The following is a 60,948-nucleotide window of genomic DNA, read 5'->3' as shown; positions in this document are numbered from 1 at the left end:
CTTACTAGAACACAGTATTACAGGCCCACGATCAAGTGCAGCTGTCTAATTGACAAGGAGAGTATGAGGAGAAGAAGAAGGTGGTTCAGGATGGATAAGGGGGGCGTGGAGAGGGGGCGGGAACCAGTGCTCTGGGCAGGGCTGGATCGCGGGCACGCGACCTGTGCGGTCACACGGGGCGCCGCTCGCGCGATGGGCTCAACTCTGGGTTTCCTGCTCCGCCTTTGCCGTCTCGAAACCCTTAATATTTTCTCTTCGAACCCGGGTTTCATAAGGATTAGCCGACGGGACAATGCAGCACTGTGTGTGAGCGCAGAAGAGAAGCCAGGTGGCAGCAAGAACAGCAGGCGGCGGGCAGCGCGTGGCGGGCAGTGGGCCTGGCCACCTCGTGTGCACCCACATGGCCGGGCAGTCTGGGACACCGTGGGGCGGCGCGGGGAGGGCAGGGCCAGGATCCGTGCCCAGACCGGCCGCGGCGACACATGGCTGTCGTCCACCAAGGCCGCGGTGAGAGAGGGACCCACGTGGCTATAGCCCCTACGCAAATACAAACTCTGCAGCCTAAGTCTGGGGCAGGAACTGGCAGCACACGCGCAGGAAACCGTCAATAAATCATCGTAAAACCGAAGCGTGCACGTGGAGGTTGCGATAAAGCACATCGGAGAGTGAGGATTCTTCAGAGCGCGGTATCTCTGGTTCTGGAAACTGCTGCAGCCTTGCAAGGCAAATAAGTATCCGCAGGCTTTGAAACAGAAATTAAAGATCACATTCTACAGAGAAAAGAATTCTATCTTCATGTGAAGTTTCATTATTAATGAGGAAGGCAATTTTAAAGTTAACTGTTCCTCGTGTGATCAGAAATACAGCAATTAAGTACATAAAGAGATTATTAAAATTATATATAAATTATGAAGTCATTTTCAGTTTCTTGTACAACCTCCACAAATTACAGGAAAACGTTAGAGGAAACGTTATATTCCAAATATATTTCTGCATAAAATTAAATTCAAACTTACATGAAATTGATTTGTACGAAGAGTTAAATCTTTTTAGAAAAATTGTTCTGTAAGAATCATCGGCTCTTGATACACAAATGTGAAAGCCTATAAAATATTCTTAACAACTTCAGTAACAGTTGCATCGGCAGAAAGATCCTTCCCATAGTCAAAAATTTTGAAAGATTATTTGTGATCTTGCATTTGCCAGGAATTATTGTCATAGCTTTCAATTAGAGGCATACCTCGGAGATATTGCGGGTTCGGTTCCAGACCACTGTAATAGTGTACTGCAGTAAAGCAAGTCATGGTCTTTTCGCTGGGCGAGGGTCTTGCCTTCAGTTTGTAAAAAAAAAACACAACATCTGTGAAGCTGAATAAAGCGAAATGCAGTAAAACGAGGCCTGCCTGTATGCCAGTTGAAATGCAGCTGGCAAAACTATACATTTTGCTGAATAATTTGCAGAAAAATCTAACGATCAAGCAGATATCATATTGATAAGTTATTTACTGTATTCTATAAAATGATGACAACAAAATATGGTTCTGCAAATTTAAGTTTATGGTATTAATGTAGGGAGGAGGCAAGAGAATTAAAAATGTCAATCGAGCCACATTCAGAGACTGCAATATGCTGATCCAGGCCAGGAGGACACCTGCAGAGCAAAGGAGGATTTCTGCTGGATTGCTAACAGCCGGTTCCCCACACCTGTGAAGGGGAACAGGAACCCAGAGTCATTCCCTGTGGCTACAGCCGTGGGGAACCTAAGGATTCAAGGCTGGGAACTGCCAGCAGGCCTCGCACAGTACGTACTCTTACCTTTTCAGGCTACACACTCTCCCCTTCCCCCCCCTGTATGTCCACATCGAGGGCAACGGGAACTGAAGAATGACAAACTGAATTCTCGTCCCCTCTCGGCGCCTTCACCCGCTCATTGTCCCCCTCCCTCTCTGCCTCTGAGAGGAGACCACACTCTGTCTGTGGAGCGTTACCCTGTTTCTCATCTTTCTTTTTGACTCCAACGTTGGCGTGTGTGTTGAATTCTTTCCACACTCTCCGCCAAAGACCCCCCTTCTCTCAGTGCAGGGCTTGGTCTCCCGTCCCCCGGAGAAATCTGCCCTGTCCTGCATCAGCATTACTCAGTTATTCCTGTTACCCCATCCCATTTTATAATAACATATTTTGAAAGGAAAAAGCTTTTTTTTTTTTTTTTAACTGCTTTTTGAACAACGGGTCCTATATTTTCCTTTTGAATTAGATCCTCCAAATGATGTAGGGGCCCTGATTCTAAAGACAAATCGTATTTCCCCAAATTGTCCTGACGCTGTTAAAATCCTTTTAGGCTTTTACTGACAGCCTTCCAGTCCAATGAATGGCCAGCACGTAATTTTTTAAAGCGTGGATGGCTGGTCATCTTGGAAGGCTGGCCCTGTCCGCTGTGATGTCCTTCTTATCCCTTTCTGAAAGCCATGTTCTTGACTCCAGACACATTTTTCTGAATGCCTCCCACAGACACACACCACGGGGGGAGAGGGGGAGCATATGGAGTCCTTCGAATGCAGATGTCAGTTTTCTGCAGATGTCAGTTTTCGAAGTCCTTTGGTAACTGTGAAGAGTAACTACCTGAATTATGATGAGAACAGGAAATGCAAATGGAGGGCGGTGTGACTGTTAGGTGATCACAATCCCATTGACCTTGAAGACTGGGGGAAGGGCCCATGCAGGTGGGGCCCAGGTTGAGCAGGGTGAGAGGCTGGACCGGGAGTCGGAGCCCAGCCCTACAGTGCCTGGGGTCTGCTTCCTCCAGCGGGCAGCTGCCTCAGGGCGCGGAGGGCTTCCAGGGGTGCTCGGGCTCTTTTCATTGCAAACAGTTGCAGCCCTCAGGCCTCCTTAAGGCAGAGGTGGGTAGAAGCCGGGTAGATTGCAAACTGCCACTCTCCACTTTCTCCCTGAACCTCGACCTCTTCTAGAGTCTCCACCCACTTCCCTAATTAACCATCCCTCCTCCCCATCGCAAAGGGCAGCAATCTGATAGGTGTAGTCATGGGAGGGAGTCCTGTAAAATGGCAGGTATTCACGCCTGTCCAATCAGAGGCCTAGTGGCACTTAGCAAACCCGGAGTAAGGTTGGACTTGCAATGAGCAGGGGCTTGGGCGTGGCCAGCACCGTGACTGACAGGCCCCTGCCCCGCCCTGCCAGCGCTTCTACCTGGGAGTGGTTCTCACATGTACCTCAACCCGCTTGATTCAGTCCATCATTTACTGATTGGCTCCTTCCTCAAATATATCTTGACTTTTTCTACTCTTCTCGTTGCCATGGCGACCTTTCCTGTCCCAATCATGGGCAGCAACCTTTTGATTGCCATCTGACCACCAGAGTGGTCTTTTTTAAAACACACACTGGCACGGTCACCGGCCCTTCCAGGGGTTCCACGTGACTCGGTAAGAACCATACCTCCTATGGAGGCCTCAAAGCCTGGGCTGTGGGACCCGAGAGCCCTCTGGCCCGTCCCTCCTCATTCTCTCTTCCTTGTATGTGTCGGGGTACCTGCCTTCTGCCATTCCCAAGCTCTGCCCCAGCGGGGGACCTCATGTTTCAGTTCCTCTCTCCGGAATGCTCGCCAGCCCACCTCCTTGCCAGCAAAGCCCCTGCTCACCCTAGAGAGCTCAGGTCCGTCACCTGCTCAGAGGGGCTGCCTCCGCTGACACCCTCAGCCCTTACATGACTTACGCGGCTGCTTGCATGTGGGCATATCCTCCTCCACCTTTCCTGCTGGAAACATATCTGTGAGAGCAGGGCCATCTGTTCCGGTTTGAATTCGTAGGCCCCAGCGAAGTGTCTGGCACTTCATGAGGTCTGGATAGATACCGCGCCAGCAAGGGGCCACTAACTTTAAAAGCCAGCCCTGCGAACATACGCAAACGTATGTTCTGGAAGGAATGAGGCCGAGCTCCCGATCTTGGTGGCCTCTGGGGGCTGGGGAAGGAACCAGGAGAGGGGATGGTGACGAGGTGTCCGCGTATGCGTAAGTTTGGGGTTTGGGGAAGGGGCTAGGGTAAGGACTGGCGATGTGTGTGCGCGTGCGTGTAAGCTGTGTGTGCGTGCACACGTGTAAAGCTGGGGGGGGCTGCTGGCTTCGGATGCGATGATTTTACTTCTTGATAAACAGTGATGAATAAAGCACGTCCCAGGTCAGGGGGGACAGTGGGTTAGCAGTCGCAAGCCACACGCATGAGAGACAAAAACACACTATGACACGCCACAATCCACGGGTGGGTTTTGAGTCTTCACTTTATTTACTGTCACCAGAAGTCACCACCTTCACTTGGTTCACCATGAATGGACGGACGTCATAAAGGAGGGTGCCATGGGGCCATTGGAGTCACTCTTGAGACTTGACCAGGTGGCGGGGGGAGTCCAGAGTGGGCGCCCGCGATGGGGACCGCCATTCACTGCACACACGCGCACACGCACAGATACATTTGTGGAGCCTTATATTATACATCTTATATATAGAAAATATATATATTTATACTATACACAGGCAGTAATGCTGCAGGAAGGGCCGGGTCACCCAGACAAGGGCTGTGGGCACCAGGGGAAGGGGAGTGTCACATCAAGAGACAGCGCTAGGAGGTGGCCGGACCAGCCCATCCTCTCATACTCTTGGGAGAAATGCTCCCCCTTTGTGCTCCTTAGAGAATCGACAGGGTCTTGGGCCAAGATTGGGGAGCCCCCGAGTGGTAACAAGTGGGGGCTGTTGGTTACATGGGGGAAGCCTGGGACCCCACAAGTCTCTGAAGATCAAGAATCACCAGGGAAGGTTAGAGCGGGGAGCGGACCAATGTCCTGGTAAATAGCCCCTCAGTTGTTACAGCCCTGGGGGACCAGGAGTCACACCAGGGCAGTCAGCCTGGGAGTGCACAGGACGAGTGTCAACTCAGAGGCAGGACACCTGGATCCTGAACCTCGAGCTCTGTGCCTGGCTTTGGACAAGTCACTGTCTTCCTGGCCCAGACTCTAGGAGCCCTCGCAGCTCTAGCCTTGTACGGAACCCGGTTTTCCTGGGCCTTCTCTTGTTCTTGATGGGAAGAGGGAACCCAAATGAGAGAGCAGGATGCAGGGGGCCTCCTCCGAGGAAAGGCTTGGAAGCAAGGGGGTGCAGCAGGGAGGGAAAAGGGGATACTGGTAGCCTGGGAACAAAGGCTTTCAGTTTGGGGCCCCAGGGTGTCCTCAGCCAACAGAAGGAGCCAGGCTTCCCCCATCAACCTCTCAGTAGGGGTCAGGAGTTCTGAGTCTCGTTCAAGCTCTGCCCTGCAACATCTCTCGCCTTGTTTATCACCCCCACTATTGGCTGGCCCCTGCCAGCGCCCAGCCTGCTGGTGGGCCTGCTGGCGGGGTCGTACCTCAGGTGAGTGAGGAATGCTGAGTGAGAGGATTCTGTGCCCCGACTCCTGGCGGGGGTCTTGTAAACTTTCCTGGGCTGGGGCGGTAGGGAGAGTCTGCAATCAACACCCAGGAGCTGGGTGAAGCTTAAATGTACCCTGCCCTTCACCCCAGCTTTGCCAGAGCTGGTTGGTGCTCAGGGAGGACAGGCAGGCAGCACCCTGGGGTCTCCCAGTGCCCTTCGGCAGGGGAGGTTTTTGGTGGGGAGCGGGCAAGGAGACAGACTTCTCACAGCCTCCCGCATGGACACAGAGTTTCCACCAGAAACATACCCACGCCGGCCTGCACCCTTACCCGCTCCACAAACCTCTGGTCTGGTACAGCCTGGCAGATACCATGACCCCCTCCTGTTCCCCCTTGGGCCACCTGCAGGGAGAGGACCACAGATAGAGCCCCTTCTCCGGATGGGGAAAACTGAAGTCAGCAACAACCAGCTGTCACTTGGCTGTCTGGGGTCCTCTCCCGTCACTGCTGCCCCTTGGGAAAACTCGAACAGACCTGAGTTCGGCTCCAAGCCCCACGGCGAACTCACGCTCTCTGAGCCCGCTCCCCTTTTTGTTAAGTGGGGACAATGCTACTTTTCTGCCTAGGAGATCTCTTCTCCTGCCTCATTGCTGTGCTAACTCCTGCCATCCCAGGGCCCTCCCCCAGGAGGCTCAGCCCGTCGTGCACCCGTCGGCCCTCTGCCCAGCAACGCACCCTGGTCCAGTGGTCTAGTGCTCCTCTCTGACCGACTATCAGCGCCTTATCCCAAGCACAGGTGCCCCATGCTGAATCACTGGGCAGGTGAGTGACTATTACCTGCCTCTTGGGGTTCTCGTGAGGGTGCCGGTGGTGGCTATACCCAGCACTGTCCCTTTGCCCTGCTCCTGGGGAACTGGGACCCAGGTCTTCCCACACCTTTCTCCGCTGCTCAAGGCCTCCCTGTCCCGTAAGGCTCAGTGAAGAGCCTGCTGTAAGCAGGAACCTCTCCTTGCCCCCCACCCATAACCCTCCTTGTGCCTTGGGAACACCTGCTACCCTGTCCCCTACAGCCCGTGGCCTCCAGGGGCTCTCGCCATTCATCTCGGGGGAGTTTGTCCCACAGCAGCAGCTCCAGGCTGGCCATGCAGGGTCCAGAGCCCCTGCCCTGTCTACTCACCCTCCCGCATGGACATAGATTTTCCCTCCCACAGGGAGACCGGCCCCAGTGGGCCTTCTAGAAGGCCAGAGGAGGGACCCTCCATGCCTTTGGCTACTGCAGCCCCTTAGCCCCTGGCTGACCCTGGTGAAGGGAAAGATGACACAGTGTCCCAGATCAGTTGTTTCCTGGGAGGTCACAAGGGCAGGGAACTGGGCACTGGCTGGGTGGCTGGGGCCAAGAAACCCAAGCAGCAAGCCCAGCTCTGCCACGCGCTCACTGTCACCTTGGACCGGCTGCTGCCCCTCTGGGCCTCCTCGTCCACCCAGCCCTGAGCAGGGTCGTAGCGAACCCCTCCTAGAGGCAGGGACAATGGTGAGTCCTCGGGCAGGCCACGAAGGCAGCGCTGAGTGATACGCAGGGACGTTCCCACGCTGGGCGGGGCCCTTGGGGATGTGGGGAGAGGGCCTGGAGGCAGGGCCGTCCCGCTGCGGACCATCTGGGGCCCTAGCTTGCAGCGGAATCAGGGCGTCTCACAGGCTGAGGTCCCCAAGGCGTCCCAGAACAGGAGCACTGAGCAGTGGAGCCCCAGGCTCGGGGACAGGGGAAGGGAGGGAAGACTGGGGACAACAGGTGCTCCGCAGTCAGGTGGCCTGGGCTCGGTCCCACCTCCACCACCTGCTGCCTGAGTGACCCTGGGGGGGTGACTCTGACTCCTCCGGTCTCGGTTTCCTCAACCGTAAAATGCAGACGGCCCAACGCTTCCGGCAGGGCTGCCGTGTCGCTCCTGGCAGGCGCCATCCCGCAGTGTGTCGGGGGTGCTCACACTCGCCCTGCAGCCAAACCTCCCAGCACCACCCCGGTCTCCGCCCCGCCACGCCGCGACCAACGGGGCCTCCTCCGCCTCTCGTCTTCCCCCTTCCCAGACACCATTTCTCATTCGCACCCGTGCTAAGCACGGGACAGATATGCAGTAGGCGCTCAGTGAATGTTCGATGACACAATGAATGAATGTCGACACCCCAGACTCCTGCTGGACACACTCGCACACACATGTAGACATCCCCACGCCACCCCCCACGTACACGCCTTACGCCCCGCTCCACCCTGAGCTGCCCTGGACCTCAGCGGAACCACCAGGAGGCTGGTGAGGTGCTGGGCAGGGCAGCCTGGGCGAGCAGGGGGCCGGCGTGGAGGGAGGGCCTAGGGGTGCCTGGGGCTGGGGCAGGGGCGGGCAGGGGGCAGGCGGTCACTGCGTCTCAGTAGCCCTGTGACTGGTAGCCCTGGGGCTCAGTGTCGAAGGCGTTGGCCGGCTGCTGGTAGGTGCCGCCCATGCCGGCGGGGTCCGGCCCAGCGCTGGGCTCCACGTAGGGGGCATAAGGCATGCTGGAGTCCTGGCTGGGGTCCATGTAGTCCTGGGAGAAGAGGGCCGAGTCGGCGCCAATCTGGTACCGCTTGAAGGCCAGCACGGCCTGGCCCGCCTGGGGACGGGAGCCAGTGGGGACGGGGACAGGCAGGAGGGGATGGTTAGGGGAGAGACAGACAAGAGCACCAGGTTAGTGGCGGTTAGTTCACAGGACACAGGTAACAGAGAGTTAAACATCCTCCCAGCACCAAAGATGGAACCAAGCTTGGCTGAGGGGAAGGGAGGCCGTCCTTGCCGCCAGCCCTGGAGAGGCCCGGCTCATGTCCAGCCAGAACGGACTTCAGCAGTCACCTGCCCCATGGCCCCCAATCCCAGAGGTCATTCTGGGCCACCCGAAATTCTAGAGTCTCCACTGCGGAGTGTTAAAATGGCCCAAACTGTCTTCTCAGGGCTGTCCTGTGGAACGTGGTAGGATAGAGAACTGTCGGCATCTCCTAAAAATCGTTGTTTCTCTTGCTGGGTGCAGCCGTGCGACTAGGTTCTGGCCAACAGGTCATCCCCAGTTCTTTGTCCCACCTTTTGACTTGATGCCTGGAACGCAGATGTGATAGCTAGAGCTCTAGTTGCCATGACGAACCATGAGGTCCAGGAGCCGGATTGTAGGGATGGAAGAGGCCTGGGTCACTAAAGATTTCTGGAGCCAGTTGGGAAAAACTTGTCTATAGCATACGTGCTTTTTGGAAATTCTTTTTAGGTAAAAGCAATTATACTGTCATTAAGGACAATGACATTAACTACACCGGGAATAAATTACATCTGTCATTAAAAAAACAGTTTGTAGGTTTACATGGAAAGTCTCTCCAGAGATCTGTCCAGCCCAGGTTATCTGCCTGTGACTGAAAGACGCTAACGGTCTACATGTCTCTGTTTGGGAGCTGGAGAGACCGAGGCCTAAAGAAGGGAGGCCTCAAGGCAAAGTCAGTGTCAGAGCCCAGATCGAGACACAGGGCTCCTGTCCCTTCCAGGGCCAGGGCCCTCCCTGCCTCCTTTCCTTCGATCAGCCCCCTGACAAGGCACTAAATCAAAAGGGCCATCAGGTCAGAGGCAGGTGCTCGGCATTGTATTCTAGAAAGTTCCAGAAGCCCAGTGACTAGGCATTAACTTCTGATTTGTGTCCCTGGAGAAAGCTGAGGGGCAGCCCTTTCTGGGAAGTGGCTGTTTAAAGCAAAGTGTCAGGGGCCTGGGAAGTCAGGCCCAAAGGAGCAGGGCTGGGGCAATCAGACGTGGCCCTGTTGCATTTTCCACTGTGTAGGGCTGAGGGCCTGGCTGCTGGGGGCTCAGACGCAGGAGCCTTGAGAAGCAGGGAGGCGTAAAGGCCCCCTGGAATAGCGGCCAGGCCTTCTGCAGCCTGGAGCCACCGGCGGGCCCGCAGGGGTACACGGGGCAGTGAATGAAGGGCATCTGCAGACCTGGCTCTCCCAGATCTCCCAGGCTCCACTCTGCAGGCTGGTTTCCTGCACGGAGACAGAGGGCTGGAGCAGATGACCTCTGCAGATCAGGGACAGGGCTCTGGCTACGGGCACCTAGTGCTGACTGTGGGGCTCCTGTGCCCTCACTGAGTCAAGGCCTCCCTTAGCCACTCAGTTCAAGGGGCCATAAGACAGGAGCAAAGGAGGGGTGTGGGCCCTTGCTGGACTACAGTGCAGAGGGGAGGCTGCAGTTCTGCTCAGAGCCTAGGGACCTGGTGGTCCACCTGGCCTTGCATCTTCGGAGCAGGCAGAGTCTCTGGAGCCTCTCCACTGTGCTGCAAGCAGCCTGCACTTGCATGCCTCCAGTGTTAGGAAGCTCACTCTCTGCATGCTCTGCTCTGGGGGTCTGATTGTGCTCCATGACTTCCTCGACCCCTGCAGAGAGTAGAGGGATCCGGGGGTTCCTGCCCAGGCAGCCGATGGCCCCAAAGAGGGAAACTGTGGACAACTGGAGGCCAAAGTCCTTTGGAAGAACAAGGACTCACCACTTGAGGGTTACTCCTAAAGATGATATTACGGAGGTGTCCCCGACTCCTTGCAGAGAATGAATGAATGAATGAATGAGTGAGTAAACGAAAGAATGGAAGAGCCTACATTTATGGAGCGTCTCTGTGCCAACCTTTGTTTCATCTGCACAACGGCCCCAAGAGGTTGGTCCATCATCACTCCTCAGTCCAGGGATGTGGAGGAGGCTGAGGGGTGCAGGGGTTTGGCCAGGGCCACACATCACGTGAGAGCAGAGCTGGGCCAGGCGCCCTCCGAGGTCCTCGGCCAGGCCCCCCTGGCAGCCGGCTGTGGGCCAGGCACCCGCATTGTCCATGGCTCAGGCTCAGCACCCTGGCAGCCGCGTGCCTGGAGCCATCTCCAGCCCTCTAACAGCCTGGGGCAGTCCCCTCCGGGGGGGGATTTGGATTTGTCTGTCTTCCCTGTCCCCAGCCTGTGGGCTCCTGAGGCCTGGGAGCCCATTTGATTCATCATTAGGCACAAAACTGCTCGATAAATGTTTACTGAGTGGACGGACACATGAAGAATAAACAAAGGAGGCGATGAATGAGTCAGTGGTGAGTCTTAAGTGGCCTCTCAGACCAGCCTTCCCCGGCCCCGCAAGCCCTGGCGTCCTGGCCATTCCGGGCAGTGGGCCGCCCCCAAAGCCTCGCCATGCGGCAGGACACAGGGCTCCCTGATTCTGGAAGCTGGGCAGGCCTATGGCTGTGCTGAAGCGGGAAACAGCGTGCTGTATTCCTCCTGGAAGGTAAGGTCCTTGAATCTCCGCACGGCCAGGGCGGCGGTCAGGCTCTGCCAGGAGAGAGCAGGGGTGAGGCCAGCACGGGGGAGCTGGGAAGGGCCGAGGTGCCAGCAGGGAGGCAGGCTTCCGCGGACCAGGGGGGTACCTGTCAGTCGGGGTTTCAGACCTGGCCCCGAAAGTCCTGGTGCCCAATCGCCACCCCACCTCTGTGAGCCCTGCCCCCACCTCAGGGCTTGTAGGGCTGGGCGGTTCCCACTTCCAGGGCACCTTCTCTGGTCTGAGATCCCCTGGGGTCACCGGGTTCTTCCTGCCCAGCCCTGCAGACAGAGCTATGGAGTGACTCACAGGTCGCCTCATCTAAACTCTAGCTCCCAGTATTGTATTGCGGGGAAGGGATCCCAGGAAAAAATGGATATCCAGAGCCCTCTGAAAGAGAAGTCGCCCCAGGTAGGCCCAGGAGGGTGGGGGCACAGGGAGGGCTGGCTGCCTATATAGAGCCCCGGGGACTCCTTGCAAAAGGCCAGGCTGAGGGCTGCTCCGAGGCCTGGGGGTCGGGGGTGGAGGCTCTGGACAGTGGCGGGGGGACCCTTACGATGGAGACATGAAGCCAATGTGACCCCAGATATTTGCAGGAGGGAGATGAAGAGAGAAGAAATAAATCGAGATGGCCTGGAACTCGACTCCAGGGGGCGGTCTTGCCATCATGCTGGTGGGCGCTCCAGACCATGGGGTTCAGGACTGCCCTCTGGCCAGTCTAGCCCAGACACATGCTCTCCTTGACCCACAGAATAGTTTTCAAAACTTGAATACATTGCGAACACATAAAGATCAGATTTCACATAGAAATTCAAATTCCTGGCTTCTCTGGAAAACAGAAGACCCAGCCTCTGGGGGTCCTCACGGGGTCCTCATTCCTGCTTCGGAGCAGGGGCCGAGCAGAGGGGGCCGTTTCAGGACGGGCGCGGACATACCACCGGCCTGCTCACGCCTTCTCATGCCCTGCCTGCCCGGTGGACAGCTGATCTGCGACACCTTCCCCAAAGCCAATATCCTGATTTTACAGGTGGGAAGACAGAGGCCCAGAAAGTCAGAGGCGGCCCCAAGGTGAGACCCAGGTCTCCTGACTCCCAGGCCTGGGCTCCCTCCCGGCTCTGGAACCTTGGAGGCTTAGCTCCCCGTGCAGGCCTCGGCCTCCCTGTCTGTTAGCGAGGACAGGAAACACCAGCGACCGTGGCGGGCACTCTGTACCAAAGCGAGGGTCTGCCATCACCCCGTGACTGTCCTCACCGGCGGTGGGGACAGCTTCCTTCCTCAGGGGGCAGGCCCGCCTGAGTGCTGAGGAGACAGCCCCTGGCTAGGCTGGAAGGCCCCGGCCCGTGAGCCTGGCGCGGTGGGCGAGTGTGGGCCGCGTGGGCTGTGTACTCACCCATGTGAAGATGGAGAAGAAGGAGAAGGCGATGGCGGCCCGGGCTGCGTCCGTCCCTTCGTTCAGCGGGTTGTCCTTGGGCTTGGAGACCTGCCACTGATTGGCCAGGTAGCAGAAGCCCACGAACCAGAGGAAGGCCCAGAAGGCTGGGGGGTGTCCACCAGCATCATGCAGAACGGGCCACGTGTGGAGAGAGGGGGCAGGGGGGGGAAAATGGGGGACCCGAGGAACAAGGGGAGGTTCAAGAGCACGTCTCCCATGCTCCCCCACCCCAAAGAGTGGGGAGGGGCGGAGAGGAGAGCATAGGGAAGTGAGGCAAGAACAGAGAGGTCAGGCAGATGCACAGCCAGAGAGAGACATGGAAAGGAGTCGGCCAAGGCCCAGGGAGAGCCAGGGGCAGTGGGGGGGGGGGGCGGTGGCAGGAGGGAGAGAGAGAGAGAAAGTCAGTCAGCCTGGGCTGGCATTTCTCTAACCTCTGCCAAGCACAGACTTCCCAGCCACCTCAGACTGGCCCACTGTCCACCCCGGGGCCCCGTGGCATTCTGGGAGGAGCAGCCCCTGTCCCCACCCCACTGCGGGCTCCCAGAGAGCTGGGCAGGGGGAGGGTTACGGACGCTGGGGCGAGGATGTGGCTCAACCTCTGATGTGCCTGAAGCCTCACAAGGTCCCCGAGGTTAGCGAGGGGCCCTCTGGGCCACGGTCCGGGGAGTTCGGCAGTGGGAGCCCTGTGGGAATCTCCCGTGATGCCCAGGGTCTCTTCCAAGAGGCCCAGGGTGTATGTGCCCAGGAAGTGGGGTGTCTAGAGCCCAGTCCCTCCCAGAGGCACTGTTGGGGAGCCCTGGGGCTCTGAGCAATACGGTTTGAGAACTATTAATTTTGTTCTAGTTCCTTCAAGTCTAAGGGACCCCAGACCTTGCCAGGCTCACTCTGAGAGTCCCAGGTCTGGAAATGGGGGGTGGTTCCTGCCAGAGACCTGAGACCCAGGCCCTTAGGCCAGAGAGGTGGGAAGTCTGATGACCTCCAACCCAAGCCTCCACCAATCAGAACTCCCGGACTTGTGGGACTGCCGTCAGGGTACCTCTGCCAAGGCCATCTCTGAAGGGCAAGAGCAGCAGGTCGCGCCAGCTCCCCAGCTCCAGGTTCTGACCCTCCCAGGGTCCCCACTGAGTGCCAGGGCCTTCGGTTACCGCCCTGTTTCGTTCTTGTGGGGCTCCGCCAGGGAGGTGGCAGAGAAGAGGCCACTGAGAGCTGAGATGGCTCCCTGGACACTGCACCCCCTTCCCCGCTGCGGCCAGCCCTGGTCCCACCCGTCCCTGTTGCCAGTCCTGCGACCCGAAGCCTCACCCTTCAGCCACCCCACAGCTGTGCGCGAGGATTGACCGGGGAGCAGGGCCGGGCGGCCCTCTGCACCCCGCGGTGTGGAGGGGGCGCCCTCTGGCGTGGGGACTCACCCGAGACACCGATGTCGGACAGGACGGCTTTCTTGCGGTCTTTCACGCTGCTGATCTGCGGGAAGTACACGTCCAGGGCCAGGTAAAGCAGGCAGGTGAGGAAGGCGAGCACACCCACGGTCACGCCGTAGCTGCAGGCGTTGGGGTTTCGGTTGTAGATGCAGAATTCCTCGCCCTCCGAGGGGGTGTTGAGGTAGCCCTCGTTCACGATGGAGCCGAACACCACGATGGAGAACACCTGCGGGAGGGGGCGGGGCGGGGCCTGAGAGCTGGGTAGGCCCCGCCCAGTCCCAGCCCTGGGCAGGGCGCTACCCGCCCCTCTGTGAGCCCTCTTCACCCCGAACTGCAGGCCTTTCGCGGGGGAGGCCCAGAGAGGGTGTCACGCAGCACAGGGGGGATCAACTGCGTCCTTCCTCAGCTCCAGGCACTGAGGACCTCTGACCACGGATGTGGCCCCCCCAAACCTGGAGGTCCTGAGAGGTCTTCCTGGGCCCTGACATCGAGGTTCCTCCCGGACGGGACTCCGCCTTCCAGAACCAGCGGTCTCATGCCCTCCTGGGCTGTGAACCTTCTAAGCCTCCACGCCCATCCGCGCCCCCCTCCCCTCTGCGGAGCTATGGGGCTGTTCTGGGGTCTCAGGCCCTGTCCTCGGTCCCGCCCTCGGCAAAAGGAAGGAGTGATGAATGAGAATACCACCAGTCACAGTCCCGCCAGTCACAGGGCAACCTGTACCGCCCTGTGTGTTACACGGGGCGCCTCGTGCGACCCCTGCCGACAACCCTCCCCGAATGGTCCGCGTCAGCTGGGCTGGGAGCCAGCTAAGATGCCCCGTGGCGTTCACGCCCTCTGCAGACTCCTTGGCTTGCACTGTGCGCTGGGCCTAGCGATTCGCGACCCAGTATGGCGGAACGTGGTGGGATGCCACTTCTGCGAGGAGGTCAGAAGACTCCGGCTTCCATCTCGTCCACTCTCCTGCCCCCTCTCATTTGTTCGCTCTGCTGGAAGCAGACGCCGTGTTACCAGCTGCCCGTGGAGAGGCCCGCCTGGCAGGGGACTGGGGGCGGCCTCCAGCCAACGGCCAGCAGGGAACTGAGCCCCTCAGTCCAACAGCCCACAGGGAGTCGAGTCCTGCCAGCACCACGTGAATTTGAAAATGGATCCGTCATCGGCCGTCAGATGAGACCACGGCCCCGGCTGACACTGCGGTTGCAGCCTGTGACAGACCCTGAGGCAGGGGCGCCGAGCTAAGCAGATTTCTGACCACAGAAACTCTAAGGTGACAAATGTTTGTTACAAGCCACTACGTTTTGGGGTAATTTGTTACGCAGCAATAGCTAACTAATATGAAATTAGTTATCGTCGGCATTTTGCAGATGAGGCAGTTAAGGTGCAGGTATTGGTAATGAGCCCAGAGTCACATGACGGGTGAGCGGCGGAGCTGGCTCCAAACCCAGGGACCTGACTCTAAAGTGCATGCTTTTCTTCTTGCCTCTCAGTTGCTTTGAAACTTTACGAGGATGAAGAAACCCAAACCCAACAGACATACAAGAAGACAGAGCCTCGGGTGTGGCCTGCAGTGAGCTTGTGGCGGAGGCCAGGGCGGATTCCCATGGTCCATTTTCCACCTCTTTGTTTTCCTATTTTTCTATAAGAAACTTTAATATCAATATAAGCCAGACATATTTTCATCCTCGGCTAATGCCCGGGATGGCTAGGGAGTCCAGGGCAGGTAAACCAGTCCTGGACAAGGGGGCTGCCAACACCTCTCAGAAAAAATATGAGAAGCATTCCTATGTTTTTATCTCATCTTTTTAAGATGACTATACTTCACATCGGTTTTATAATGTACTGGATATATTAGTGTAGTAGTAATATACATAAAACTAAGTTACATTTAATGGGAGGACCGATTCAAAAAGTTTTCCTGAAGGAGTGAGTGATTAAAAATTTGGAGACCTCTGGTTCATGACTCTCTGTGTTCAGAAGGATTCTGACCTAAATGCCATCAGTGGATGAACAGAGAAGCAAGTCAAAGCATATCCACACAATGGAATATTATTCAGCCATAAAAAGGACCGCAGTTCTGATACATGCTGGATGAACCTTAAAACAAGTGGGAAAAAAAAAAAGTGAAAGAAGCCAGACACAAAAGGTCAATATTATATGATTTCTTCTATGTGCTATATCCATAATAGAGACAAAAAGCCAGCTAGAGGTACAGGGGTAAGGGGCGGAAGAACGGGCAGTAATTGCTTAATGTGTATGGGGTGTTTTATGTGGTAATAGTTTTGAAACTAGGAAGAGGCAGCGACTGCACATTGTAAATGCACTAAATGCCACTGAATTGTACACCTTAAAATGGTTTGTTGTATGTTATGTGCATTTTCCTACAATTAAAAAAGAGAAAGGATTGTGGGGCTGTGTCCTGGTCCGGCCCTGGGTACAGCGGTGGGCCGCGGGCCACACCTGCTGGAATGCACGCACAGCCACGGCCCTGCAGACCCGTGCAGGCGTCCTGACTCACGGCTCTGCCCTGTCACGGAGGGGGCGATTCGTACTGCCCCCCATTAACAGAGTAGGAAAACTGAGGCTCAGAAAGATGTGACGCTGTTGTTAGCAATACAGGCTGAACGTGGACCCAGGTCTTCCGATTCTCAGCCCTGTGCTTTTTTCTGCCAGATCAAGTTCTCAGTCTCAGGAGGTGGGTCCTGAAGAAGGGGGTCATTTCCTGAGACCTGAGGGACCCACGGGGCAGCATCAGTGTCACTGGGTCAGGCGGTGTGATTGGAGAGCTGTGTCTGGTACTCAGGGGCCCGCAGGGGAGAGGCAGGAAGTCCTGACTTCAAAGCGCCTCCTGACAGTCCCTGGGGGCTGGAAGAGACCTCGTGGCTGCTAGAGGGGAAAAGGGTGGACCCTCGTCCAAAAGCAGGACAGAGGAGGGAGGGGAAGCAGGCAGCCAAAGTCTTAGCTTTGGGGACAGCAGAGAAGGAACACTGAGATGGGCCCTCTTGAGGGAGAGAAGCAGGGAGTCCTCGGAGAGGCCAGGAGGAAAGTGCCGGAGACCATATGCCCCCAAGAGGGTAAGGAGCAAGATCAAAATACCCTCCGAGGGACAGGGCTTAGGGCAGAGCGGAAGGAGGTTTCACAACAGCTCCCTGCTGCCTGTCTCAGGTCTCTGGGCCACTGGCCCCCCTCTCCACCCCATGGCCCTGGCAGACGTGGGCCTTGGTCAGGCATCTGTCACAGATCTAAGGCCTCTGGGTGCCTGGCACTGTGCTGGGAGGGGCCATCAAGGGGTAACCCCATCCACGAAGACCTTGTCTGGGAGCTGACCGTCTGGAGGGGCAGGAGTGAGGGGGCGAAGAGTCTGGGTCAGACGGTGGGGTTTTGCCAAAACCTAGCTTGGCCACTCGTCCAGTGGGTGACCTCATCTAGTGACGTGACCTCTCTGAGCCTTGGTTCCCTCCTCCGTAAACCGGGGCAGCAACAGCAGGAAACCACTGAGTGCTGTGAGGGGTGAGTGAGATCGTGCTTGCAAGACGCAGCATGTGACGCGGAGGGAGCAGCCCCCAGATGCTAGACCGACACTGAGTGAGGGGGTGGGGGGGACAGGAGGGAGGTGGTCAGGGAGGGGAGCTCGGCGCAGTGATCTCTGAACTGAGATGAGAAGGACATTCGGCGGGAGGCGCGTTTCAGGCAGACGAACAGAAAGGGCAGGAGGAGGAGGGTGGCTGGAGCAGTGACCAGGGAGCTGGGGCTGGAGAGGTTAAGAAGGGGCAGGAGGGGGCAGGAGAGGGGACAAGGCCTGGTGGGCCACAGCGGGGACACAGAATGTAAATCATACAGTGAGAGAAGTCACGGGAGAGTGACGAGATCTGGCTCCGGGGATCGCGGTCCCCACCCTGCGGCACGAAGGCCCCTTAAGCGGTTCCCACCGCCGCTGGAGACCATCCGTGCTTTTAGGGCTGGTGGCGAAGGCCTCGCCTCCCTGCGCTTCCCACCGACCACCTGCTCCTGGCCTCCTCACGCCCCAGGCCCTTTCCACTGTTTCCTCTCTGGAAGGCGGTTTCCGCACCACAGGTCCTGAGCTGTAACTCGCTTCTGTGTTTATGTTCGGTGGAGGTGGCGTGAGCTGCCGGGTGGCCCCTTGGTTCAGCATGTGCTGTCCTGGGACCTGAGCCCTCTGTACCCGCAGGGCCTCCCGCATCTGGGGCCTGGGAGGCCTCATCTCGGAGGCCAGAGACCTGGAGCTTGCCATCAGTCGTTCATTTTTTCAACATTATTTCCTGAGCACCTAGCATGTGCCAGGCCCTGTGCCAGGCCAAAGAGGCAGCAAGGTCCCTGTTCTCACCGAGGGAGACACACAGAAAGCCAATAAACGTGTAGGGAAGTCCTGACAAGTGTCCTGAAAAAGCACAAAGCAGAAAGAAAGCTGGACTGGGTAACTGGAGAGGGTGGGGGGCTCCAAGGAAGTGACCTCTGAGTAGGTGACCAACATTGCAGGGAGAAGTCTCCACAAGTACAAAGTCCTTGGGGCTCAAATAAGCTCGGAGTATTGAGGAGGCCCATGGAGGCCAATGTGGCTGGGGCGCAGGTGACTGAGGTAGGCAGGGGCTGGCCCCCTGCGCCTTGAGGGGCAGGATGAGCTCAGGAACCACTTCAGGTTCAAGAGCAGGCAAGTGACTTGATCTGACTTAGGTTTGAAAAGAATCACCCCGGCTGTGAGGGAGGAAAAAAAGACTGTAGGGGCAAAGGGAGAAGTGGGGGGACCAGCTGGGGGCTAAGCGGTGCCCCTGCGAGGGACGCGGGGCGGGGCGCTGGGCTGGCGAGGGCAGCGGAGATGGTGAGCAGTGCTGGGGTGCTGAATGTACCCTGACGGTAAAGCCACCTAAAGCCACCGGAAGCTGCTGACAGGTCTGCTGCTGGGAGCAAAAGGAGGAACAAAGGGCAGGTGGGGGAGGAGTTAGGCGTGACAGTCAGGAACAGAACTGTGCCTGCCGGGTCCCCGCAGGCTGTGCAGGGCTGGGCCAGGACGGGAAGCCTCACCTGGACCAGGCCTGGTAGTCTACAGATGGAGAAACTGAGGCTTGCAGAAGGGAAGAAACATTGCCAAGGACATACCACCAGCCCCTGCGGTCCCCCAAACTCCCTTCGGGACCCTAAGGCCCAGTTTAACTTCTCTATTTAGCTGTGATCTCCCTGACCCAGTGGGAGGGAGCTCCCCCCCTCCCCCAGGAAAAGGGCATGGGCCTCAGTTTCCATTCCTCAGCTGCATCTGGGGACCTGCCCAGGTCACTCAAACCTGAGCCTCTGAATCCAAGCTATGGCCAGCCTCTGGGGTGACTTGCTAGGGCTGGATCTTCAGGGACAGCAAGGTGCACACAGAGCAGCCACCAGGGGACCGGAAATTAAACCAGAATGAAATTCTATGCTGCGTGTTGCTGTCGGCATGGGGAAAACGCCCCGACGAGCAGGCCTACGGCGGGGACGGGAGACAGGTCTGCGGGCAGAGGCACCGAGGAAGCAGGAAGAGGATGGCGGGAGGGTGGCGTGGGGGGGGGGGCCCACGGAGGCCGCTGGTCGCCGGCAGGCACAGGAAGAGCCTCTTTCTCTTGAGCTAGAGAAAAATGTTAAAGGAAAAACAAAAACAAAACCCCACCAAGGTAAATGAGCCAAGGCTTTTTTTTTTGTTGTTATCTTTACAATCCAATCCTGGCTCTGTTTAAAAATGGATTCCAGATGGCACTTGGAGCTGAGCAGAGCAGTGTCCAACTCAGAAAAACAAATCAGAAGGAATCTCAGAATTCTGGAATTTCAGGATCTTGGGCCACTGGATTCAGCTACGCACAGACACGGAGAACTGCCGGACGGCCCTGGCCTCGGTCCCGCCCTCCCCCACTCGGCCGTCCCAGACGGCCCGGCCCGCAGCCCGCGGCCCGCGGAGTTGGCACTGCTTGCTCACTGCGCATCTGCTGTTCCTGCCCCCCCCCAACGCCCTTCCTCACCTTTGCCCTCTGTCAAATGGGAGTGAACTCCTCCTTGTCTTTCAAAACGCTGCTGGGAGGTGGTGACTCCCAGGCACCTTCTGGGACACCCACTGTCCCAGTCACTCTCCTCTACCCTGACCCCGCACACACTCCGGCTGGGGATTCACGGTCTGGTCTGTCTCCCCCGTGAGACCCCGAGACAGCTCCCAGCCTCCAGGGGGGCCTCGCGTCAACGGGAGCGCCCGACACAAATCATCTCATTTAATCCTCACCAAAGCCTCTAACGACAAAATATACCTAAAAACACCCCCACAAAGCAGGCTTCCTCGGCCCATTTCACAGAGAGGGGCGCAGAGGCTCAGAGGGGCCTGGGCTCTCCCTGGCGCCTAAGCGGGGCGCAGGGCCTCCCCGTGAAGGAGTGGATTCCAGCTCCCGAGCTTTAGCATCAGCATGAACCCCGGAAAGGACGCCGAGTGTCTCATGCCAGTCACCACTCACAGTGTAGGAGGGGCCGGGCACACCTTACTCCACACCCGCACGCAGAGCTGGCAGGCGGTGGGGAGCCACTGCCGGGCGTTGGCTCACCCAGGCCCGGGCAGAGCCGCGCCCAGGCCGCTGCTGCTCGCCCGCCCGGCACTTCCCAGAGGTCTGGCTTTAAGCATCCGTAGGCAGATGCGGAGTCTTCCCCCGGGGTAAGCTGTACACAGATGAGGTCTGGAGCCCGCAGCCCTCCAGGCTCACTAGCTCTGAAGGATACCTCTATCTCCCCCTGCACAGGACATCTGTTCCCGAGCCGAGTGCCGGGGAGGAGTCCCTGGTCCCTGCCCCACGCTGCGGCAGCCAGCTAGTGACCAATTCATCGAGTCTTGGCTGCTGTCCGCTTCCAGGTGGCAGCGTTTCTTGGCCAACCCAGTATGGCCTCCTCTCTGGCCTCTTTGCCTCCTCCAAACTGGCTCCAGGCAGCACCTGGGGTGCTCACCAACCCCAACTCTCGCCAGTCCCTCCCCCGGCTGCGGGGAAGGTTTCTCCCCCAGGGGCAGGCTCTGATACCCCTCTTTGGGCTGCTGGTCTCACCCTCAGCCTCTTCCAGCCTCCCAGCGACCTCAGGCCGCCCTCATCCTGGCTCCCGCCCGGCTGCTTAGACCCCAAACTGGGCTCATCCTTGAACTCCTTCCAGTTGGCAACCAGGCCTATTGCTTCACCTTCCCCCAAATAACTCGTGCATTACTCCATGCCACCATGCTGGTCCAGGCCGGTCACCTCTCACCAGGCGATGACAGCAGCTTCCCAGTCTCTGTGCCCACTTCTGCCCCCTGCACTGTCCCCTTTATAGCACTTGGAAAGATCCCTTTAAACCTAAGTCAGACCCTGTCACCCGCCCCTGGTCTATCCCGCCTACCCGTGCCATACCCTTCAGGGCTCCAGACCCATTCCCTTCCACTCTATGCTCCTGCTGCCTCCCCAGCTCATTCCTGCCTCAGGGGCTTTGCACTGGGCTCTCTTCCCTCCGCCTGGGATACCTAGAGTTCCCCAGATCTTCCTGATTGTCTCCTGCTTGTTCCTTCTCAACATCCAAATATCAATACAAGACACCTCCTCAGAGAAGCCCTCCAGACCTGACTCCCAGATCTACGATAGCCTCTAATACCTCAATATATTTTCTTGATAACATCGGTACTTAATTTTTTTTTTCTTTTGCTATTTATTGGTTCAGTTGTTGGGTTTTTGTCTCAGTCCCAGAGCCAGAGAGAAGATCAGGAAAGGCTTTGAGGGGAGCAAACAGCAAGCCTGATAAGATATGCAGAGGCAAAGGCGGTGCGAGAGTCAGGAGGAAGGAGTATCCCCTCCTCGGCATCCCCGGCTTATGCGCCCCCCACTTCCACACCTGTGACCACAGGGCGCTCACGCCCTCACAAGGGGGCTGCTGAGTCCCTCTCCCTCACGAGCTGCACCTGCCCACCGGCCGGTGTCCCCACCGAAGTGCTCCATCCTGCCCCCTGGGCCCCAGGGAAAGGCTGAGCGAGAAAGGAGCCTCCACGCTTCTGGGCGATGAGTCAGGCTGCCAAGGGCCCCCCCTTCATGGGAATGGGGCCCTGTCTCCCCCAAGGTCATGTGAGGAAACCGGCTGTAGCTAAGGCAGGGGGCGCGTGATGGGCACCGGGCAACCACTGGCTTCCTGAAGAGCCGCAGGGGTGAGGCAGGGTGGGTGGGGCGGCTATAGGGTCCCTGCTCTCCTCCTCTGCCCCTCACCAGTTCTGCAGCCTTGGATGTGACCTGCTGGGGATTAAGCCATAATCTTCCCGCAAGCTGTCCCCTTGAGTTCTCAGCAGTGGGGGTGGGGAATGGCCTTGGTGGGGCCGAGCGAGCAGCCCCCTGGTCCCCAGGTGCTGAGACTCGGCCTGGGTGGTCTGAAGCCTCCCCCTTCTCTCCACGGCGTCCCCACCCTCACCCTCCTGTGGCCGGGAGCCTCTTTAGAAAGGGGGAAACTGAGACCCAGAGAAGGGCCCAGGCAGAAGTACCCAGACTCCCAAGCCACGATCTGCACCCCAGGCCCTGCCTCATATTCTAGAAGAAAGATACAAAGGGGACGAGCCCTCGCTGTTCTTACAGCTGCTCACAAAGGGCACCAGGGAAGGGGGAGGGGACAGAGTGATCCCGGAAGAATCCTGGAAGGCTTTAAGGGGGAGGTGATATCTGAGTCGGGCCTTTAAGGCTGGGTAGGAGACTTGAATAGGGACGGTGGGTGGAAGGAGGAGGGCTGGGCAGTGCACGTCACACTGTCACACTGTCACACTGTCATTCACCCACGTGCGGAGTCCTGGCACGGTCTGGCACTGGGAACAGGGCCGTGCCGTGACGGACGCGGTCCCTGGCGGGCTCTCACGCTCTGCGGCACCGCTCGGCCTTCGCCATGCCCCGCCACCCCAGTCTCTGCCTGGCTGGCCTCATCCCTCTTATGGCAACTCTGCTGTCACCTCCCAGCCCTGACCTGAGAGAGTGTCCCCTCCACGAGACGGTGAGCCCTCCCCGCAGAGCGAGCACCCAGCGCACACGCGACATGTACGATAAGCGATAAGCAGGAGACGGCAGGGCGTCTGGGTCCTGCGGCTGTCGGGTCCGCTGCCTGCCAGATGCAGTCACGAGATCCATCAGTAACAACCGTCCCTGGATTTGGGAACATGCAGGTCACGGACGGACGTGGTGGAGAGGTGGGAGAAAGCCTGGCAGGGTGCGCGTGACAGCGAAGGAGACGGGGAACACTGCAGACAGCGACCACAGACAGACCCTCTGAAGGACCCGAGGAACGGGCAGGGAGGGAAAGAAGGCCCATCTGAAAGCAACCAGAGGGGGGCAGGGCGAAACCGGGCGAGGGGGGGGGCGGGCGGTGGAGAAGACGGAGGGGGGGAGCGTTGCTGGGTCTGGGACGCTGAGGAGGTGAGAGCATGGGGTCTCGTGGCGGCAGGGAAGCTGGCCTGGGCCGCCAGGGGGGAGGCGGCCTGGCGGAGGCCGCGGGGGATGTAAGCAGAGCTTTGCCAGGTGAGTGCAGAAGGCTAGAGCTAGAAGCAGGTGGGCGAGACCACTGGGGACCCCGAGCTGGAGAGGGGGACAGGCAGGACTGGGGTGAGGGCGGCACACAGTGGAGGGTCCCAGAGGTCCCAGGCTCAGAGGCCCCAGGTCCAAGGACCGCTGGAATCAAGGTAAGCGAGGGAGAGACCTAGAAAGACAGGAGGCGTTGGGGGGAGATGGCTACGCGAGCCCGTGCGGCCACAGGAGAGAACCAGGCGAGGGGTGCACCTGGCGAGAGCGGTCGGGGCAGGTGAGAACAAGGCTTCGACGACAAGGAATGAGGGCGGGGCTGGCGCTCCAGAGAGCAGGTGCCAAGTTGTGGGCATCTCGGCGGGACAGCGGAAGTGACCGGCGGCTGGCTCATAGTGAGGGCAGGGGCTGATGCTGTGCTGGAGTGAGATTCAAAGCTGGGGGAGCCCGGGGGACCCTGCCCACCTTCCTCTCACCCCACCCTGACCGTGAGTCATTTGAGGAGCCCTGGGTTGCTGGGGTCCCTGGATGATGGCGTGCTAAACAGTCTGGGTCTGACCGCCTGGGGCTATCCCAGGCAGCCACCCCTTCCCCCCAACATCCTCCTCCCCTTTAGAGGGGAGCTGAGCAAAATGCCATGCCTGGAAGAGAAGGCTCCCCTAGAAACACAGGCTTCACTGACCCAGCTCTGCTCCCCACAAAGCACTGGGCGGGGGCAGTGGTCCTGGGCATCACTTCTTTAAAGACCAAAACTTCCCAGCCTACAATCCACTAGGAGCGACAGCGGGGTTCTTTGAGGGTGGAAGGGTTGGGAACCGCCAGCCCAGTCCGACTAACCTCGTCCCGCCTGACAGATGGAGAAAGCGAGGCCTCGAGCACCTCCCGCGCCCTGCCCCGCGTCTCCTCCACCAGGCAGCTGGTCCTTCCGGTCTGGGTGCCGCGTGCGGCTCCCTCGCCAGAGCTGCCATCTGCCCTCTCCCTGTCCAACCTCCTCCTGCCGGCTTTTCCTCTTCCTCCCCCTGCCTTTGCACTTCCCTCCGAGGCTCGGGCCTGACAGCTTCGCACGAGCAGGCCATGTGGGACTCCCTGTGTGGCTGGGGACTCCCCGCAGCAGGAAGCAGGGGCCATGTCCTCGAAGTCAACGTGGGCTGTGATCCCAGCAACTCCCCGCAACCTCTCTGGGCCTCAGCTTCTCACCTAAAGTGGGAGCCACAAAACCCACTTGACGGGGACGTCACGTGCCTGGGAGCGCATCGTAGGGCAGGCTCTTCACAAGCCCGTTTTCACAAACCTTCACATCTACCCCAAACCCACACTCTAAACCCACCTTACAGATAAGGTAATGGAGGCTCGGAGAGGCCTGGGATTTTCCAAAGACCCATTCTGGGGGTCCTGCTCTTGATGCCAAGACTCAGGCTCTCCCGGGCCCCCAGAGCTGCCCCTCTACACAGGAAATGCCAAGATACCTGGCAGGATCCTGGAAACCAACATCTCCTGAACATTGCTTTGTGGCTGACCCCATCGACCCCTGCGAGACGGACCAGCCAAGGCTAAGCCACGGGCAGGCGGAGGAGTGAGGCAGGTTCCAACACTGTCAGCGACAAACACCAAAGGACCCAAAGGACCCAAAGGACCACTGGACCTATCTTCACTGACTTCGCTCCCCGAGTAAGCGACGAGAGAGCTAGGGAAGGCCAGGCTCGACGAGATCACACGCTTCCCGCCAGGACACCTGCCCCCTCCTCAACCCTCTCCCAGCCATGCTTCCACCCGGCGCACAGGCGGCTTCCGAAACACGCCTCTTCTCTGCTTAAAGCCCCTCCCTGTGGCTCCCCACGGCCGTCGGATGCAGTCCGGCTGGCGCTTCTGTCACCTGAGGCCCTTCGTGGGCTGCCCGCCCCTCCGGGCTCCTGACTTGTCACTCTCCCTCACACGCCTGGAGCCTCCGAGCACTCGCCATCACTTCTAAAACCCACTCAGACCTCGTGCCTCCAGGTATCTGCACGTGCTGTTCCTTCCACCGGGAACGCGTCGGAGCCACCTCCCCCTGGAAGCCCTCCGCTCCCCACTGGCAGAGGTAGCTCCGTCCCACTGGATCTCCTGGCAGGGTCCTCGGCCTCCCGGATGCTGCTTGTTGATTCAGTTCTGTTCTCACTGGACTGCGAGCATCTCTGGTGGGACATACAGGCTGGCACTCGGCAGGACTTGGTAAATGTGGAATGAACGGAGGCCAGAGGCTCTATCTCCACCTGGATCCCTTTCACCCACTGCCACAGGGGGCTCCAGAATTTCTATGAAGGGTGGCAAGGGCGTGGCAATCTGATTGGGAGTGGGGACGAGGGGTCTCTCGTCTTGAAGCTGCTGCGTCTGCAAAGCAAGGTCAGCTTTTATACTCAGCATTCACTTGGGACGATTGAGGGGGGCCTGATACAAACGAGGGTATAAAGCTGTCCTCTTGCAGCCACATCTTGGTGACACTGTGACCCAGACAGGGAAGCCACAGGGAGCAAACTAAATGAGGACCCTGCAGACCAGGTTCAAACTGCCGCTCTGACAGTCCGAGCCTTGAACCAGCAGACAAGTCCTCACCAGCCTGTGCCTAACTTCTGTCATCCGGGGGGGACAACGCATCCTGCTTACAGAATCCTGGGTGTTATAGCCGACGCCCTTACGAAATCAACCCTGGAAGTGGCAAAATTTCAAACGTTTTGTTGTTTTATTTTGCCAAGACAGAGTGTTAATTTTACAAACCCTCTCATCTACCGGCACCAATATCCAGTCCCACAGGTCATTTTGACCGCCTAAGACTATAACTCCGAAATGTGAGGTGCTCCTTTATACGAAGTCAGTTCCCTGCTGGAAATCGTGTCCCACTTGGCTCCAGCAAAAAGAGTCACTGCAGGCCGCAGGCTTGCAGCAGAAGCACCTCTGACCTAGCCCGGGCATGGGGTGGGCACAGCTGGTGCCTGAGGGAGCCAGGAGTAGCAAGAGATCCCCCGGCCCGCAGCCAGCACAGCCCCGTCTTCTCCCCAACCTGGGTCACAGGCAGCAGCTTGCACTTGCCCTAAACACTGTCCCCTCCTGCCCAGGGCAGGGTCTGCCAGAGGGCTCACCGGGCTCTCCTCCCACCTTTAGGAATTAGTCAGGTCCACAATCCTTGCTGGGAGCGATCGCCCTGACAGCTGTGTGTTCAAGGGGGTGGGGGGTGGGGGTCACAGGCGCAGGAGGGAGCTGAGAAAGCCTCAGTCAAGAGACAAGGGGGGTCCCAGGACTTGCTTCCGCCCCAGCAGGGCCAGGAGGTTCAAGGGGCGGGGCGGGGGGGAGGCTCAGGTTCTAGGGTGGGTCCAGGTTTGGTGAGGTCCTGAAGTGTACACACTTTGAGGGCCCTCTTTAACAGAAAAAGATTCTCTTTTTACAAATTTTACAAAATCACGAACCTGTCACACAGGGCGCCGGGCTCCTCCAGGGCTGTGGGAGGGGTCTGGGCAGCACGGGAGGGAGTCGTCCTAGAGTGAGTGACCAACCTGCGGAGTTCGTCTGGGACTGGGCGGTTCCCAGGACAGGCGACTGTCAGTGCTAAGGCCGGGAAAGTTCTGGCAAACCGGGACAAACTGCTCACCCCAGCTCAGGCTTCGCTGGGTGAAGCTTGTCACCAGTCTGCCAGAGTCCCCGGGGCGTTGAGAGGCCGTGAGGGTGAAGGATGCTCCCTAACTTGTTAAACTGTCTCAGCACACCCCGAATCTTTGAAGAAGACTGCGGGGAGGGGGCGGGGGGGAGCAGTAGCCCGCTCCAGGTGGTGGGATCTCACATATTTTCTCAACATTTTTTTATTGTGGTAAAATACACTCAAAATTTACTATCTTAACCATTTTTTTTTTGTATCCAGAAATAATCTTTATTGTCACTAGAATAAAACAGAACCTATCAACCGGCCTCAGTCCGTACAAAGTGTGGGGCCTAAGCCTGGGTTGCCCCATTCCTCCCATAACTCCCCAGGGCCAGTGCCCAGAAGTTTCATGAAGGGGAGGGAGCACCCCCAGTGCCTTCCCTTGGAAGAGGGTCGAGGGTGTACTGGGTGGGGGCTGGCCATTTTTAAGCGTACGGTTCAGTCGTATTAAGTACATTTATGTTGTTGCACAATCATCACGAGTGATTTCTGTATTTCCCAATTAATTGGCAAGCGTTACTTTTATGACCAGAAAAAAACTACATTTAAAGGGTGTTGATCAGCCTGTAACACATGCCTCTACTCACAAAGGTAGGGAGCAGGCCTAGGAGGCTGTGCGGGCACTTAGGGGGACTGGGGAGCTGGATGGGGGTTGGTACAAAGGATAAGGGGTAGGTGCCGAGATCCTCATCCTCTTATCCTTCTCAATTCTGAAATTCCAAGATTCCAAACTATTCCCGCCCCAAGGAAGCACTGGGCTCTGGAGACAGGACAATTTAGGTTCAAATCCTCCATTTGCCACTTACATGCTTAGTAACCTTGAGCCTCTTTGAGCCTCGGTTTCAAGTGTGACAAAGGCTGTTTGTTGGAGAAACTAGCTGGGTAATGGTGACAGCACTCCTGAATACAGCGGGTGCTCAGTCAGAGTCACTTTTCCTCCTCCTGCCTGGACCGTCCTCCCTGCACCCTGAAGTGCACACGCGTGAGTGGGCAGAATCCCCCGGTGCAGAGGGCTGAGTGGGGTCCCTGTTCAGACATGGCCTGATGGCTCATCCTTCCCGGCCCAAGTGGACATCACCTGCTCCATGAAGCCTCTCCCATTCCCACAGCAGCCGCGGAGACCCCTCCCCTTGTTCTGACGACCTCTGCCTGGGGGTGCCTTGCTCACTCCCCAGCTGACTAAGGGCTGTGTCTGAGTCATGCCGCCGTCCCTCAGGGCCCAGCAGACTCAATAAAGCTTTGCCACCACAGGCAGAAGTGACCCAAGCAGACAAACTACTCATACCTCCTCATAAAGCCAGTGGCTTCACACCACCGGCCAGTGGCCCAGGGGCCAGCAAAAGAGAGCAGTGCACACAGCCGGCCCACCAGATCAGGCAGGTGCCCCCCAGAGCCCTGCCTTTGCCAAGGGCATGTCAGGTCTCTGGAGAGCTAGACTGGCACAGATGAATGAATTCAGCAACACAAACCCTCATGGATGTGCCAGGGGTGCCAGGCCCTGTGCCAGCACTGGGGACCCAAAAACTAACAGAACAGGGCTTCCCTGCCTTCAAAGAGACCCCCGTCTGATGGGCAGTTGAGGAGGAAGGGGTTTCAACATGGCCACCCTTCCTGTGGCACCAGGAGGAGGTTTTGACCGTTTTAGACAAAGGAAAGGTAGCTCCAGAGATAAACACCAAAGCGGTCCCACCCGTCAGACCCTAATATGTCCCTGAAAACCCAGGAAATGAGGGAGCCTGAGCACCCTGAGGGCACAGCAGGCCTTAAGTGTAGCCCTCTGGGGTCACCGAAGTGCCCAGATCAGCCCTCCTGGTGTGGGCCCACGGGAATGGGCCCAAAGCCTGTAGAAGCGAGACCTCTAGTGAAGGTGTTTGGGCAATGGCCAGCCAACCCCCTTTCCCCCTGCCCCCAGAGCCCCAGGTACCTCCTTCCCAGACCTCAGCAGGCCTTCTTTACCTGGGATGCTGCCCAGGTCATGTGAACCCTTCTGTTCCATCCTCCTCTTCCCCACTCCATGTCTGAACAGGGACCCCAACTCAGCCCTCTGCACAGGTGGATTCTGCCCACTCCCTCAGCTAGAAGTCCAAAAGGGGTCTCTCTGTTCTTCACTGCAGGGGGTGGAGGAGGAACCCCAGCCCCCACAGGCATCCAGGTGTACCTCGTGGGGAGGGTGGTTGTCCCGAATTCATGAAATATCAGAGCCCAAGGAGGCTCCTCCCACATCTCTACAAATCGGGAAACTGAGGCATGAGAGAGGGAGTGATGCTCCCACCTCAGAATTTAACGCCTGGTTTCCTGCGAACGTTTCTTGTGTGGTTTCCAGCCCAAGGTCACGCTGCAAAGAAGCAGGTCCCGGGTGCAAGCCAGGTCTGAGGCTGGACGCATCGCTCCACACTGTCCCGGCTAAGGCAAACAAACCCGGGTTCCCTGCCCTCTCCTCCTGGAACGTCCACGACAGGAGCGGCGTGCTACGCCGCCAAACGATCCACGCCCTGATCCACCCCCCGAAAAGGCCACCTGAAACCCGGACACCGTCCCCACGGTCTCCGGTCTGCCACGGCGGCCGCGCGCAACCCGAGCCGCGAGCTGCAAGGCCGCGGCCTGGAGGTCACGGCGGTGGGGGGTTGGGTAGCGCACGAATGGGGGGCGCCGGGAAGCAAGGACCCCGGGGACGGCAGCGGGCATACCCCGCGAGCGTGTGGACCCCAGCCCCCGGGGCCGCGGAACGAGGGAAGGACTGGAGCCGGAACCCCGCAGGACGGCTTCCCGCAGGCTGCCGCGCCCCTGCCTGGGGGTCCGGTGGGGTCGGGGTCCACCGGGGCACGCCGCCCTTGCCCACGCCCCCACCCAACGCCCGGCCTGGCCAGGCCGCCAGCCGTCCTTACCCAAGACACGACGCGCAGGATGGTGTGCGGTTGCCGAACCAGGGTGTGGGGGTCGAAGGCGCCCCCGGCTTTGCCCGCTCCGTACGCACCCCCTTCCATCGTGCCTGCACGCGCGCGGTGCCCCCCGCTCGGCGCGCGCGGCCGCCCTTGCGCGTGCGCGGCGCCCCGCCCCCTCCCCGCCTTGCGCGGCTTGCGCGGCCCAGGGCGCCCGCCAGGGGGCGCCGTGCGCCGAGGGCGCGGGCGAGCGGGCGGGGAAGCGCTGCGCGCACCCTCGTGCGCGGGGGCGGGTCTGCTGCAGACCCGGAGGAGGGCGCGCTTGTCACTAGCTTGGTGACCTCTTTGCAAAGTTGGGGGTGGGGGGAGGAGGGTGTGTGCGGCAAATGCAGGACATGTCCTCGCCCCCGGGCTGCCGGTCTACCTGGCCGCCCTGCCCGTATCACAGCCTCTTCGAGCTTAATAAGGCTCTGGTCAACCCCATCCCCGTTATTTATTGGCTTGTTTCATGTTTCTGTGTCTGCCCTTTAATATAGTGACATGGCAAGGGCTGCGCTTGTCCTCCTCACAGGGTGCTTGGCACACAGTAGGTGCCGCATGAAAATTTCTCGAAGGCATGAATGAATCACGACTGAATAAGCCTTCTCTTAGAGCCCCCCAAAAGGCAGCCCCACCTCCTGGAGGACCTTTCCACCTTCGCTTTTATGCTGACGTCATGTGGGTCCCTGTGTCTGCGCAGCTCCCACCCCCAGCCTGGAGAGGCACCAGCGACACCAGCCACCAGAGGCGGAGGCTGAGGTAGGGCAAGGAATTCTGAGACATTCCCCCATCAGCACCCTACCCTCTTTGTTAATCCGGTAATTGCGTAATTATTTGCTCATTGTTTTCCTCTGCTTGTCTGTGGGTTTTGTCTGGCTTGCTCACTGCTGTAGCCAAGGGCCTGGCACACAGTAGGTGCCCAACAGATAGACCATAGTCTCCATCACTCCATCACAACCTGGGCCAGAGCTCCAGGTTTGGTGGAAACTGAGGTTGCGTGGCTCCAGTGGGTAAAACCACCTTCCGGGGCTGGCTCCTCCCATGATAACCTGGAGTCCTTAGGGCATTTCTCTATGCCTCAGTTTATCTCTATTGGTTCCACGGGCAGTTGGACAAGGATATCTGCAGAGGTTTTGACACTGTGTGATGACATCCCATGTTCTGTGGTGACAGGACACCGGAGGAAATGTGGGCGTGAGGGCACCTCTTTTAAATATTACACCGGCCAATGTCCATCTTAGGCTCTGTGTATTGAATGTTAACTCGGTGCCAGGCCCTGTGCTAAGGGCTTTACATCCATTATCTCATTTAATACTACAAACCGATAAGGTGATTTTATATATACTGTGATATATACAACTTCTAGAAGAAAACGTGAGAAAATTGTTGTGACTTTGGGTTGGGCGAAGAGTTCTGAGATACAACACCAAAAGCAAGATCCATAAAAAATAAAACAGGATACATTGGACTTCTCCAAGTTAAAAACACTCATCGAAGACATTGTTTAAAAAGTGACTAAAAAGGCAAACCACCATTCGGGCGAAAATAGGTGCAAAGCAGATATCTGGAAAAGGATTGGCATCCCAAACGTGTAAAGAACTCTAAAAAAGTCAGTAATAAGAAATCTCACTTTTAAAAAAATGGACAAAGGATTTGAACAGACGCACTTCGCCAAAGAAAATATACAGATGGCAACTAGGCACATGAAAAGATGCTTGACATCACTGGTCGTTGGGGAAATGCAAATTAAAACCAGAATGAGGTACTTCCACACACCTATTAAAATGGCTAATTTTTTTTTAAGTTGACAATTATCAAGTGCTAATGAGAATTTAGAACAACTGGAACTCTTCTACATCGCTGGTGAAGTCAAAAACGGTGCAGCCACTTAGGAAAACAGGTTAGCAGTTTTTATAAAGTTAGCTGTACATTTACTGGACGACCCTGCAATCCCTCGCCTAGGTATTTATGCTAGAAAAATAAATAGTTAGGTTCATCCAAAACTCTGTACAACAATGTCCATGGCAGTATGTAATAACCAAAACCTGGAACTAACCCACATGTCCCTCGAATGGGGAATGTATAAACACACTGTGGAACATCCATATAATGGAACATCGCTGAGGCATGAAAAGATGACACTTGACAGCATGGGTGAAACTCAGATGCATTTTATTAAGCGAAAGAAGTCAGACTCAAAAAACTACCAATTGCATGATTCTCTTTATGGGACATTCTTGCAAAAGCAAAACTATAGAGACAGAAAACAGATCAGTGGTTGCTGGGGGCTGGGAGTGGGGATGGCGTAGGGGTACAGGGTGTAGAACTTACTACTAACGAGCATGGGGAAATTTAGGGAGACAATGGAATTATTTTATATCTCATTTATGGTGATGGTTACACAATTAACTATGTATATTTTTGTCAAAACTTGCAGAACTGTCCATGAAAAGGTTTTTCACTATAGGGAAATTATACCTACTTTTTTTAAAAAAAGGAGAAAAAAGTGTGCAAGTGTGATGGGCCGAATCAATGAGTAATATTCAGATTAGTGACTAATATTCATTCATTTGTTTATTCAATAAATATCTATTTGAAGCCCACCTTGCATAAGGCTTTGTGCTGGGCATGGAAGCATAAGGAGAGAAGAATTTAGAGACTGTCCCTAACCTTCCAGCACTAAAATTTGATCACACTAATGAATTAAATCTCAGAAAGGGTGCTGTTTGGGACCCTGAGCTTTAGACTCAGATATTCTTGGGTGGAAGTCCTGGCTTCACCCCATAGTCACTGTGTGACCTTGGGTAAACAATTGATCCTCTCTGGGCCTGTTTCCTCATCTGAAAAAAAAGAAAATGGAAATAAGCATAGTACCTACCTCTGAGGATTATTGTCAGGGTTAAATGAGGGAATGCACAAAACTTAGAATAGTGCCTGATGCAAAGAATGACCTTAGTAAAGATATGTTGTTAGCCTTCCTGCCCGGGTTGGTTGGTTATCAAGGTAGTTACGTACAAGCAGGTATGCAGACATTTTTTAGAAACGAAGCTGTGAATGGTGCGTAGGTTCCCAGGCTCGAACATGAACCTCTACTTTATAGCTAACGCTGCAGGTTATAGAAACATCCTCCTTTTCTACCATCTGTATTTATGCATTCTGCATTAGCAGCAAGGCAGAAGGAGGAGGTGGGGTTGTTCTTTGCAGGTCAAGCCTTTGCAAACCCAGACAGGTAATTTGAGTTCCCAGCCCAGGCCTAGCCACATCTAAGCCTTTATTCCTTCTCTGCTGCCCCCTTGAGGCTGCCTTGGAATCTACGGTGTTAGGCATATTTTCTTTGAGCGTGGAGATGCGGGGGCGGAGGGGGAAAACGCATTCATTGTATTGAGTGGAGGAACCACAGCATAATTATAATCTTAAAACTTTGCCTCAGGTACCTTTCTGGAGAACTATTTGGCAATGTGTTTCAATTTACTACAGAACGTGCTGTTTGATCCAACAGTCCCACGTTGTTTCAAGAAAGGGAGGGAGGCAGCGGACCCTGAACCAAGTGAGCCTGTGAACACTTAGCCCTAAGCCTATGTATTGCACATTCATCTAGATATTTGTTCAGGCTGATGAGATACAGTCACAAGTTCTTTGACCCTCCTCCGGTAGAGAGGTTGGGTCTGTGTCTCCTCCCCTTGACTATGGGCGAGCTTGTGATTGGTTTGATCAGTGGAATGACACTGTGCTGTTGTCCTGGCTCAGGCCTCAAGAAAATACCACCAGCTTTTACTTCCATCTCTTCAAACCGTCTCATATAAGAAGTCTATGTTGAGACCACCGAGACCTCATGTTCATACTCAGGACCAGAATCCCAGCTACGCTCAGTCTCCTAGCCATCACCGCCACTGTCCTGAACACTCCAGACTGATCCACACACCACTTGAATACACCAAGTGACCTCACTAGATGCCATATGGAAAAGAAGAATCCCTCAGCTGAGCCCTGCCCAAACTCCTGAATCACAACATCACGACACGTAAAAAAAAAAAAAAAAAAAAGGATGTCGATTTGAGCCACTGTTTTGGAGTAATTTGTTGAGCGAGACTAGGTAACAACCATAACAATAAGTTAAGAGAAACTTCTGCACCATACGCAGAGCAGGCGAGAGAGGGCTGAAACCACCGGCCTTGCCCTCTGGATCCAAGTGGAGCCCGAAGCTTCGGCTTGTATTCAGTAATAGAAGAATACGCTCCACAAGGTGCAAAACCTGAGCCAGGCTCCTGAAGCCAGTGGCAAGGGTGGCGCTCCACCACTGGGAAAGGAAGCAAAGGAAATAAAACAGCGGGGGGGTCCCTGCCTGGGACTCTGACTTAGAGAAAGTAGAATTTCTGAAGCCAAAAGGAAGAAAAAAATATATACTACGCAAATATTAAACAAAAGATGGCTAATGGGTCGATAGGAATATCAGACGAAATGGAATTTAGAGGAAAAAGTACTCCTCGTGAGAGAGATCGTCACTATATAATGTGACAGGAAGTTCAATTTGCCAAGAAAATATGTCTAAAATTGCGTATAGCACTGCTGTATGTTGTTAAAACACAAAATTCAACCTAGTAAATGAGAAGATCTGATCGGCTTTATCGAACAATTCATAAATCAGGCAGCATTTCGTTTAGCAAGCAGGGAGATGCTCTGAAGAGTTACACAGAACAGAAGGGAGGGCGGGGCCAAGGAAGTCGGTGACAGGAGAAAACGGCAGTTCGTAGGAGGAAAGCAAGAGTTCAGGGGGCTCGTTGCTCAAGAAGACAATCTTCCTTCCTCCTGCGGGGGTAGCAAAGCAGACACAGCTTTCTGTTGAAGCGTAAAGTTAAGTCTCCTGTTTGGGCTAATTGAGGATGAGTGGTAGGGTGTGAGCGCTCCCGCTCCAGGCCTTCCTGACTCCAATTTTAGTTGAGGTGTTTCCTTTATTAATTTTCACGATATAAAATAAAATCAATGCAAAATGTGTTCAATAAAAAACGGACAGAAGCTTAAGATATTGACACATTCTGCATCATTTTAGAGGAGATATAACGTATAACAAAATAAGCTTTATATAATGGGCATATATAGTGTACCAAACAATTGGAGAATAAAAATTCTTTTAAAGCAAAGCGAACTTTAAGCATTTCTCATCAAATTTCCTATCAAATTTCCAAGAATCAGTAATGTAGAAATCACTTTTCTTGACTACAATACAATTAAGTTCGAAATAGTTAACAAGGTCTATGGCCATATACCCTGAATGTATGGGATCTTGTATGATCTCGGAAGGTAAGCAGGGTTGGGCCTGGTTAGTGCTTGGATGGGAGATTACCGGGTATGGTAAACTTTAAAAAAAAAGAAAAGAAATAGTTAACAAAAACAAATTAAAAACATTCAAAAACCCCATGCATAAACATTTTAAAACACATTACTAAAGAACCCAAGAATCAAGGAAAAATCATGAAAATTAGAAAATACTTAAGACTGAAAAATAATTAAAATTATAATTTGGGGGATACAGATAAAGTAGTAGACATTAGGAATTTTTTAAATCTTTAATACTTACACTAGAAGAAAGGCTGAAAATTAATGAGCAAAGCAATCATATCAACAAATCAGATACAGATCAACAGAACAAATCATGCAAAGTTAGAAGCAAATAAATTATAAAAATAAAAAAATAAATTAATAAATGTAAAATATTACAATAATTAATACAGCCAAAAATTGGTTCTCTGAAAAGACCAAATACTTGACAAATCTCTTGCAAGATGGATCAATGAAAAAGAAGTCTTGAATTAACAATATTAGGGATGAAAAAGGTTCCATACCTACAGATGCAGCAGAGATTTAAGGACATCATCATCATCATCATCAGTATCATAAAAAGATAAAAAATACTGCGAACAACTTTACACCAATAAGTTTGAAAAAAGACAAAAATGGACAATTCCCTATGTAGTCAGAGAAAAATATAACTTACTAAAACTGATTCAATAGGACATAGAAAAATCTATATAATCCTATAACCGTTAAAGAAGCTAAAACATGGTCAAAAATCTAGCCATGAATAAAATACAGGGCCCAGATGATTTTATGAGTGAATGTCACTAGCCACCCAAAATCAGATAATTCCATTTTCTTACACAAATTCTTTTAGAGTAAAAAAGTGAGAATACTTATTTTATAAGGTTAGAACACTTTGACATCAAAATCAGACAAAGATAGTACAAGAGAGGGAGTTCAGGCCAATCTCACCCATGAATGTCATTTCGAACAGTACTTAGAAAATATTAGCAAACTTAAGCCTGCAATGTATAAAAAGATACTATATCATGAACAAGTTGGCTTTATCCTAGGAATGCAAACTTGATTTATTATTAGGAAATCTACAAGTGTAATTTCTCATATGAACAGATTATAAGGAAAATACATAATCATGTCGGTAGATACAGTAAAACTATTCAATAAAATCACCACCCATGTAAAATCTCTTACAGAATTAAAAATAGAATGACCTTTACTTAATAAAGATTATCTACAAAAATCCTGCAGGAAGAGTATACTTAATAGATGAAACATTGAAAGCATTCTTTTTAAATATTGGAGAATAAAAAGAATGCTGGCCATTACTATATCTAACGTTGCCTTAGAGGTCCCAGTCAGCACAGTAAGACAAGAAAAAAATTATATAAGGTATGAAGATTAGAAAGGAAGAAATAAATATTAATTTCAGATAATATGATTGCTCTACATAGAAAATTCTAACAAATATGTCGTCATATTTGTTAATTATGAGATTTGATGAGTTTAGTAAGTTCGTTTATCAGAATATTAAAATACCAAAACCAATTGCATTTTTATATTCCTACAGTCAAAAGGGGAGCCATTAATAACATTTTAAAGAAGAAGACAACTAGGAAATAATTTAAAAAGGGGGTGGTGGTGGACAAGATCTTTGGGAAGGACGTTCTAAAACTTAAGGGCAATAAAGACCTTTAAAAAATGGAGAGATATTTCACGATAACCAGGTGTGAAGATTCAATATCGTAAAGATCCCAAAATTATGGATACAGCCAATGCAATTCCAATGCAAATATCGGTAAGGTTTTTAGCTGAACTTGTTAAGCTGATTCTAAAATTCTTATGGAAAAACAAAGGGCCAAGAATTGCTAATACAATTTTGATAAAGAAGAGTAAGTTCTATCAGAGAGAGAGAGAGCGAGCAGATGTAAAGATTTATTACAAAGCTGTAGTAAATAAGATAGACAAAAAGAACAATGGAGCAGAATACAGAGCCCAGAAATAGATTACTGAACATATGAAAATGCGATATACAGTACAAGTGACCCTGCAAATGGAAGATGGACCATTTAGTAAGTGGTGCTGAGAAAACTGGCTATCCATATGGGGAAAGAAATGAGGTCGGGTTCCTAGCTCACACTATTCACAAAAGCTAACTCTATGCTTGTTGGAAGGACATAGTATCAGTGATCAAAAGCCCCGCAAGGAGCTGAGCATAGGTGTGGACTGCCCGGCCAGCCTCCCTCAGGATTCACTCACCCACCCCGCCTCTTCAAATCAGCCGGCCTCAGGAATGACAGCTGGCAGGTTTCCTCCCCAGCTTCACTCTAAGTGGTTGAAGGTGAAACCTGATTACCTGGCAGCCGTATCAGCAAGGAGTGCTTGGAGCTGTCTTATAGAGCCCAGAGCTTTTCGCCCCTGGAGCTCATCCTCCCTCTACTTAAATTTTTTTGGGACTAACACATACTAAGAGCTGGGTTTTTCTCAGAGGCTAAAATAAGTGGCTGTCTGAGTCATACAACTCCCTGAAAATAAAGACAATAAACTGCGCGACATATACTATTTGAAGCTGGAGTGTTAGGACAGACGATCCAAGAATTTAAAATATGCACAATGTGGAGATAATGAGACGATATTAGCAATATAAAAGAGGAACAAGAAATAATAAAAATAAATCAATTAGAAGCATTAGGAATGAAAAATATAAAAATTAAAGAATACAATAGCTAGAGAATACAGTAGCATGGAAACGGCTGAAGGATGAATTAGTGCGGTGGATGATAACAGTGATTAAACGCTTCGGCATAGTGATGGCCATGCTGCCCAGTTGTTTGGTCAAACACCAGCCTAGGTGTTGCTGTGAAAGTATTTTATGGCTGCGATTAACACTTACAGTCAGTCGACTAAGCAAAGGTTACTCTCAGTAACATGGGTGGGCCTCATCTAATCAGTTGAAGGCCTGAAAAGCCCAAACTGAGGCTTCCCAGAATGGAAGGAATTCGGACTCCAGGCTACATCAACTCTTTTCTGAGTTCCCAGTCTGTCAGCCTGCCTTACAGATTTGGGACTCAGGACTACAGTGTCAACTCTTGTCTGACCAGCCCTGCAGACTTTACACTTGCCGGCACTCATAGTCGCATGAACTAATTCCTTAAAATAAATCAAATATATATTTATGATTGATCTGTTGGTTCTGTGTCTCTAGAGAACCTTGACTGATACAAGTGGAATGTAAAACTTTCACCACTGGGGAAGGCCCTTTACCTTCTCTGCTTTATGTATGGCCGGCATATGTGTTGTGTCTATGCATCCTGAAGACTCCATCTGTGGGAGTTGCAATAAACCTAGAGGGGCTGAAATGGAGAGGCACGGTGAAAGTGGAGGCCAGAGAGGCCGGGTTTGTCTGTTTCCTCACCACTGTGCGCACGTTACACATTTGGGCTCTTAGTTCATGAACGACGTAATGCATTTCACAGCGTACCCCATTGGGAAGGACGCCGTCCCAGGTTGTCCCACTTGTGAGTGGTGCTGTCTACATAAAGTGTTGACCACCAGTCTCCCTGTCGTTGAAGTCCACTTTTACTTGGTAATTAATAAGTAATCTGTAGGTGATAATTTGCACGACTAACCTGTTTCCCAACTGTGTTTCACCCAGTTGTTTTAATGTCTCTTGGAGATCCTTGTCTGATTCAATTAGGGACTTTAAAGGGGTGATTTTCTGTTTTTATTCTGTATTTGTTAGCAGAGCAGTCATCTGATGTATTTTGTTTTTAACAACATAGTAGTAGGTTTTGATTAGTTGAGTTAGAAACGCAGCGCATCTATAATCCTAAAGATAAGTGAAAGCGACCTGGGACCATCTATTAAAGAGATTCTGGTCCAGCCCCCTTATTTTCCAGGAGGGACTCAGACCCTGAGACAGAAAGGGATTTGCTCAAAAGCTCCCGGCATGAACTTCGTAATGTCTCGGAGGAGCTTTGGGATGCACAGAAAAGACAGTTACGAGGACTTGGATTTTCAGTTCGGATGATTTGCGCAAACTCTTCCCCCGCTGAGTGTGCCCTTCGGAATTCCCTGGCGTTCTTTTACACCGTGGCTGTGCTTACCCTTCCCCCAGCTTCTGATTTCGCAGGCCCCGGGGTGGTATCTATATTTTGAAAAAAAGTCCAGGTGACTCCTTTTCTGTTTCTTCTCAGAAGTTCACTTTGATTTTCATTTTTAAAAATTGCACAAGTAATCTAGAATGAGTACATTCTTGTGAAGAATACAGCAGGGTGTGCAGAGCCATCTGGGAAAAGCCGCCTTCACACCCACCCCTCACGCTCACCGCACTCCTCAGAAGTACCCGCAGTTTGATAAGTCACCTTCCGGTTGGTTGTGTCTGCGTTTACTCACTTCTGTGTGCATGGGCATGTACCTAATTTTGAAATAAATGAGATTATAGCATTTGTGTTGTTCCATGGTTTGCTTTTGTTACTTACCAACGTCTCCCGAAAGTCTTTTCTCATTGCTATATACAGATCTACCCAATTCTGGTTAACGGGCTGTGAACTGTTTTTCCTGTGCAGAACCATCATTGAAGGAAAACAGAATATGTTGCCTCTTTAACGTAGGAGATACTCTGAGGCCACATTCACAGGTTTTAGGCGGACATATCTTTTGGGGACAACTAGTCAACCAACTACAAGATCCATATTTATTTTCTCACGTAGTGAACCAGCTCCCCCAACTCCATCTGCTAAATGTTCCATGCTTTCCCCACTGGTTTATGATGTCACCTTTTCATGTACCGGCTTCCCCTTGGGAGCCAGCGGATGTCGGGGCTCTCTCTGCATTCTAGTCCAGTCATCTGCTTGTTTTCTGCCTCTACAATATTGTTTTTGTTACCGTGATTTTGTAATACGTCTTGATCGTTGATAGAGCAAGTCCCTACCTTGGCTCCATTTTTTTTTTTTTTTTTTAAAAACGCCTTACATTTTTTAAAATCTTGATTTTCCATCTGTATCTTAGAATCCCTTGGGATTTTGGTTGGAATCCTAATAACTTTATAGATTAATATGGAGACAACTGACATTTTAAAGACATTAGGTCAGTCCATCCGTGAATTGACTACGTCCCATCATTTATTCAGTTCTTCTTTTTTTATGTCCTTTAATACAATATGAAAGTGTCCACCAAGGCCTTGTTAGGGTAATTAGGGAAGAGCACTCTACAATTTACAAATAGCACATTTTTATATATCCTCTCTCCCTGGGGTCCTATTATCTCAACTTACAGAAAAGGAAAAGGAGGCTGAGAAGGGTGAAGGGATCTCCCCAAGGACATACAGTAGCGACAGAGCCGAGGCTAGGTCCCCCAGCCCAGCCTCTGGTAAGCACGTAAACTTGCGTATTGCATACCACCCATTCTTGTACCCAGCCCAGTAAAGGTTAGGGGACAGATCTGATGCCGTTCGACCCCTTACCGACAAAGCAAGCCAGACATATATACCAGAGGCCAGATCACACTTGATCATTTATTTTAAGATCTGCACGAAGAGAGACACGGCATAGATATACAGGAGAATGATGAGAACACAGGCCGCCTTGACTTGCTGTGCGAGCGCCTGCTTAGAGGAAGATCTGAAGGCCATTTTGCTCGTCCTATTGCTCTGGATCCTGGTGTGAATGGGCGTGTTGGTGGCCCCAAATCTACAGCCTCCTTTTCCCTTGTTGGCATCCTTGTCCCTAACTCTGAGGCACAGGCTAATGGAGGCCAGCGTGAGCCTGCTTGGGATGGCTGGGTTGGGTCCAGGGAAGCGTTGGCTCAAAGGAACAGTGGTGGCTGGAAGGATGACGGTAACTGCGTCCAGGTCTTTGGAAGCTGCCCAGCATGGCCTGGCCCACTCCAGGGGTCGGAGACCACTATGCTGCATGGCCCAGGCCACCTGTCCCACGGCCACCAACAATCTCTCTAGGCAGCGGACCAGCAGAGACACAGCCAGCTGTTGCAGCACAGCCCGCAGCAGTAGCTCCAAGGCCTTGCTATTCTCGTGGCGGAAGTTGACTAGGCTGTAGTAGGCCCACTGGGCCACGGAGAGCAGGGCTAGGCCGCCCTTCCACCTCAGGAGCCACAGGATGCCACGGTGGGCTCTGCGGATCAGGGCGGTCAGCGTCTGAAGGCCCCAGGCCCGCGCGATGGTCAGCGGCTGCCCCAGGGCCTGTTGGACTGGCACCAGCACGTCCACGAACAGCTTTCGGGCCAGGATGACGGTGAGCCTCCCACCCAGCTGCAGGCTGCTGTACCACAGGATGCAGAGGCCCAGCAAATAGCCCACGAGGCAGTGGGAGGCCATATTTGCCATGGCCATGTGCAGCCCCAGCAGAGGCGCAGAGAATTTCACCAGGCCAGGGCTGCACAGGAGCAGGAGCAGGAGCTGCCAGGCACCTCTGGCCAGGCGGCTCCCCTTCTGCGGCGCATCCCCCTGACAGCTGGTGGTGGAGGAGCAGGGAGTAGGGTCCTTCATGACCCAGAGGCTCTGCGCCCAGGTGTCCACCCTGGGGGCATGGGGCTGCACTCATGCCACGAGCTCATATTAACTGACCCTCTGGCCAAAATACCCTGTCATCTGGGCCTGGGGGTTTTGCAACAATCAACGACAGCACAAAAGATCAGAATGTGAGCTCATGTCAAAGAGAGGGGCATTATTGCTTCAATGGGCAAGGGAGGCAGCCTTCGAAAGTGAAACTGCGATGTTCTAGCTGGGGCCTCCTGTGTGCGTGTCCTCATCTGACCAGTGTGAACCGGGCCTTCGCTGTGCTAGGCCTGCAGAGGGGCCGGGCACATGGGGACAGAACAGTCTCTGCCGACACAAAGCTTCCAGTCTGCTAAGGGGGATGGACGTCGAAAAACCCTCACAACAAAGCTGCCTGACTCGGCTCCTGTCTTGCCCTCCCGCCTCCCCATTCTGTTCCTCCCCGTGGCCTCCTAACCTTCGCTATGGCTAGACCACGGCTTGGGTTTTACTTGGCAGCAGGGAACATCTGTCCTTCAGGTATTTAAGCAAAACCTTGGAACCTTTCCGCTCCTTATTAAAAGTTTGATTTTGGAAACAGCATTGATGAAAGAACTTTTGTAAATAAAAGCAATCCATTTCTTTCCAGACTCTGGATTTCATCGTTGGATTAAACCAGAAATCCAGGATCAGGTAACCTAACCCCCTTGTTCTGGCCCCTTGTGAACAGCTCGTGGGGATCAGATCGGCGTGGTGCCAGGAGTTCATTGGTCTGCACTAGGTGCACAGCCATTGTGTGTTCACTGTGGGGTGATGTTCAGGGTGTCATCAGCAACATGTCACTCTGGCCCCTTTAGGGGAACCGTGTCTCCCCAGAGAAGTTTGTTTCAAGCCTTATTTCAGGCACAGTGAACTCCTTCTTCCCACTGGTTTGTTTTTATTGTGTGGATATTTGAATCACGTTACTAGTCATATTTATCTTTTATTTGGCCTCACAGAGGCTTGGAACTGAATGGCAAGACTACTCTGGTGTAAACAGTTCTACAACGTGTGTTTGGGTGTGATCTTATTTTCCCTCTCTTACTTCCTTACTTTTTTCTTGTTGAGTTGCATACATCTTGATGTAGTCTTCGACATGTTCTTGGAAGGAGAAAAGGATATGGTGAACCCAATAGATGAATCTAAACCTACACATATAAATTAATCTATTCCTTCTAAATGTAACATCTGCTCACGATTCCAAAATGGATACCCTGACTCCCGGCCTCCCTGCTCCTCCTCCCTGCCCCTAGTCCCAGGTCCTGTCCATCCTAAATATCTCCTGCTTTTGCTCCTTCATGTCCCCTTCAGTGCTCTTTTCCAGGTCACCACCCTGATGGCTTGTGTCAGTGAAAGCCCTTCTACCTTATCCCCACCTTTTAACTGGTCTCTCCCAACATAGGTGGCCCCTTAGTGTCATTCTTAGGCAGGGCAGCCCTCAGTACACAAATGAGGAAAGAATCCCTCATTTGACAGATGGGGAAACCGAGGCCCAAGGCAATAATATCCCAGCGAGCTATATGCACAACTGGCATGACAGGGCAGTCTGTTAATGCTGTCCTTTCTCATGACTGCAGAAGGGGAACAGTCCATCCAGGACCTTCAGTGACACTGTTTGTTAATCTTTTTTAACCCTCACCACCATTTTTTTTGACATTCAATATTATTTTATATTAATTACAGGTGTACGACATAGTGGTTAGATATTTATATAATTTGCAAAGTGATCCCCACATCCCTCACCTCTGGTAAGTCTAGTACCCACCTGGCACCATGCATAGTTATTACAATATTATTGACTATATTCCTATGCTGTACTTCATCCCTTATCACAATTTTAAATTGTCTTGTTTGGTATGTTATGATGGCTATCTCGATCCCCTCTATATTTTCAGTCTGGTGCATTACCTGGCACAGAGCAGGTTTTCAGTAAGAATTTCTTGTTGAGTGAGCGAGTGACTCAGGACCCAGAGCTCCTTTTCCAGGGATGGGGTTACCGAACCCCGAGTCCGATGGCATGAAAACTCAATCTAGACTCACTCAGACTTGAGCTGTCCTTCTTGAATTGTGATTTTTGTCAAATTCTTTCCTCTTGGCCTGAAACTTAGTTTTTTCTGTAAGAGGGGATAATATGTGTCATAATCCCTTCTCTGCAATTATGAAATAAAAAAATTTAAGTTATTTGGTGGCAAAAAACAGACTGATCTCAATTTTTGAAGCAGTTAAGTCAGCCTTGAACTGTTGGGAAGCTATTTATATCTATCCTACTTAATGTGAATATTCATGTTTCTTTACAGAATTAATTAATGTATTTCATCAGAGTTTTGGGAAGATTACATAATATACAGTATGTGCACCATATTGCATGATATTATCTAAAACATGAAAAATGCTGAATTTGGAAACACATCTGGCCCTAAAGATTTAATAAGGGACTGAGAATCTGTCAGCGCTGCCTATCGGGGATGGTGTGAGGATTAAATGAGAATGTTTTTTAACAACGGTGTTGAGCAATGCCCAGGCGGGGAATCAAAGACCATGACGGGGTGGGATGGTGGTGGAAGGTGACAAAGAGGGAGAATGTGTGAGCTCCACTGCAGGGAAGAAGCTGGAGTGCTTGGTTAGGGCAGAGCCTTGTGGGGGCAGCCTCAGGAATTAACCCTTAATCCTGAGGAAACAATGCAGGGCGTGTGTGGGGGGGGGGGGAGGGGTGGGGGCATGGGAAGTAACAGAATGAGATTTGATTCTTAGAAAGATTTGGAGGGGCCAGTCTGGAGGCGGGGGGAGGTTAGGAACCTCCTGGGTCACCTAGGAGCCCCGGCAGAAAACAGCAAGGGTACCTTCATGCAGAGGGTCTGGAAGGCCAGGTTCCATGAGGCTGGGCGGCTGGACCCATGACTCCAGGGCCCCTCAAGAGACCTTCAGAACCAAGCTTGGGCCATTGCAACGGGACACACTGGTAGGATTGGCGACACGGGGCTTGGGCGTGCGTGTGTGTGTTTGTGTGCGGGGTGTCTGAAATCAGCACGCGTTGCAGACAAGCTGGTGTGGAAGCGGCTCTAGATCGGAGCCGGAAAACCAGGGGTTCAGTCTTTTCTTTCCAATTTAGAGCAGGTGGGAGTGGGCAACTCGTCCCAACTCAATGTGCCCGCAAAATGGTAACAACGCTGATCTACTCTGTGGGGCGGAAACGGATACTACGTGTGAAAGCGCTGCGGACTGAAGACCACGGCTAGGTTATTCCATTCCAGAGGTGACTGCGTTTCATATGAAAAGCGACACATCCTTCTTCCCAAAGCCGAACGGCACGTTTCGTGAAATTTGGTTGCCGCTCATGGCCGTAGGTTGATTGCATTCCAGTTCTTCACCAGCGTTTCCGAGGCTTTTCACTAAGTTTGAACCCAGCTGCTCGCCGTAGGGACTCCGACTCCTTCCTCGGAAATCAACGCTTAGTTGGGAACGACCGCTGGGCGCGGACGAGCGTGCGTGCAGACGGCACCCGTAGCCACGCCTCGACCTGACGTCCGCCGCGGGTGCGCGCTCGCACGCCGGAAGGGGCGGAGCCAGGCTGGACTTTATATATTGCGCGCCGAGCGGCGCCCGACCTCTACCGGCGGCATTCGGCGGCGGAATGGTAGGTGGTGATATGGCGGCCTACCCTTGTGTGGTGGTGGCGTGGCTGAATCCGCGGCGCATCGTTGCCATCTCGGCTCTCCCGGCGCCGGGAACCTGCTCTGGGAGCACGAGAATCTCGACGGGATCCGCAGCCAGGCCTATTTTCTGAAAACACCGGCGGCTGGCCTTGGGCTTGCCAGTCCGCTGGTGGCGAGAGGCCTTGGTGCGGGAGCTGGGCAGCGGGGCCCGGACCCCCACAATTTTCAAGCTGTAGGATTATTTCTGGGTCTCGACCCGAGTTGTTTAGGGCTAATCGATATTGGAGTCCATGAGCGTTTTGGCCAGGAGGACCTTGAGTAGGGGCACTTGGCACTATAATTGTTAAACTGGGCAGTGCAGAAATCAAAGCATCAGGGGGAGACTAGAGCGAGGGCTGTTGAGTCTTCATTCTAAAATGTTGGGGGTGGTTGGTACGACTCAGGCCTCTAGAGTTCCCCAGAAACCACAAATGATGAACTCCTTGACGGGCGGACAGAGACTCTGCTGCTGATTGTCACGTTCTGATTTGGCTCTGTCGAGTTCTAGTGGCCTATGTATATAGTAGCCTTTTAGTGTCGTCTGCTACCCAGCAGTGTGACCCAGAAGTTTCTTTTGTGGTTAGATTCTCTGACTCACCCATAAAGCCACCTGTTAAGCTATTTTTAATGCCAGCACTTAATGTGTTCCTGTCCCATTTAGAGAAAAATGGATGAGGATTTGAAATGAAGCTTCACCTCATTTAGTTTCATACTGTTTCAGGATGTATGACCTTGCAAAAAGTGAACCTAATTTAGCATTTACATGGGTTTCAATTGGATTCAGCGTTGCTGAGAATCAAGAGGAGTGAGTTCGTTACAAGTTCAGATGCTAATGTTGGCTGTTTTCTCCTAGTCTCACAGGAAGTTCTCTGCTCCCAGGCATGGGTCCCTGGGCTTCTTGCCTCGGAAACGCAGCAGCCGGCATCGTGGGAAAGTGAAGAGCTTCCCCAAGGATGACCCTTCCAAGCCTGTCCACCTCACAGCCTTCCTGGGCTACAAGGCTGGCATGACTCACATCGTGCGCGAGGTCGATAGGCCAGGATCCAGTACGTACACGCTGCATCCTCCAAGCTGCTGGCGGTAGGCGGGTAGAAATTGAGGGTGGGGACAGATTAGTTGAAGCTGAGCTGTCAGAGGACGGACTTAAGAGATCAACAGTCCCACTATAGCAGGGTGGAGATGACATATTTTAGGACTGGTTAATACATGGCCAGCACTGCTTGCTTTAAGTGAATGATGTATTGAACTCGAGCATGGTGAGTTAAGTTGTCAAGAGCCACAGAATAGAGAAGTACGTTGACTAAAAAGTTTGAATACTCCCCATGTCCCTGGGTTGTGAGGTTTGAAGTCGAAAAGTTGCCGAGTAGTACAGTACTGGTTACTTCCTCGTGGTATAAATGTTAAGACAGTTAATGTCTGCCTCAACTCAGCTGTTGTGATCCCCCATTATACTTCCTTACTATTACTGTGTTATCAGGGTAATAAGGAATTTACTTCTGGAAATTTCTGAGATAAGAACAGAAACCAGACTTAATTTGCCACTTACTAGGATCATATGTCTTTTGAGTTAAAAATGTCAGTGTGGGCAGACAAACGTGCAGCCAGGGCAGCCCTTTGGGAGTCTGGATTGCTGAGGTGGCCCTGCTTCTGCAATCTTCTGTTATCTGAAGCAGGTTGTCCTCGTGGCTTACGTGAGCGTTTCACGTTTTTCTACAAAATACTGTATCCCCTTGTTAGGGATCTTGGCACCCTCAAATCTGACTATCTGCTTTCTTTGCAGAGGTGAACAAGAAAGAAGTCGTGGAGGCTGTGACCATTGTGGAGACGCCGCCCATGGTGGTTGTGGGCATCGTGGGCTACGTGGAAACCCCCCGAGGCCTTCGTACCTTCAAGACCATCTTCGCTGAGCATATCAGTGATGAGTGCAAAAGGCGCTTCTATAAGAACTGGTAAGGGAGGGGGAGACTGAGCTGGCCCTAAGTTGGGGGCTGGAGAGAAGCACCCTGCGCAGGGCTCCCCTCTAGTAGGGGAGGGGGCTCCTCTGGTGTTAGGGTTAGTTGCTTCTTAAACAGAACACTTTCTGGGGACAGACCTTGAGCATTGGTGGTTTCCTGAGCTGGAGCAGCACCTGGAGATGCCTTTATGTTCAGCTTAGTGGGAGTGTTGGTGGAGGATTCAGTTTTCAATATTGTCCTGGTTGCTGGAAAGTACTGAGTCCAGTTAGACACTGAGAACAGTGGGACTGTCCCAGTCCTGCCCTGGGATGTGGTCTGCGTAAAGGCTAGGCCGGAGCAAGAATTTGTGTGTGTTCAAATGTTTGTGACTTCAATTAATCTTATGGACCTCTGCTCAGCTCCGCTCGGCTTTGCCCGATGAGCTCCATCCAGGCTCCGCTTGCCGGTGGAAAAGGCTCCTTAGAAGCCGGCAATGAGCCCCATCCCCACGTGGTGCCCGTGTGCCTTCCGCTCACCCCTCGGAGGGGTGATGAAGGCCTGCACCCGGGCCCCGTCCCCAACTCTGCTCTGCTCCTGAAGGCACAAATCTAAGAAGAAGGCCTTCACCAAATACTGCAAGAAGTGGCAGGATGACGACGGCAAGAAACAGCTGGAGAAGGACTTCAACAGCATGAAGAAGTACTGCCAGGTCATCCGCGTCATCGCCCACACCCAGGTGGGTACTCCCAAGAAGGCAGCTTGGCTGCTTCCTGTCCGTGGAGGTGAACTGTAATGTGTGGCTTTGAATATCAGATTTGAGATTCAGTCATCTGAGTTGATGCCTCAGCTCAAACTGATTTCGTGCCGAGCCTGAGCATGTTAGGGGGATGCTAAGGCGGGTCAGATTCCTCATGTACTTTCCAGTGATGGAGCTAGGCCAGTAAGCAGCCTGGGCCTTGTTTAAGTTACAGCAACACGGTCCAGGCACTTCCCTGCCCTTGAAGCCTGGGTTCCTGGGGCTGGGTTAAGGTAAACTGGAGGATGGCCTGAGAAGCATCCAGTGCCTCCACACTTGTGCGTTGGTGTCTCATTTGCCAGCAGAGGGCACTGTGTCCCTATTCGCTCTTAATTAGGGAAACCATATCCCATTTTAAAGAAAACTGATTAAAGAAATAGGTGATTCATGATTGATCCTGTCAAGTGCCTGACTGAAAATAGTGAAGTCAGTGGGGGCATTCTGGCTGTTTCCACTTCAGACCTGACTTGTGAGCCGAAGGAGCCCTTGGCTGGCTTGGTTAGAGTGGGTGTCTCCTTCGTGGTCTGGGCCGTTATCCTGGGTGTACACCCCGGTTCCTAAGTGCTTTATTCTCATGTAGTGACAACCACGTTAGTACTGCTTTATGGTACGTGCCCATCGCTGGATACAGTTCTGTGTAGGACACTGGGTGCTTCTTAACTAAAAGTTTTAGGCTTGAATTTGTTTTCTAACTCTTGGCAGTTTATACTGAGTGCAGTGTCCTGCTCTCCAAAGTAAAGTGGCTTGCCGATAGTCAACACAGCAGGCTAGATGGCCCAGGTAAACCAGGGCAGTGCCCCAGAGGAACTGGCCAAAAGGACAGTGGTCAGGAACATTGGACTAGTTGGTGCCAGGATCTGGTTAAGTTGGCATGTCTTGATGTGTCAGTTAAGGATGCTCATCCGTATGGGGATTCGGGTGTCGAGAGTTGAAAGGGGAATTGTACCCGGTGGGGAGTCATGGCAAGGCTTTCTTCGTGGGAGGAGAGCTTGATGCCAAGCTGCACCTGTTTCCCCCTAGATGCGCCTGCTTCCTCTGCGCCAGAAGAAGGCCCACCTCATGGAGATCCAGGTGAATGGAGGCACAGTGGCTGAAAAACTGGACTGGGCCCGTGAGAGGCTGGAGCAGCAGGTCCCCGTGAACCAAGTGTTTGGACAGGACGAGATGATCGATGTCATTGGGGTGACCAAGGGCAAAGGCTACAAAGGTGAGCTTTGCAGTGGTCCAGGTTGCCGTAGTTAACCTCTCAGGAGATCGGTCTCCGGCCCGGCTGTTGAATGATGAGGCTGTGGAATGCGTGCTGGTCACGGTGCCTGAGTCACAGACTGCGGAGATGTCCCTCGCTGTCTTCCAAGGACAGTGCTGGGGGCGGGGGGCTTAGGGCAGCATGGGCACTGCGGATGTGATCACTCGTTCAGGGTTAATTCCTCCCAAAGTCTGTTCAAGATTTACATCTAGACCAGTATTCAGCTTGGGAGGATGTGGGAATTGGAGGGTGACACACAGTGACTGTCCTTTAAACTTAGCCAGTCATTGGGCATTTGTTCACAAACGAACTCGAGTGGGGACTCGGCAGGAAAGGGCCAGTGGCATGAGTGCCAGATACCCGAGTAACAGCGTGTGTCTCTTCCAGGGGTCACCAGCCGCTGGCACACCAAGAAGCTGCCCCGCAAGACCCACCGGGGGCTGCGCAAGGTTGCCTGTATTGGGGCGTGGCATCCTGCCCGAGTGGCCTTCTCCGTGGCCCGGGCTGGGCAGAAAGGCTACCATCACCGCACCGAGATCAACAAGAAGGTGAGGTGCCGGGGGCCGCGTGGAGAGTTCAGTCCGGGAGGGGAAAGGCGGCTGGGAGTGGGTTCCAGTCCCTGTCACTGCTCCCTTAGTGGAGCTTCTGGTCATCATACGGACTCAACTGCTCATGTGATGGGCACAGTTCTGACTTGGGCGTCTGTCCCTCTCCCCACGAGGTGGTGGGGCGGTCTCCATCCGCTGTCGCAGCTGGATAGCAGTGTCTTTAGAGCCAGCCAGCTTTCCTTTCTGCTCTGAGCTGGGGACACCCCATCGCTAGGAGTGAGGTCGGGGCTGCTTTGCAAGTTAGCCCATTGCCGGGTGGGGGTGACTTGTCCCTAGTGGCAGTCCTTCCAGCCCAGCCAGCCTGCTGTCTAGGGGATGAGAGCGTGAAGGTCTCCTGCCCCGTTTCCTCTTGGCCAAGTGTTCACGCGTGTTCCCTTCTCATTCAGATCTATAAGATTGGCCAGGGCTACCTCATCAAGGATGGCAAGCTGATCAAGAACAACGCCTCCACCGATTATGACCTGTCTGACAAGAGCATCAACCCTCTGGTGAGTAGCGGGAGCTGTCCTCTGGGCTCCTCAGTCTGCTTCCGGCCTTACCTGTCACATGGGGCCCTGGTGTGTCGGGGCCTGGCCGATGCGTGGGGGTGGGTTTGCAGAGTCAGTTAATGACCCCTGCACAGCAGCCAGCTGTCTGTCTGCATCCACTGTTTGGGGTTGGTGGTGAGAAGCGGGGGCTCCGGCCCGGCTGTTCGGTGATGAGGCTGTGGAATGAGCGCTGGGCGCAGCGCCCGAGTCAGACTGCGGAAACGTTCCTTGCTGCCTTCCTTCTGAGAATAGCCGGGGGCCAGGTGGCCGGGGAGCACCTGGACCTGAAAGGGTCCTGCCTGTCTGAACTTATCTCCAGCCTCATGCTTGACCTATGCTGACCCAGTGACCTCTTTCCAGGGTGGCTTTGTCCATTACGGTGAAGTGACCAATGATTTCGTCATGCTGAAAGGCTGTGTGGTGGGAACCAAAAAGCGAGTGCTCACTCTCCGCAAGGTGAGGCGGGTCCTCTGGAGAAGGGGAAGAAGGTCGTTAACACGAGGGACCCAGACACCACTGAGCTTTGTTAGGGGAGGGGCATTCAAAGGAAAGGGGCTGCTGCTGCTCCTTTGACTTGGTCTTTGAAGTCCTGGGAGGAGGAAATTCCAGTCTGGCCCAGTTTGGTCGCTGCTCTACTCACAGCGCAGGGAGGGGGGCAGCTCCTGGGATGCAGCCTGCCAGACAATGGGCTGTGTGTGGGGGGGGGGCAGCCTGGTTTCCACAGCAGGCCGGTTCGGGTTTTGATCCTGTCCTCCGTCCCGTGAGATGAGATGGTGCAGGGAGAGGCCTGTCCTTCCTAACTAACCCCCTCCTCTCGGCCCACAGTCCTTGCTGGTGCAGACCAAACGGCGGGCCCTTGAGAAGATTGACTTGAAGTTCATCGACACCACCTCCAAGTTTGGCCATGGCCGCTTCCAGACAGTGGAGGAGAAGAAAGCATTCATGGTGAGCACCCCCCTGGCTGCTCTCAGGCTGGGGTCAGGGTGGCCCCCAGCTACTGTCAACTGTCCTGTCGTCCATTGCCGATCTAGGGCTGGGGGGGACGGTCCAGAACCTCTGATCCCATTAGGGTGTGGCTTACTCTTACTGGCCGCTTGTTTTCCTCCATCTCTTACCTCGTCCTCTGTGCCTTTCTCCACAGGGACCACTTAAGAAAGACCGAATTGCAAAGGAAGAAGGAGCTTAATGTCAGGCGCAGATTGTGCAGCTGGTGGGGTCTCAATAAAACTTATTTTCTAGTGACATTTGCCTCTGACTTACCCTTCCTAGTCCTGGCGTCTTCCACATGGGCCTGGAGCTCCCAGAGGCTTGCTGTCCTCAGCCCCTCAGCCTCACTTGGTCTCCTTGCCCCTTGCCCCTTGCCACTTGGCTGGCCCCGGTGCCTGGAGCAGGGTGGGGGTGGGGCAAAAGCCGAGCCTGGGTCGGCCCCTGAACTTTCGCAGGTGCCCTGCGGCAGCGAGCTGTGCACAATGTTTGTCACCGGGGTGAGGCGGCTGGGGCTCGTCTGTGGAAGTGTTTGCACAGCTCGGGTGGCAGCTGTGGGGATGGGAAGGAGGAGACGGTGAGGACTTGCTGTTCCCTGAGGCTTTTGGTTGCTGACGGGCGTGGCAGGGCAGACCCTGGGTCTGCCTGGTGTGCACATAAGTAGGTACTAATCCACGCAGGAGCGGGGTGCAGTTAAGGCTTGTTTTAGTGCTTTCGTAACCTGCAGCCCAGTTCTGGCGCTGGGAGAGGACAGGCCGAGAGGGGCCGCCGTGCAGAAGGGTAGCACTGCACCTGAACTGAGGGGAACGCACGAGTGCGCACCTGGAGGAAGGTGGCTTTTCTCACCCAGCACCCAGCTTCCCCGCATGTGGAGGGTAAATGCCTTGCCCAGGCCCACCCAGCCGGGTCAAGGCCTTGCATCCGTTCTGGCCTGCGTCTGCCTTTGGAACTTGGCTCAGTACCCTCTGCAGGAGGTGCCCACCCTGTTCTGTGCTGACAAGCATGTTAAGTGGGCACTAACTTGTCCAGGATCAGGGACACGAGATTCCACGTTTTGGTTGCTCCAAGCTCAAAACAGCCAGGCATCTGATCTCTGACCCTTCAGGGATGGGCATGGCCTCTCGGCCCCAGTGCAGTTCCTGGCATGCCAGTCGTGCAAGATGGCCCTGTGGATTCCCTGTTTATTCCAAACCGAGGCTGTTTGCCACATCTGGCCATGTGGCATGTTATGCTTCAGCAGCCCTACCCAGCTGAGGGCAGAGACCACAGCTGGATCTCTGACTGCCCTCAGCAGCAGTCTGGCAGATGGTAAGACAATCACCTGGCCTCTGGTCCCTCTGATCTTTGACCGAAAAAGCGATAGCCAGGGGTGGGCTGAGGTCCCATTATGTGGTGCTGTTTCAAGGACTAGAGGTGGCCCAAGTTGTCCCCAGTAACGTCTTAAAGTGTAAGTCAAGGTTCAGAGGAGGATGCAGACACAGCTGCTGAGGAGTTAAATGAAGCTTGAATCAGCGCCTCAACATTTTTGGAGCTCCTGACCTCCGGGATGGGGGCATTGGGCCTAAATAGCTACTTCTCTAATGCAGGGAAGACTACTGCAGTGCTTCCCATCGCTCTGGATCCAGGGCCCAGAGTCGCTGGAGCTGCACTTTAGGATGGAGCCACCAGGGGGTAGGAGTGGGCGGCACCTGCAGGGCCAGCCCCTCAGACCTGTAGGAGTTGCTGTACAAGTGGCAGAGTCTCCTCCCCAACCAAGGTCTCAGATCCCCCACTCCTGAGTCAAACTCGCAGCCAGAGCGAGTCAGGGCTTGTCCGTGGCAGAGCCAAGCGTGGGGCCTGGGCTCTGCTGCGGGAGCCTGTGTCCAGTCAGGTCCTGAGGAGGACCCTGAGCCGGGCAGGGCCTCCAACTCATTCCCTTGTTCATGCCTGGGCCTCACTTTCCGTCCAGGGCTCTGCTCAATTGTGGGTATAGGTAGGATGATTGGGGATGTGGGGTCCAGAAAACAAAGCCCCCTCCCCCCAGGCAGAAGAGTAGTCTGCTCCCAGGCTGAGAACATGCACACATATGCACACACATGCTTACACGCATCCAGCACCAAACCTCCAGGCTGTCACCACACGTCTTCAAACGTGAGACATGCGTAGCGAGCCCTTTCAGGGGTAGGCTTGCTCGATGTGGTCTAAGCCTTTGGCTATTGACCAGCCCCACATCCCCGACTTCCTTGTTTCTGCTCTGCCCCGGGCCAGCGAGTGACTGGGCACATCCCAGGACAGTTCCAAGCCTCAGTGTCATCTGGTGATGACTTGCTACCTTGGCAGTGGTTGTGGCACCAAATGAGGGAGATCTGGTGGGCGCACAGAATGGCTGGGACTATAAGAGCTTCCCGGGGGCAGTGTGAAGGCTGAGCCACACGTGTGTGTGGGCTCAGGTCCACTCAAGAACTCCTGCGAGCTGCTCTGGACCAGCACACCTCCAGGTGCCGGGAGCAGCGGCGAACTCAAAGGCCCTAGCTGGGGGTGGGTGGCAGTCTACACACAGGTAATCGAGACAGTTTTAGAAGTGATGAATGCTGTGAGGAAATAAAACAGGCCACGGGTAAAGTGATGAGGGGCGGGTGGGAGGCGTCTTTGAGACCCGAGGGTGTGAAGGACCCAATCTGTCGGAGCTTTCCAGGGAGAACAACGCAAGCCGAGGGAGCAGCAGGTGCAAAGGCCCGGAGGTGGGAATGAGGCTCCGGGCTCCGATTCTGGGGAGGCAGCTCCCCAGGGGAAGGTCTGTGGGGCAGGACTGGATTGCCCCTGCCTCCCCAGCCGCGGCCTGGCATGTAGTAGGTGCTCAGTAAATGTTATTCCCTGTGCCTCTGGGACTTGCCCGTGTTTGCGCATGGGTCTGGGTGTCCCAGATGTGGGTGCTCCGGCATTTCTGTGGACCTGCGGGGCAGCTGTCTCCTGCGGTCTGCGCCTGTGCGTGTCGCCGAGGCTGCATCTCAGTGCCTGTTAGTGTGTGCTTCCTGTCACCAGAACCCCCAGACAGGCTTCACTGGAATCCTGTGGTGACAGAACAAGGAGTCTCATTCCATTCCTCCCGATTTAAAAAAAAAAAGAAAGAAAGAAACCTGTTGGGAATTTCTGAGCAAGTGGAAACAAGGAGATGGCGGGAGCTGCCATCGCCTTAAAAGGTAGTGACAGCCAGTGACCTCGATGAGCTCACCTGAGGATGGCCTTGGGGGGTTGCGAGTGGGCAGCTGGTTGCCACCTCATGGGCTCACTCCAAAATGCTCTCTTCTGGATCCTCACTGACAGCCGCGCCAACGGGGCCCGAGCAGCTGGGCCCTTGTTCTCCCACCCCCACCCCGTGAACCCTCCAGGTGCCCGGTCCGCGCCTCCTGCAGCCTCGCCCTCCTCCCATCGGCTCTCGGCGCGCAGCTACTTGTCTGAGTCTTTCACGGGTCCCCCGCCCTCCGTGCGATGTCTCGCCATTCTTGCTGGCATTCAAGGTCTCCAGCACTATGTCCCCCATCCCCCACCCCAGGTCCAGACTCCTGGCCTGCTCCCAGGAGCCCAAATAACTTTCCCTGCCCTATCAGCAGCAGGATCAGAAGCTGGGCTGGACCACTGAGAGGAGAGGGGCTTGGCTGAACCCCACTCACGGCAGAAGAGGAATGCCCATGGGCATCAGAACTACTAAACTATCAAAATCATTACCATGTCCTTGGCATCCATCAGCCCCCTGGACCCACCTGTGCAATGCTGCCCAGGGCCCAACATCCCCAGCCCCTGGCCCACAGTGCCCGGCACTCACACTGACTTTGGATGCCTACAGAGGGCAGTGCCCAAGCCGGCAGGGGGTAGTAATTGTGAATATCTTACTCCTATCAGGCACCATGCTAAGTACTTTCTATATATAAACGCCTTCAGGATTACTCCTTGAGGCAGTTGCTATTATTAGCCCATTTCACAAGGAGGAAACTGAGGCTTGTAGAGGATGAGCGACTTGCTTGGAGGCACACGGTATATAACTGGGCTGGGGTTTCAGCCCGTCTCCCTTCCCCCCAACTGTCCCTATGCTATTAGGGGCCTATAAAGCTCATTTTGGCTCAAGACAGGAGGAGTAGGGTGCTCGTTTGTTGAGCACCCACTGTGTACCAAGCCTTGTGCTAGACCCTTTCAGAGTTCCTTTATCTCATCCTTACCACCACTATTCCCGTTTCACAGATGAGGACAGCGGCCGCCCAGAGTCAGAGAGTCCTCCAAGGCCGCAGCGCCAGGAGACGCTCTGCCAGGTGTCTCAAATGTCGCACCTCGCCGAGTGGTCATAGCAGCCCCACAAGTTGCCGGTTTTTGTTCCTTTTACCACTCCTGCTCTCACCGTGAGGAAACTGAGGCACAGAGAGGCTCAGCGATGGCTCCTAAGGTCAGACTCGCAGGGGTGGTGAAGCGGGCATTCCAATCCTGGCTCCAGGCCCTCAGCCTTAACCACTGTAAGCTCTGACCTCGCTGGTGGGGCCTGCAGGCTCCTGCGAGGAGGAGGGCCCCCCACTTCCCAGCAGCCGCCGCAGCCCCCCTCACAGGCTCACATGGGCCCCTGCTTGCTTCATAGGTAGGGCAGCAGGGAACTCTGCCCTCAGGGCTGCCAGCAGACAGGTGGGAGTGGGGGAGCCAACCCGAAGCCAGCCCCACCCTCCTCGAGCCCTGGCCCCACAGCTGGCTTCCAGGTCACCGGCTTCATGTGACTTTGGAGAAGTGGCGCCTCCGTGGCCCAGCGCCATGCAGCCAGGGAGAGGAAAAGCGCTGTGAGAGAATGCGCTAAAGATAGCCGGCCGCCAACTTCCCCATCCCCGCGGTCCACCGCCGCGTCTCCGTGGCTCCTCTCGCAGGCTCCCGCCCCGCATCGGGCCACTCCTCGGGGCCTCCTCGGAGCCTGGTCACCCAGCTCGGCCCACAACACGGGGGACGGAGGCAACGGTCAGGATGCGAAGCCCCACCACCCTCCTGGCTCCCGGGAGGCTCAGTAACGTGCCTCTTCTCGCTCATGCGGTCCCCTTGATGGGGGGCAGGGTGTGTCATCATCACCTCCACTTGAGAGACCGTGAGCCCGAGCAGAGGGGACACCGGCTCCCGCAGACACACCAGCCCGTTCGCACACCCCAGGGCCAGTGGACACACCTCGGCACAGCCACACCGTTTTCCACTGCGGCCAAGGCCCCGAACACACCGGCTCGGCAACACTTAGGCCCTTAAAACAACTCGCCGCCGTCGCCCATTCGTCGGTGCGCTCATCTCCGCCCACGTGGAAGCGCTCACATCCGGGAAAGCGGGGACACTACATCCGGGCCTTTCTTTCAGAGAGGTGGCGGTTACACCCGCACGCCACCAGCCTTAACCTTTGGGTCTCCTGTTGCTGACTCCCAGCGGCCGAACCCAACAGGAAACCAAAGGAGCTGGGCTCACGCAGTCCCTATAGGTCAGCGCCCTGGGGTGTGGAGCAGGGGGCGCAAAGGGAGATCGAGGTTCTGGAGGGATAAGCACAGGGGTCCAGCGCCGAGCCTGACACCTTGCTCTGCCTTCTTGGAGCCGGGCGCTATCCGGGCGCTATCCTAAGCCCCTTACACAAATAACCAAGGGCGGGCCCTCCCTGCTCCAAAGCTTCCCATGGCTCCTCATTGCACGTTCATTCATTCATATACGCAAAACATTTTTAGTTATTTTTATATAATTTTTTTTTTTTTTTAAGCGAGGCAACCCTTGGTTGACCTCACAGATTGCAAGGACCTTGTCAGCTTACAATTCCTTATTTTGTTATTTTTTACGCCTACAGCACCTGGTCTTCCCAGGTGGTCTCCCATCCAAGTACTAACCAGGCTGGATGGACCCGGTGTAGCTTCTGAGATCAAATGGGATCGGGCTTGCTCAGGATGGCATGGCCGTAGACCATGTACACAAAACATTTATTAAGCACTTACTATGCATCGGGCGCCTTGGTGTGGCATTCGAGGCTCCTCACAGTTTGGCCCCAGTCCACCTACCAGCTCATCCCAGGCTGCTGTGCCTCTACCACGTGGGGCCACTAGTGTCATCCTGCCCAGGCCTCCCGGTTGTGCCAAGGTGGCTCCATGTAGTGGGGGAAGAGCCAGCCAGGGCTGAATCCTGGCTCAGTCTCCTCCCAGGGCTGTGACGGCAATCAGGGCCATAGGGAGGATTCAGTGGGATCCCGCCTGGGATGTGCCCGGCCTGGCCTCTGGCCTGAGGCCCACACTCTCCATCAGTAGATACGGAGTGTGCGGCAGCCTTATGAGAAGCAAAATTACTTCCATTTCACTAATGGCAAAACCAGGGCTGAGATTGGGCAGCTGACTCGTCCAGGTTCACACAGCCAGCACGTGGCCCTGCCTGGTCTGGCACCCGTGGCCCACTAAGCCAGAGGCGGCAGTCAGCAGCCCAAGGCCCACGTCAGCCCCCAGCTATTGGTTTGGCCGTCAGAGTGAGCTTGTTTCACACACAGGCTTTGAATTTCGGAATTTGCAGCTTTGCTTTTATCTTTAAAAACCTGATCAGTAGCACAAACCTGGACATGATATAGAGGTCCAGTGACCCAAGCATCATTAAAGGAAAGAGTGGTGTCCTTGGCCTGGGGTTCCATTCAGCAGATGGACGAAGGATCCCAGCTACACAGGAACCTTCCGGCGAAAGAGAAATTTCCAGAGGGATCCTGGGGCATGATGGATGCCCGCACCTTTCCTCTGTATGTGTGAACACCAGTGGTGATCCAGTCTGCACTAATTGGGTAGCGTACTGGACAGTGACCGGGTTGGGCCTCGGGGTGGCCTGATCCCCATCCCAGCTGCCCTGAGCCCTCAGTGCGTGGGCCTCAGTTTTCTCATCTGAAGTGTGGGGGCTCAGGGAGGGCCGAACTGGAAAATTTCTAGAGACCTTTTAGCTCTGAGGTTAGGACTCTGAAAGCCAAAGGCCAGTGCAAAGTAAGGAGATAGGGAGACACGGAGACAGAGATTCTATGTGCTGCAGCAATCAGGGAAGGCTTCCTGAAAGAGGAAGGCTTGAGCTGAGCTGTGAAAGCTGAGCAATCCCCTGCCCGACGCTAACCTGATTAGGAACGGTGGTTCTGGAAGGGTGGGAAAGCACAATTCAAAGGAATGAGTTTGTAAGAGAGAGATCGCAGGTACAGCAGGGAGCAAGCTGAGAGGTTTGGGGGGTAGGTTGTGGGAGGTCTTCCCTGAGACCCTCCATCACACCCCATCACAAAGGGCCCCACTTCTCCAGACCAGGATGGGGCGGGTGAGGGTGTGGCGAAGTTGACCTCATGCATCATGTGCCAGGCACCACGCCCGGCGCTTGCCCTGCACTGGCTCATTTGCTCCTCATCCAGGGGAGGCAGGCACTAAGAGGGCCCCCCATTTTACAGGAGGAATTGGGGCTTGACTGCAGGCTCCTCTGAGCCCCTTTACCGGGAGGAGTGAAGGAGAGGAAGCCTTTCGCAGAAGCAGGAAGCTGAGAGTTTCTGCATAGGCTGTTCCTCTGCCTGGAATGCTTTTCCTTTTTTTCCTGTGTTGGGTAACCCCAGCTTGCTTTTGGCCTTGCCTCCAATGTCGCCTCCTCCTGGAAGCCTGCCTGGATCCCACCGGCATCGGAGTCCTCTGATATTCACTCCTCCTGCTCTCTCTGCTTCTCCCTTGCCACCCGCACCGAGACTGTCACCGCATTATCATTTGTGCTGCTTTTGGCTCTGTGTCTCTCTTTCCAACCAGGGGCTGTGTCTGTTCTGGTATTCTTGTGCCCCCTGCACCCAGCACAGTGCCAAGCGCATAGTAGGTGTTCAATAACTTCAGGTCGAAAGACCAGTTGACCAAAGGCATGAATAAACAAATACACATAAGAATGAATGAAGTGATTTCCCCCAGCGTCACGCAGATTGTCAGGGTGGAACCTGGGGGTCCTGCCTTTGGGGCAGTGCCGCCCCCCACCCCCGGCCTTCTGCACACTCCTGTCTAGTCTGAGTCCCCGCTTCCGTTCTGTACACTCACGTCTAGTCTTCACCCAGCAGCCAGAGCGACCCTGTTAAAACTTAAGTCAGATTGCATTCCTCCAAACTGAGTTTTTCCGTTTTACTTGAGGAAAAGAGTTGTAAGGATGAGTATATATTCAATACCACTAAAAGGTACACTTAACAGTGATCAAGATGGTGAATTTTATATTACGTGCGTTTTACCACAATGATAAAGAAAAGCATCCTTCCTCTGCTCGGAACCCTGCGGGGCCCCCACCGGAGGCAGAGTCAAAGGCCCCGAGTCAGCACGGCGGGCCGGGCGCCTCCGCGACCTCACTTCCCTCGCTCTCCCCACACTCGTCCATGGCTGCACTGGCCTCCTCTTCTCTCTGTTCCTCTCACGGGGCAGGCTCACCCCCACCTCGGGGCCTTTCCTGGGATGTCCCTCCTCTGGAACTTTGCTGAGATGCTACTTTCTCGGCGAGGCCTGTCCTAGCTGCCCTGGCTGTAAGCGCACCCCGCGCCCCCAGCACTGCCGACGCCCCGCCGGGCTCACCTGGCCTCTTTCCCACCGCACCATCACCGACTGCCATGTGTAGAATGACCTTATTCCTCACGTGTACTGTCCCTTTCCCACTCTTTTTTTGGTCGCCTTACCTCAGGCTTCCAGAGAAGTCGGGGTGGGGAGGGATGTGGTCTGGACCGCGTGAGAGATGGGAGAACACCCAGGCGACGGCAAGTTCCTCAAAGCAAATTTAGGAAAAGTTGAAGTGAAAAAGGCTTGGGCAGCGGAGTGCTTCCGGCCGGCCCCAGCGGCCCGGGCGTGCGTCCGTCTGTCTCTCTCTGCGGGGACGGGGTATGCAGGGGGAGGAAGGGCTCCTGAGGAAGCGATATGCTCTCTCGGGGACTCAGGGCCTTGAGCTCCGCGGTCCCTCACTTCCGGGAGCCCCCAGACTCCCCAAGGCTGTGGGGGCTCCGTGCTTCTGTCTTCCTTTCGCTGGACAGTGTGACCTAACGGGTCGGGACGTGGGCTCTGGAGCTAGGCTTTTAGGGACCCGATCCCAGCTCTGCCACTGGTTGACTGCGTAACCTTGAGGAAGCAATTTAGTCACGATGTACCTCAGTCTCATAATGTGAAAAATGGGGGCGAGCAGACGAGAACCCACTCTCTGTCGTCGTGGCCAGGATTTGAAGAGTGAAGGCATGCGAGGGGCTGGGACGAGCAGTGGGCCCTCTGGTCCAAGGTCCAGTCTGAGTGAGACCCAGCCCAGCCTCAGGGAGTGGGCGCCCACGCAGAGGCCACCACCTGCGGGGGCTGCAGAGAAGCCCAGTGTGGTCCAGGGGAGGCACGGGCACTTGGCAGGTAACTGCGGCCGAGGCCTCGGGAATGAGGATGCTCTGGCCAGAGGAGAGGGCGGAGGGAAAGGGGCTGCAGGGAGAGAGAGGGAGAGAGGTGGCCTGGCAGGGGCTGGAGCGGCTGGGTGAGACCCGTGCCCTGTGGGACCCAGGGCCGAGGCCGGAGTGCAGCCGCAGGGTCTTCCCCACGGAGTTCCAGACCCTGTTGGACTTTATCCTGGGCTGTGGGGAGCCATGCGAGGTTCGTGAGCAGGGGCGTGGAGGCTTCT

The 60,948-nt window shown here is 54.5% G+C and overlaps 2 protein-coding genes and 4 non-coding genes across 8 annotated transcripts; 5 read left to right on the top strand and 1 right to left on the bottom strand.

Moving 5' to 3' along the window:
• Positions 1–4,269: 4,269 nt before the first annotated feature.
• On the bottom strand, positions 4,270–29,815 carry SYNGR1 (synaptogyrin 1). 3 transcript variants are annotated; one of them, XM_016128895.2, is made up of 4 exons: positions 29,657–29,815; positions 13,581–13,818; positions 12,130–12,275; positions 4,270–8,043 (listed from the first exon to the last, which is right to left on the bottom strand). In XM_016128895.2, exons 1-4 carry the CDS (start codon positions 29,753–29,755, stop codon positions 7,822–7,824), a joined length of 705 nt encoding a protein of 234 aa, XP_015984381.1. In that variant the 5' UTR covers positions 29,756–29,815; the 3' UTR covers positions 4,270–7,821. The 3 variants fall into 3 exon arrangements, with proteins under 3 accessions (XP_015984381.1, XP_015984382.1, XP_015984383.1); XM_016128896.2 differs by having other exon boundaries at positions 4,270–7,977; XM_016128897.2 differs by lacking the exon at positions 4,270–8,043 and adding an exon at positions 10,446–10,753.
• Positions 29,816–45,061: 15,246 nt separating this feature from the next.
• RPL3 (ribosomal protein L3) lies at positions 45,062–51,579 on the top strand. The gene is made up of 10 exons (XM_016128914.2): positions 45,062–45,168; positions 46,080–46,272; positions 47,007–47,175; positions 47,761–47,896; positions 48,977–49,163; positions 49,590–49,750; positions 50,197–50,298; positions 50,698–50,793; positions 51,163–51,282; positions 51,479–51,579. The coding sequence occupies exons 1-10, from the start codon at positions 45,166–45,168 to the stop codon at positions 51,521–51,523; spliced, it is 1,212 nt and encodes a 403-aa protein (XP_015984400.1). The 5' UTR covers positions 45,062–45,165; the 3' UTR covers positions 51,524–51,579.
• On the top strand, positions 45,653–45,717 carry LOC118614501. Its single transcript, XR_004956089.1, has one exon. It is a non-coding gene; the product is annotated as a small nucleolar RNA SNORD43 (small nucleolar RNA).
• Positions 47,705–47,760, top strand: LOC118614530. Its single transcript, XR_004956114.1, has one exon. It is a non-coding gene; the product is annotated as a small nucleolar RNA U82P (small nucleolar RNA).
• On the top strand, positions 49,226–49,317 carry LOC118614525. The gene has a single exon (XR_004956110.1). It is a non-coding gene; the product is annotated as a small nucleolar RNA U83B (small nucleolar RNA).
• LOC118614524 lies at positions 50,497–50,590 on the top strand. Its single transcript, XR_004956109.1, has one exon. It is a non-coding gene; the product is annotated as a small nucleolar RNA U83B (small nucleolar RNA).
• Positions 51,580–60,948: the final 9,369 nt, after the last annotated feature.

The sequence above is a fragment of the Rousettus aegyptiacus genome, unplaced genomic scaffold (assembly GCF_014176215.1).
Source record: "Rousettus aegyptiacus isolate mRouAeg1 unplaced genomic scaffold, mRouAeg1.p scaffold_m13_p_2, whole genome shotgun sequence".
Taxonomy (NCBI): Eukaryota; Metazoa; Chordata; class Mammalia; order Chiroptera; family Pteropodidae; genus Rousettus; species Rousettus aegyptiacus.
Note: the sequence above shows the minus strand (reverse complement) of the source record. Positions and strands in the feature narration are given on the sequence as shown.

Excerpts from the sequence above, each read along its gene's own strand:
- SYNGR1 (XM_016128895.2), bottom strand. The coding sequence starts at position 29,755 with ATGGAAGGGGGTGCGTACGGAGCGGGCAAAGCCGGGGGCGCCTTCGAC. Across the intron at positions 12,276-13,580 it reads GTCCGACATCGGTGTCTCGG|CCTTCTGGGCCTTCCTCTGG; the intron begins GTGAGTCCCCAC and ends GACACCCCCCAG. Across the intron at positions 8,044-12,129 it reads TCTTCTCCATCTTCACATGG|GCGGGCCAGGCCGTGCTGGC; the intron begins GTGAGTACACAG and ends TCCCGTCCCCAG.
- RPL3 (XM_016128914.2), top strand. Across the intron at positions 47,897-48,976 it reads GCGTCATCGCCCACACCCAG|ATGCGCCTGCTTCCTCTGCG; the intron begins GTGGGTACTCCC and ends GTTTCCCCCTAG. Across the intron at positions 49,164-49,589 it reads CAAGGGCAAAGGCTACAAAG|GGGTCACCAGCCGCTGGCAC; the intron begins GTGAGCTTTGCA and ends TGTCTCTTCCAG.